This window comes from Talpa occidentalis, unplaced genomic scaffold (genome assembly GCF_014898055.3).
Source record: "Talpa occidentalis isolate TD23 unplaced genomic scaffold, MPIMG_talOcc4v2.1 talOcc4.8, whole genome shotgun sequence".
Lineage (NCBI taxonomy): Eukaryota > Metazoa > Chordata > Mammalia > Eulipotyphla > Talpidae > Talpa > Talpa occidentalis.
Window position 1 is genome coordinate 98,475,068 of NW_023605194.1, and position 72,089 is coordinate 98,547,156.

Here is a 72,089-nt window from a genome sequence, read left to right on the forward strand (position 1 = left end):
TAGAGAATAGAGAGTGTCATTGGTGATAATCTAACACTCATAAGTTCTTTTAATAGTATTTGAAATACTGATGTCTATTTACTGTGATCCATTTCTAATATTGAAAGGAAGTGGGGTAATGCTCATGGGAAATGGTTATGTTTTTACCTGAACTTTCCCTTACTTTCAATTCTCTTTGTCATCAAAGACATTAATCCTCTACAGCATTTAATTACTTGTAACACTCCAACTACTTGGCATTCCACAAAACTAGTTAAACACTGTGTTTTGTTGAAGACGATAAGTAAAGCTAATTTTCATGCAATTTTACATACATTTACTTTGGCAGGAATGAGAAAATGGAGATTGTACCCAGCTGTCTTTTTACAGTTAATTTGTTGTTTTAATTCTCAGCCTCCTTCCTGGCATTTCATGGACTCCAGAGACTAAACTGGCACCTGTGAATTACAATGGTTGTAACTATATTGAGACTTGACTTAAGAATCGCTGCATTCCAAGCTGAATTAAAATAAAAATGGGTCATAAAGGTTATCATGCTTCATAGGGATGCTCAGGAAAGTATTTGCTAAATGTTCAATGGGCTCTTCAGTTATATCTAGTTCTCTCAGGCTCATATGCCTGAGGTTTAAAAATCATCAGGAGCTACAATAAAATTTCAAGCAGAAATATAAATTGGAATTAACTATAAGTTCAAAACTACTGTTCAGAATATTATCTGGCAGTTTAAAATATAATTAAAGTGGTCTATATAAATTCTTAAATATCTAAATGGTCAGTTGTTTTGTACATAAAATCAAGAAAAATTAATCATCAAACCAAATTATTAGATTTTAACTACTCTTTGATGGTATCTGTATCTGATTTTCCCCACTTGTCATTTGGGTTCTTTTAAGATATTTACAACAATTAACTAATCTCAAGACAAAACACAAAAAAAAAAAACCTTCATTTTTTAGGCATAGCCTAGATAGCACTTCCATCAGTATAGACTTGTAAATAATAACAGTGGAATAAAGAATCTCTGCACTACAACTTGACCGTGAATATATATAGGCTTTTTCTAAACATAATGCAGGTGGCTCCCAATTTTTGTGTTCTTAATACACGCTTTGTTGGATCATAGCAGCAAAATTAATGACCTTTAAAATAAACAGGCACTAATTTTAGAATAAAATCTCTTAAATTGCTCTAAAATGTCTCTAAGAATTCCTGCAGGGAATTCCTGGTGGCACAGAGTCTCAGTGCTATCAAGCTATCACCAGATACTGCTAACCCACATGGCACAGCAGACCTCTCCTATCTCACCTGCTGTGCCCCTCAGCAGTATATTTCAGTAGATTCACCTGTTCTGCTCCCCACTCTTTCTCTGCTGAATCCTCTCACCCCCACCATCCTGTACCTCTGGCCTAGACCCCAGTTCTTATATGCATAAATTAAAAAAAATATTTTTTAAAAAGAATTCCTGCAGGGACACTGGTGAACAAGCGTAGCTAGCCTAATTGTCAATCCAGCATGTTGCCTGGTAACTCTTATCTGGCATCAGTTACCCCATGTCTGCAAAGCCACAGCATCCAGAAGGTTTGAGCTATTCTCAGTGGCACTGTTTCCTGATTGTGAATATCAGAAGATGGTTCCTGATGAAGAAGCTATGAGTGGAGGTTATCTCAGAAACCTACACTTGGAAAAGGTAGGAATGAACAAACACTGGTAAAGTGCTTCATGTTAGCAAATTCTGATCAGAAAAATATATGCAAGGGCCACAGTCAAAAACTGATGTAGGAATCAGGCAGAGGGATCTAAGTCAATATTGTCATTATTGATGGCACTTTTCAGATCAGGACTTAGCTGTACAGAAACAATAGGTTTCCCTCTTGTGATCTCAGCCTACGACAGTCTTATCTCTTACAGGTAGCACGAGATTCCCACTCCCCAGTCCCTCTTCCTGTGTGGTGTAAAGAGGAGAGCAGACACGTGCTCTCTAGCAGGAGACCAGATGTGGAAAGGGCAAGTTGTTGCAATGTGCAGGCCCAGATCCTTATCTACACTAAGCCGTTGCCTCTCAGAGTGGGGGAGCTCTAATAAAGAGCAACATGGAAAGAAGCCTGCCCAACACATCAATCTTGCATTGAAAAAATAAATCAGTGCTTGGTTGCTTATAAACTATTGTTGAAACTTCATTGGTCTCAATTTAATAGAAATGATACGTAAATCAATTCAACAGCCATTATAAGACCTATGATAGGCCAGGTACATTGGTAATTGTTAGGGAGATAACTATGAAAAAGATATGGTCCCTGGAAGATTCTCACTTTAAAGGAAGTAATATGATTGTGCTTCACACAAACCATCCTACAGCTTGACTCCCGCATTGGAATATTGCCCTGATAACTTAGGTTGATAAGCAACCTAAGTCTGTTATGTGCTCTCTAGTTTTTGAGACTCATTTCTCAACATGTGATCTTTTGCTTATTTATTTTTGCTTTGGTGTTCCCCAAACATATAACAAAATTTCCTAGTGTAGTATCTCTTTCCTGTATGGCCTTTGAACTGTTAATTCTGCTTTGATTACTCTCTCCCATTTGACTTCAACTTGTCCTTAAAACTCCACATAGGCCCCACTTTAGTGGATTAAATTGCAGCTCTCCAAAAGATGTCTACAAGTCCTCCTGGTACCTATAAGTGGGAAGTTATTTGGGAAGAGACTTTGCAGGTATAATTAAACATCTTGAGATGACATTATTCTTAATTAGGATGGTCCTCAAATCAATGACCAAAGAAGGGAAGATTCCAAATGGGAAAAGACACAGACACACAGGAAAAATCTTGTGGAGGAGGAATAGAGTCATGTCTCCACAAACCAAGCTGGAGAGGCAGGAAAGGATTATCTCATAGAACTTTCAGAGGGAGCAGAGCCCCACCAACACAATACTTTTGGACTGAGACTCTCCAGAAGTATTAAAAGACAATTTCTGTTGCTTTAAAACATCCAGTTCATAGTAATTTGTTGTAGAAACTCTAGGAAACTAACACAACCACTTTATTAGGAAATCTCCCTTTTGGGGAGCAGTTTCAAATTATGGCCGCAGATGCTGGTTTTAGTTTCAGGCACACCTACATATGAAGCTCATCCTCTTAAAGAATAACTGTGACTTTGGGGGTAGATTATTAACCTCTCTGAGATTCAGTTCTTTTTCATCTGTAAAAAGTGATAATGATGTTTACCATATAGAATTGTAATGAGGAATTAAATGAGACAATCATAGAAAATGCCTGCACTGGAAGAACTCAATAAATATGAACTGTAGTGTTATTCTTCTAAAACCCCTACCCCCAGTCAAAATTAAGTGTTCCCTTTTACTGTATTCCCATAACATCTATTACCAATCCCTATTATGGTTCTCATTGCATTGTAATTCCTTTATTTGTTTATAAGTTTTTTCCCCCAGCTGCCTATTAAATTCATTAAAGGCAAAACTATGTATTCTTTCTTCTCCTCTGCCCAGTGCATAGTACAAAGCCAAGCATATGGGAGGGAGACAGTAACAACTGAATCAAGGGACTAGGGCACAATGATGCTTTCCAGGATGGGGTCCTGATGCAGTTCTTAACCACATAATAGGCAACAATGAATATTTCTTGAATGAACAAATGAATGATTGGAATCCTATTACTGACAGATAATTAAAAAAAATCAAGATCCAGAGATACTGAATTCCTCATGGTTACAGATTTGAAAATTTAGCCTGGTACTAAGTTTTGTGCTTACCCCACTGCACTGAAGCGCAAACACTATCTAGATATAAAGTCAATATCCAATATCAATTCTAATGTTCACATAAAGTTATACACTCCAGAACAAAGTTCATCATTCACCACTTCCTATATATGAACCCACTGAAACTTGGATCACAGAGGAATTACAAAGCTTGAGTTGCTTGTTGTGAATGAGGTTGCATTTCCACTTAAGTCATAATTCATGTGCCATGCTTTCTGGCTTTGGGGGGTATGGAATGTCAAGCTGTATGGAATGTCATAAGTGGCATAATGCAGCCCAATTAAGGAATGGCAGTGGGCATAATAATCTTTTCGATAAGGCTAGTCCCTTAGAGGGGAGGATTCCATCATGAGACTGTGATGAAAGCTAATTAAGTCCCCCCATTCAGAATCTTCCTTCCATTATGCTAAAGAGTGACTATCAGGAGATTGTGGCTGGACCACTCGCTCCTTCTCTCACACTCTGTAAAGAACTTTATTTACCATGGAGATGGGAAGTGTCTTTCCTTCTGCCTTAGGGCATCTATGTATAATTTTGACAGTTTTTATTTTATCAAAGGAATTGTGTCAATTTAAAAACTGTAGCCTTCCTTATTGTGGTTGAATATCAAATTTTTGATACAGAAGGATCTCTTTAATGTTGAATTTTAAACAGAATTTAAAGCCAAATTAGAGAAGATTTATACTTTTGAAAGGCCATTAGTGTTCTAATGATCACTGTGGAGTCCCTTCAGCTATATTTCCTTAAATTTGAATTTTCACCTGGCATCACTATTATTTTAAGTTATTAGCAGTTATGCATGACACATGCAATCAAACTATAAATATAGTTGCAATCGGGGTGGGCCCTTGAAGCCCCAATCTGCATAATTTATAAAAGGATTTCTGATAGATGCGTTTGTTGGTAAGGAAACACAATGGTGAACATTCTGAAGCTGATGGATAGGATCAAATGACAGAACCCGTGCCACTAAAATTTAGAAGGGTCCTTTCCAAACAACGGCAGATATATCCTCAGAGAACAGAACTTGCCTGATCTTTGTATGTGACTTTTCTCCCCCCTTTCCTGACATAAAACAGGGAGTCTATGCCCTGGATACACATTTTAAATATGGGCACATTATAAATATCTGTGGGAGTTTTTTAAAACATCTGATGATTGTGTTCCATCCTAGTCCAATTAAATCAGAACATCCAGGGATGAGATCCAGGCTTAAAAAAATCCCTATTGCACTTTAAAGCCACAACCAAGCTGGGTTTTAACTTGCAGTCACAATAGGGGGCTGACATGGTCCCTAGAAACACATTCAAAATAGCGTAACATGACCTTCCACTGTCAACAGGCTACCAAAATGGTTATAAATTGTGTTCTTTTGCTTTAGCATCATCCCTGTTCACCACTGCAAACTCCCTCCTCAGGGCACAGTTTTCAAACAACTACAAAATGCCAATTTAACTGAAAGGTCAAATCAAAGAAAGACCAGGGTGAGCAGATGAGCTTTACTCTGTACCCAGAAGAGCTTCTAGCTTGAGATGCCTAAACACACAGACATGACCAGAGGAAGAGGTAGGTCCTAGCGGACGTATTCCAGGCAGACGAAAGTTTGTTTGTTTCTCAATTTAGGCTGCTTTTTTTCAGGTTAGTCTGATTCACAGGGCTGTTTTGGGGTGTTTCCCATAGTCCTTCATTCAGTCTTTTCACTGAAACTCCTGCTTAATTGATTATCTTCCTTGGAATTTGAACTCAAGGTAAAGTTACTTGAAAAAATTATGTATCCTGAACCATTTAATAGGAGAAAAAAAAAAAAAAAGCCTTTATGTGACCAAATCAGGTCTTTTCTCTCAAGCTGGACCACTGGACCCCTGGTCCACAGTGCTCCATGAAGTTTGTTATTGAGCCCAGGGAATGGCCTAGGCCAGTGATGTCTGTGGCCTGAAAGTAGTCTTTGGTTACTCCTTCATAGTTAAGATTCACTGCTTATGCTGAATAGAGTAGACAGACTGCAGCTGTGGTAAAACCTCTATTTGTTCCAGTAGGTTCTTTCATTCCCTACTGGGCCATCTTGTAAATTGGCATTATAAGTAATGACAAAGAGACCCTCTCAAGGTTGGCAGGTCTGATGAGTAAGTAATATGCCGACATATCACTAGCAGTAAAACAATCACTCAGCTGTCCCTCTAAGATGGGAAAAATCCTCTTCACCTTTATCAGTTCTTCCCAATAAGTCCTAAAATCTCAGTTTCTCTTTATGTGAGGCTTGAACCTTAGTTTGATTTAAACCCCATAGTAGCCTCTATATTTTTTTGCTCTATAAAAGGACTAAATCATTTAAAAAGAAATAGAATAATAAATAGGCATATCTATTGAATTCACATTGGTAGGTAAATTCACTGGCTGATGAAAAACATAATCCACCAGGATGGAGAGAATCATTGAAGAGGAAGCAGGCCCTAGATAGATTAGCAGCTCAAGGTTTACTTGCATTAAGACCACTAAATTTAACAACCCAGAGCTAAAGCTATTGACTCCCTCATCGATGGAAAACAACCCAAATGACATGGTATTTTTACACTTCATTAAATTGCCATCCATTTAAATTTACAAAAATAGATTTACTATTTTTATTTATTTTATTTTGTTCTATTTTGTATATAGCATCAAAGGTAGATAATATAGATTTTTAATCTGATCTTTTACACTGTCTACTTTCTGCAAATCTCAGGCACTAGCAATTGATTTTCTGAACTATTAAAAATTAAATTGATGAAAGCCTTTGGTTTGAAAATATGATGATTCAAACTCTTGTGTTTTTGAGTGACTACTGGTCCTGATGTGTTTTTTGCTTGTTTGTTTTGAATTAACATGATGACCTTATTTCTAGCACTAAGTTCAAGAGTTCTTTTTACCAATTTCCTAGAAAAGTCTATTTAATTTTCTTGTACTTAGATTATAATTGATTTTTAAAGCAATATGGATTAAAAGACAAGGTTTAGAATTCTTGACCTTTTATTAAACAGAGCTATAATACATTATTACATCTATAATATCGTTAGGGGCTCTTAATCCAGTGATTATTCACCTGCTAGACAGTGAATGTGTCATGCTTCCTTAGAAACATTAAGATTTATTATCTTAATAGGATTTTGAATTTTTAAAAATGAAATGGGCTATAACCGCAGGATTCTTTTCTGCTATTGCCAGAATGGTTATTCACCTAGGTAGTTTATATAACTAACAATTAGCAGGCTATGCCCACTGAATGGTGCTTCTGCTGCACAGCCTGGATTGCTTCTTCATTTTTCTTATTAATCTTCTAGGCATTAGCATAACATATGGAGTAATGGCTTTTAAAATGGTAAGAACACCCAAATCCAACTCAGAGTGGGGAGTAAAACAGGCAGATTGACTGAAATACACTGCTGAGGGGAGCAGCAAGTGAAAAGGAGAGGTCTGCTGTGCCATGTGGGTTAGCTTCCTGACCAGGGATCGAACTCGTGCTATAGTGACTGTGGATAGCTTCATAGTTCTGAGACTTAACTCCTAGTGCCACCAAGGAGGCTCACCATAGCAGATTTCTACAGCAAGGCAACTGTTGCAATTGAAAAATGACTTTGGTCTGTGTCATCAGAATTGGGGAATCTTTTGTTATTCTAAGATATGTAGGTGAATATTACTATCTTTCTAAATTTACGTGATTTAAATCATATCATACCCTGTCACTAGCATGACATTACAACTTAAACAGCTAACTGAAGTACTTCCTTCTATATTTTTTAGCCAGTAGAGAATATTAAGAAAGGTAAGCATTTTATCATAAGTTACATTGCATAATCAACCCCTTATTAGTTTGTTGAATTATTACAGTGATGCTTCCCATGAAAGACCATGATTTGTCTCTGCATTTATTTATTTTAGAAGTTTCTCCTAGCTTTATTTAGAGATATCTGATATATAATATGGTGTAACTTTGAGATGTACCATGTGTTAATTTTATGTCTTTGTAAATTGCAAAATGATTACCACCACAAAATTATCTAACACCTCTATCTCATCATATAATTACCATTTATTTGTAATGAGAACATTTTAGATCTACTCCTGTAGCAACTTTTGGGAGATGACAGAGTGCCATGATTGCCATGGTGTATGTTAGATCCCCAGAACTTGCTGAATTGTGTCTCCTCAAAAATTCATATGCTGAATCTCTAGCCTCCAGTACCACAGAATGTGACTGTATTTGAAAATAGTGTGTTTAAAGAGATTATGCTAAAATGAGATTAGTGTGTCCTGATTCTATATGAATGGTGTCCTTATAAGAAAGGGAAATTCAAACACAGACAGAGACAGGGAAAAGATGATATAAAAACACAGGAGGAAGATCCTGATTTATAAAGAGAACCTGGACTAGCTCCTTTCCTCATGACTCACAGAAGGAACCAACACCTTGCTGCCAGCACCTTCATCTCAGACTTCCAACTTCCAGAGCTGTCAGAAAATAAGCCTCTGTTTTTCACATGACCTAATTCATGTTATTTGGCTATGGAGGCCCTTGCAAACTAATGCAGCGGGACTGATATTCCAAGTGGTAAGAAGCCTCTGGGATATATTAGTAGTTACAACCTGTGTCATGGCTGTATTATGACAGTTGTGAACATTTTGAATGTTACCTCCATAATGCCCACTGTGCAGAGCTTTATTAAATGCCAGGTATAGCGCCTACTGTATACACTCAATAATTGTACTAATATTACATTTTATTGTGATTCTTACATTGATAAATATAGACGTAGGCCAAAATATACATATTTCCCCTAGTGAACATCCAAGAATTCTACATTTGTAGAGTATGGTGAAGTGGTGTTACATGGGAATGGAAGAATTGGAGAAAAAATGGGAATATTTGAAAGGCATGTACCAACTGGATATTTGTCCTTATCTTTTTAAAAGTGTAGCACCATTAATATCAGAGCAAAGACCATCTACATTTGTAGAGTATGGTGAAGTGGTGTTACATGGGAATGGAAGAATTGGAGAAAAAATGGGAATATTTGAAAGGCATGTACCAACTGGATATTTGTCCTTATCTTTTTAAAAGTGTAGCACCATTAATATCAGAGCAAAGACCATCTTTGAAAATTTTAAGTCTGTGCTTTTATGTAAAAATTTCAAAAGTGTACTGTTTTTTAAATAGCACTCCTGAGAATAGGATCTTTTTAATGAGATTATAGGGAACCCAGTAGCTCAATATGGGGACAACTTGTTTGGCATTACCTTTTTGGCAAGATAATTTGTTTCTAAAAAATTCTAATTCTACATGTGGATAACCACATGGCACATAGCAACATATCAGTCCTTTAGTGTCTCAGGGCACTTTCTGAATTTTAATTAGAAATTGAAGTGTTTTATAAATGCATATACTTAGTGCATATAAACATTAAAAATAATGTAATTACATATAATATAACTGAAATTGCAAAGATTTTTCCACTTCTAATGCAGGAGGGAGTATCAGAGCTTGCTAGTCTTATATTTGATATGGCAAAGGCTTTTGCCAACTGGCTTTTCTCCAGAACCATTACTTGTTAATGTCCCTAAATTGCAACAATCATCATTTTCCAATAACAGTACATTCTGCAATGATCCAAAGTATCTAAATTGAGCTGAGAAAACTCACTGCTCTGACTTTTGAACTATTTTATTTTTTCTGTAGACATAAAACAGGAACTATACCAAGTAATAATTATTATTTATTTAAATATATCTTATAGGCTATTGAAGACATTGGCCATCATAGGCAGTAGGTGATCATGAAGAAAATTTGGAACTTGTTTTTCCAGTGAAACTCTTAGTAAATCCTAAATTGCTTCCAAAATTAATGCATAAAGTCCCCTAAGTTTTTCTAGGGAAAGCACAAAGTATATGTGAGATATTTAGTATATTGGGAATATTTAAATCTTTTTCTTTGGTTTTGTTCTTCTTCAGGGAATGTCCACTATTATCTATTGACCCTAACTTAGCTAATTACCCTTTTGGGGAGGTAAGAATTACATTAGCCTTTCTGCTTCCTAAATGTTTATTTTATTAAATCTGGTTCCTATGTCGCCACACTGAATGTATCTTACAGATGATCACAGAAAACTGAATTTGCTTTATCTATTGTTGATGGAATATTCAGTGGAATTATATTAAAATCTGCCTTCAATGGTTGCTTTCTTAGATATCAGCTTTTGTAATGCACACCATCAGATACTTTTTTTCATATGACTTGGTGAAATAATATAATTCAGCTTAGGGAGATAAGTTATTCAGTTTATTGAGGTCAACTTGATTAAAATTCAAAAGGTAATTCAGGTACTATAAAGGTATATATGTTTTTAAAGTGGTTGCTTTATAGTCGGAGTAAGCATCAAGAAAGCGTGTTTTTATCCATTTGTGCCCGGCAAGGACAGGATAATGTACATAAGATTAACAGCAGTGGGGCAATTCAAACAAAAACCAGGAGAGACAGCATCATACTTAACCAGAAAAAAAGTAACATTTGATTGAATGGCTCTATAATACAGCACCAATTTTGTACATAATTTTAAAGTATGGGCAGACCTCTTAAAAGCACTGAAAAAGTAAAATGAACGTAGAACTAAAAGTCCTCCCAGTTGCCAAAGGGTTCAGAAATACTTTGAATTTGTCTGTTCCTGTTTCCCATGCCCCTCCCCACCTTTTTTTTTTTAATTGAAGGAAGATTGGTTTATATCATTACATAGGTTTTGGGTAAATAGATAGGTATTATTATTACATGATGCTCACCACTCACACAGTGCCTGCTCTCCACCTACCTTGTCTGCAGATCAGCCTGGCGGGCCATTGCTGTCCTTGCCCATCTCCACCACTTCCATGTGCCCAATTCCCTCACCTACCATATACACATGAGTGTCTCCATCCGGTGTCCTGGCACAATGAGCACAGGAGCCATGGTGGGGTTTTATTTTTTTATTTTTTAATTATTTAATTATTTATTTATACAAGCACTGGGTACAGTCAGAAGCGCGGGAGGGTGAGAGGATTCACCAGAGCCAGAGCAGGGAGCAGAACAGGCAGACTGATGAAATACACTGCTGAGGGGAGTAACGGGCACAGCAGGAGAGGTCTGTTATGCCATGTAGGACCCTCGCCGGCGGCCAGGGATTGAACCGGCACCGCAGATGCTGCGGGCAGCTTCACAGCCCAGTGTTCAACCATTGCGCCACCAGGGGAGGCCCCATGGTGGTGTTTTAAAGGTTCTGTTGTTGTAGTTTAACAGTGAGGAATGATGGCAGCTCCTTACTCTGACATGATGCCAATGTCACCTTCCCTAGTCCTTCTTCTCTACAGCATTTAAGCTCTGCTCATCCAGAATCATGAAATTCCTTAAGTGTGGATCCTCTCTTGAGTCACAATTGTAAAAGCTTATTTTGCTTCAATACTTTAATAGATATTTGTGAAAGGCACAAAAATGAAGACAATTTCTTGAAACTTTTTTAGTTCTACTTGAAGTTTAAGTTAAAATTGCAGAGCTAAGATACAGTTGACTCATTCAGATCAGAGCCATCACTTAGCATTCTGATTTTAAGTCCATGTGAAAGAAGCAAAAAATTTTATCTTTTAGTATTCAAGCAATATAGAGAAAAATTACTTCTTCATTGTAGTCAAATGCTTTAAAATACTATTTTTTCCCTAATTATTGATGGTGTTGATAAACTAAATTATGACATATAACTATATGCTATAATTATAAATATAAAATACTCTGTAGCTCATTTAAAATAATGGAATAGATCCATGTTTTCATGGCAAGGGAAAATAGCAAACTAATATATATTATATAAAACCATTTAAAGAAGATTTTAAAAGACTCATTTTTTTTTAAATCTTTGTACATATTAACAATTTTCTAGAAAGAAATCTAAAATTTCCAATGAAAATTTGGGTTGTGGTTTTGGGTTGACTTTAAATTTTATATTCCCATATTATGCTTGATTTGTTTTGAATCATGATGATATTATCTCTAATTAAAACACTAATTTGATTATTCAGTTGTTTTTCTCAGACCCTGTTTTCTCAATGTTGTAACCTAGGCAGAGAAGTTTAAAACAACAGAAATTTAACTTAAACCTGCTTATGCAAAAAAAAAAAAAAAAAAAGCAGAAAATACTTTCTTTTTCATCTTGCAGTTCTTCTGTTCTCTAGTGTTGGCTTCATTCTGACTTTATTTAGGTTTCACATTTTTAGATGAAATCATGTTATTGTGTGTACAGGAAGTAGGGGATGTAGTTTTCTAGGGGAGAACAGACTTTAGAATGAAGCTTGGGTCTATTCAGGGCAAGAAGCTCATGGAGGTAAGGCACAGAGCTGTGGGGCTCAAGGAAGGTGGTGGTTTGGAAGATGGAGAAAATGATCTTGTGGGTGGTGGTGACTGAGCCTTCGCTGTCTAGCTGGACTGAGTCCCCGCCTCCCCGCTCCCAGAGTGCGCCAAGCTTGGGACACTGTTGATTTAAAACAGCAGAGGGGCAGTGAATGGAAGGACCCATGGGGATGTGACTCTTGATTCTTGTCATTTGGTCAGTGCCCAACTTCAGTCTTTTCACACTATTGCTCTTAATCTTCACAGCTCTCACCAACAGCTTTGCCTTGGAGATCTTGTTCTTGGTTTCTTTTTTTTTATTTTTATTTTTATTTTTTAATTTTTTATTTTTATTTATTTTTTTTCTTTTTCTTTTTCTTTTTTTTTTCTTGTTCTTGGTTTCTGTGGATATCACAGTTGGTTTCTACTCCAAGTCCCACTTGTTTTCTGGAGGGATTCCAGCCTTGTTGAGATTACGTTCGCATTCCTTCAGTTCTTTCAATTTTTCTCTCCCTTGCTTTTCTGTTAGCTCTTGTTGCCAAAAAACCTCATCAAACAATTTGAGCTCATCTTCATCTAAACCTTGTACCATACTTTTTTTTTTTTTTAAGATTTATTTATTTATACAAGATGGATTGATTGATTTATACATGCACTGGGTACAGTCAGAAGCGCGGGAGGGTGAGAGAATTCCCCAGAGCCAGAGCGGGGAGCAGAGCAGGCAGAAGGACCGAAGTACACTGCTGAGGGGAGCAGCGGGCGGCAGGAGAGGTCTGCGCGCCATGTGGGACCCTCCTCCAGTGGCCGGGGAGCAGCCGGGGATCGAACCGGCGCTGCAGAGGCAGCCGGCAGCTTCGCAACCAGAACTCCTCCACACACTGGCAATGCCTCCCCTTTCCATTGCTGCAGCCTTTCATATACAGACCCAGAGTCGTAGACATTCTTCTGGATCTTCTGGTTTTTGAACTCTCTCCCATTTCTCTTGCCTCCTTTTGTGGCATTTGTCTAGTTCTTCCTGCACACAAACTTTTTTTTAAATAACAAGATCACCATCTTCCCTTCCATCTACAATGGGACAATCACTTGTATTTCATATGGGACTCAAAGGGGGGGAAAAAATCATCTCTTCTAAAGCTGGTGAAAAATCTCACTATGCTGGATTTTTTTAAAAGATTTATTTATTTATGCATACAAGAACTGGGGTACAGGCCAGAGGTGCGTGGTGTGAGAGGATTCACCAGAGATAGAGTGGGGAGCAGAACAGGTAGACTGAAATACACTGCTGAGGGGAAGAGCGGGTGAGTCAGGAGAGTTCTGAGGCGCCATGTGGGTAGCTCCCTGGTGGGAAATTGAACTCATGCTGCAGCAGCTGTGGACAGCTTCATAGGTTGTGTCTTAAACCCTTGCACCACCAGGGAGGCCCTATGCTGGATCTTAAACTCGCCTCCATCCAACATGGTCTCCCTCCCATCATTCGGGACCCACTCACCTCTGAGGCAACCACCCCAAACTGCCATCTTAAGGGCTGCTGGCTTACCACAGTGAAGGTACCCCCTGCCAGTCCAACCTTTGCAGTGTTATAAGGAGACAGCTCTTGCCAGCATTTTGGTTCACTTTCTTGTGGCTTTACGCTCAGCACAAAAGGGATCTTCTCCTAGTCACGGGAAGCAACTTTGAGTACTCCAGCTGGCCGAAGTCCTGGGCCACTCCCTGATGTTAGGAGTGGGGCTTGCAGATGGAGCACAGCCATTGCACCAAGACCCAAGGTTGATTTCAGTGGCAAAGGAAACATAGCCCCAGAGCAGCCTGTTTTTCAAATAAGAGAGAGGCACTGGGAAGGCAAAGGCACAGCACACATAAATAATACTGGGAGATCTATGCAGACATTGTTATGATAATGTGTGTATCCACTTAAATGAATTTAAAAAATCAGTAGTAACATATCACTTTAGATTTCCTCAAACACTAAACACTAAAAATATAAGTTCCTATTTGTAGGAGAAAATAAGCAATGTTATTAACATTTTGATATTCCCTCTAGATCTAAAGAGTTGAGACCACCAGTTGAGTTCTGAGCTAGATTATTGATCATATTAATGGAGAATGGGTATAGATGAGAGATTTTGGTAGTAGAAAGTAGAGAAGTTAGAAACTGCAATTTTGAAGGCAGAGAAGTGGGAAGGGCAGCAATTATGTAGTACCAATGTCCTGAATGTTATTTTTAAAACTTCATGATGAAATGAGTGCCCAGTCAAGAATTAGTCAAGAATCTAATGCAATAAGAGATATTTTGTCTTTCTGCTTTGTTTATATATATGTAGGTAATACACTTAGGTGAAAATATTATATTTTTTATTATTGTTTATTTAAAATCAAAGTTTGCTTGATAAAAGACAGTATGAGGGTGCTAAACCTAAGAGAAGTGAGCAGGACTTTTGGATGGGGGTTGTTTCTGGAAGGAACATTTTCTATAGCAAGTACTTAGTGGCACAATCAAAATGTTTTTGGCAGGACAATACTGAGAAAATACCACTATCCTACAAGGACAAGAAAGAATGATTGAATAGTGGCACTGTGTCCTGCTGCTGCTGTGTTGGTCAGATAGTGAGCACCCTTGCAGCTGTGAGCAAACTGAAGAGCTAAGGCAGGTTGAAAGGATCAGTTATTACATTAGAAACATGTTTTCACTGTAAGAAACATCACTGCCATCACAAACAACATAAGCATACTTCAAATACCTACTATCTGATGTGGCTCTAAGGTTTCTGGAATGAATTTGAATTGCTTTTGCCTGCAACCAGAAAATTCATTAAGGGAGAAAATGCCATCAGTCACTGCTACTTAATATAACTTAATGAATCATAGTTAACTCAATGATTGATGTTTGTTGACCCAGAGAGAAATCAATCCCATGGGAACCACATTCTAATAAAGGGTGTTTCCTGAAATTGCCCAATCGAAAGGCTCTTCCCTCAAAATGCTAAGTTCAATCTTTTATTGACACATTTTTGAAGGAATTATTTATCTCAAGATTTCAAAGAAATACAACAAAAGAAATTTTAATGTCTCATTATTAAATGGCCTCCTGACTGCAGTGGTTGGTATTAAAAAAAAAAAAAAAAGATGACTTGATAAATTGGGAATAGGAAGTCCTGATATAATGTAAGGAGGTTGGTGGAGGCCCTGGCTTTGCAGGGTGCCCAGAGAAGGCCACCACCTACTGGCAGCCCAAAGTGTGTGTGGGGGGAGGGAGAGCACCCAGGCTTCCCAGGAACCCTCTACTTGCCCAGTCACACTCACAGAAGCAGAAATGAGGGACCTGTACTCTCCAAGGCTGAGGGTCAGGGTGAACATAACCCCCAGGGCAGTTGGCCAGTTGGGGCAGATAAGGAAGAGGGAGCAGGAAAGGGGCAGAAGGCAGGGAAAGACAGAGGAGGTAAGACAGGTGGTGAAGTGCCATCAACAGAAATCTAGGCCTTTCCATCCTCTTGGATGGAAAAAAAAATTGAAGTTGCAGAACAAAAAAAGAGATCTGAAATTGTGATTGGCTCGCTAGTAACGCAGGACGTGGTTAGAGATGGAGACTCAAGCTACAGAGATTTAAGAGAGAATAAAGCTTAGGGGGTGTCATTTGGTGGACTTCCTTACAGCAGCTAGTGGTCCCTACACCAGGTACCTAGCAGGTGCGAGCTGTCCTGGAAAAAGGCCCTGAAGACCCAGGCCAGGGAAAAGGAGCAAAGAAACTAAAATGTCAAAAAATATTGCAAAAGTGAAACAACCAATAATAGAATCATCAGACTCCTCAACCTGAGAAAATCACATGGTCAATGATGACGCTTTGGAACACCCCACAAAGGGTTTCTTTTTTGGATTTTATGCAAGTGCTATTCAGTCACTGAAATCTGACGATGCGGAAGAATTACTTTAGTTCCATCCTCAGTACTGTCATTACTTTCAGGCTTGGGTATTGAAGTTGTTTGGTATTTGTTGATAATTATTATAAATTAGCATTTTTTGAGCTACAAATTCTTTATAATTGACTTAGACATTTGCTATCTTACAAATGCACTAAACACACTGAACACATACTATGGAGAAAAATGACTTTAGATTATGAATTTTATTCAAATAATAGTTTACAATGGGATCATGTTCTGGATGAAAGAAATTAAGAATGCAAAAAATGGAACTATCTTCTCTGAGGTGAAAAATGAACTTTGACTTAAAACAGATATAGAAGATTAATCACATCTTTTATCGTAATTGCTTATTTCTTGGAATAGAATATTTCTGGCTTTCTCAAAACAAAATATTAATCAGTGAGAACTTCTATTTTCTGCATTTTTTCTGATGTTGGTCTTTGAAATACTAGTAATTATCAGACATACTGCATTTTTAAACCTAATTTTATAAAGAATTATCTTGACACTGTAGAATACCACCTGCTGGGTATAACAATTTTGTACTTAAGAACATAGACATATTTAGAAAACTTACAATGATTTAAAGCTTGCAGTAAAAATACCAAGTAGTATAGTCTTTGAAATCAGTTTATTCTTACTTGTGCTAAGAATAAATGTGAAATAGTACAAATGTCTCATTAGCTAGTTTGCTGATTATATAGATGTCATATTTGCTCTTTATTTCAGTCTTCATTTTAGCACATATGATATTCCGTACTTGGATCAAACAGGTTTAAAGTAAAAATTAAAATTTCAAGACAAATAGTTAAGTCATACTTAGTAAGCAGCAAACAATGTCATAAAATTTGAAAAAATGTTTTGGTCACAGTAACAATTGATGAAAAAGTAAGTTATGTCATATTGAGACTGTGTCAAAATTAGATGTAAAAAACTAAAAGATATTTCCTTCAGTTAAGTAGTATAAACTGGAACTTGTACTATATTAAGAGTGACTTCTATAAATGCATTATTTTTATTTACTGTCAGTATGTAATAGCTTATTACTGTTTTCCCCACCTCTGACAATAATTTTGTTATAAGAAAAGCTCGACAGTTCAATTTTAAAATGAAACTAGATATAGAAATACATTTGATTCTTTTCATTTTTTATTTTTTATTTTATTTTTTTACATTTGATACTTTTTAAACTAAATAAATGCATGACTCACTTAGGGCTTGCTCTTTAAATATCCCAGGCTTTCTGGCACAGGAATTATTTTAAGGTATTTTTTAAAACTCATTTGTTTAAGAAGATTTTATTGAGAAACTACTATATGTGTGATTGTGCTAAATATTTTAAGATTTATTTATTTATTTATACAAGCACTGGGTACAGTCAGAAGCGCGGGAGGGTGAGAGAATTCACCAGAGCCAGAGTGGGGAGCAGAACAGGCAGATTGATGAAATACATTGCTGAGGGGAGCAGTGGGCATGGCAGGAGAGGTCTGTCTAGCCATGTGGGACCCTCACCGGCAGCCGGGGATGGAACCAGTGCTGCAGAGGCTGTGGGCAGCTTCGCAGCCCAGCGCTCAACTTCTGCGCCACCAAGGGAGGCCCATGATTGTGCTAAATATTAAGGAAAAAAAAAGCAAGCAGTTCAAAATTTTCATTAATCATGTGGGAAGAAAGACCATGATAAACTATAGTCAATTCTCATTTTGTATTTACTACACATTAGATACATAATAAATGCTATGCCCTTATGTTCAGATTATAGGACATTAGATTCTATTATGTTAACAAAATACATAAAATATTTATATTCAATAGAACATAAGGGAAAATTTTCACTTAAAAGATTATAAATTGTTATACTTCTGTTTTATACATTACTGGTCTTATCTCTAACTTCTTTTTCACTAAGAACCCTTTAACATAACCCACAATTATTGTAATATTTCATGGCAATTGGCTCTAGGTATGGTATGTAGGAAGATGTAAAGTAGAAAGACAAAACCTTTGTTAACTCACCAGCTACATCCATTCATGCTCACAAAATTGTGCTGGTTGCCTTTTTCTGATTCACATAAATCCACTCTGATTTATTTAGTATCTCTTCTCAATCAAAATAAAATTAAACTGCTCCTGAATTGCTCTGTATAGTTAGCTACGACTTGGTGGTTTAAAACTTTTGTCTTATGTTTTCTTGTTTTAACAAAGCAAAAACTTCTGCAGGTCATTAAAATAAGAAAAGAATGAAATCATTGAGTGGAATCATACGTAATTCTAGATTTTATAAGTCAAAACTGTCAAAACCATCAGTTTCAGATGGTTCTAACTTAATAGATCCTCAATTAGAGGTAGTGGTGATAGCTGGTAGAACTGCCAGAGTGGAAGCAAAGACCATCTTTATCTGCCAAATGATAACATGAACAGAGGCTTTATTGTCCCATTTCCTCCCTCACTCCCTCCATCCCTCCTTCTCTCCCTCCCTGTCTTCCTGTTTTTCTTTTTGGTAGCAATTTATTGATATATAATATAATTCATATACTATAAAATTCACTCATGTAAGCATACTATATAAGTACTATTCAATGATTTTATAGCAATGACTTCTTTTTTTTAAAGATTTATTTAATTTTATACAAGAGTTGGGGTACAGGCCAGAGGTGCGGGGGGATGGTGTGGTGAGAGGATTCACCAGAGACAGAGTGGGGAACAGAACAGGCAGACTGACTGAAATACACTGCTGAAGGGAGCAGCAGGAGAGACAGGAGAGGTCTGCTGCCACGCCATGTGGGACTCTCCTTGGCCAGCCAGGAATCGAACCAGCACTGCAGAGGCTGCGGATAACTTCACAGAGCAGTGCTGTACCATCGGGGAGGCCTAGAGCAAAGACTTCTTAAAACTTATTTCAAGATCAATGTCAGGGAGTTCGAATATGCATAATAACTGTATCAGTCAATGTTTAACTAAAGAAGCAGAGCCAGTATGTAACTGATTATACAATTGTGGGAGTCAATAGGCAGGTCTGAAATTTATAGACCATGCTTTCAGGAAAGGCAGACTGAAAATTCTTGGCAGAGGTTGAGGCAGCAATCTACAGATGGAACTCTTTCCTCAAAGAAGCCTCAGCTCTACTCTTAACTCCATTCAACTGAATTCAGATCAAATCTGGCCAATCCAGATTATTTAGGACAATCTCACTTTCTTAAAGTTAGTTGATGATTGACTCTAATCACATCTACAAAATACTTCATAACAACTCCTTGATTAGTGCTTGATTGAATAAGTGGGTACTACAGTTTAGCCAACTTGAACCATAACTCACCATCACAATAATCTAGAAAAAACTTTCCTACATATGCTTAGAGATGATGAAAGGATTTTATAGAAAGATGATAATCAAGCATAGACCTAAAAAGCTATTTTACGTGCAAAGAATACTCGGTCATGACACTGAACTCTAGTAATGTTTCTGCTAGCTTTCAGAAGTGTTGGGGGCCTATCAAAAACTCAAACATTTGAAACATACGTACAAAAACAGTTAACAAACATATACATGCCAAAAGAGTCAGGTAATATATTTTGTGATTTTTTTTCCCTTCTGAGAGCAAGTTGTGTTGTTATTAACTAGGTTCAGGCTGATCTTAATATAGGACTAATATTTAAGAGAACTCTGAGAAGTTTCTTCACATTTTTCACCATTACTAATGCAATGAACATTCTTGTAAATAAGTTTCTTCTGGTATTTAAAAAACTTTTTCGGGCCTCTCCAGTGGCGCAGCGGTTGAGTGCTGGGTTGCAAAGCTGCCCGCAGCCTCTGCAGCGCCGGTTCGATCCCTGGCCACTGGGTGAGGGTCCCACATGGTGCGCAGACGTCTGCTGCTGTGCCCGCTGCTCCCCTCAGCAGTGTATTTCGTCAGTCTGCCTGCTCTGCTCTCCACTCTGACTCTGGTGAATTCTCTTACCCTCCCGCGCTTCTGACTGTACCCAGTGCTTGTATAAATAAATAAATCTTTAAAAAAAAAAAACTTTTTCTTTAAAAATAATTTCAGATGTACAAGAAAGTTGCAAAAATTAGTCCGAAGAATTTCCATACAAGCTTTTCTCAGAGATAGCAAGTATTAATATTTTATTCTACTTGCTCTTCTTTTACTTTTTAATCACTATTATTAGTATTTCTTGAGAAGTTTGAGAATAAATTGCAGATTAATGATACTTTATTTCAGATGTTTTGGTGTCATTTCCTAAAACAAGACATTTTCTTACATAATCACAGTAATCAACATCAGGAAACTGCATTGAGGTAGCACTAAATTCAGATCTTATTGCTATTGACAGCGGTTCCACAATTTATAGCAAAGAAAAATAATGACTCAGGCCCTTTAGAGTCATACATTGCACATATTTGTCACGTCGCTTTAATGTCCTTTCATGAGGAATAGTTTTACGGTTTGTCATGATCTTGATTTTTTTTGAAGAAAAAATGTTACCTATTTTGTAGAATTTTTATCAGTTTGATTTGTCTGATGTTTCTCCATGATCAGATTCTGGCTATGCATATTTGGCAACAGTCCAGCTAATGTGATGCCTTCATTTTATCAACACCTTATGTCAGGAGGCATGTGGTGTTTATTGTCCTTTACTGATGATGTTAGTTTTGATCACTTGGTTGAAGTAACATTTGCTACATTTTTCCACTGCAGAGTTACTATTTTTATCTTGGAAATTAGCAAGTATCTTGTGTGTAAGAGACACTTTAAGACTATGCAATTGTCCTATGAATAAGAGAAAAAATGGTTCCTAATCTGGGAGTTGGCCTGATAATATCATGTAGGTCTTGATATTGTTATAAACTTCCTGGGTTAGGGTTTGAACACAGAATAGAGCATGAATATTGTCCAAACCACAAAATCAACAAATATCCCATATCCTGCCATTATAAGTGATTGCTGTTTTTTTAACTGATTACTAGTCTTGCTTACTCTTCTCTTCTTCAAGATGAAATATATTGATTCCCAATCATAGAACTATCTCAATCCAAAATAAATCCCCTTTCCATAAACTCTCTCAAAACTCACCTAGCACAAGTGGAAATCTTGTAGCAAGTCCCTTGCAACACCTCCTTATGGAGATTGCTCACATTTCCTTGTGACATTCATTCACCTTTGTTGCAATAAGAAATAAATTTTACTTGTTCAGTTACAGGTGAGTTCCTGGTGGTCTTTGGCTAGAGGTATTGCCATATCCTTTAAGATCATGTAAGTGTACTGTTTCACATTAAGATTTTACCCATTTTCTTTAGCAGTCATTGATAATAATTGTCTGAAATAAGTATTATTGTAATGACCAAATGGATGTTTTCTGATCCTGTCATTACTTCTACATTATTAACTCATATTCTATTATGAGAAAGAGCTTTGCTTGTCATTTTATTTATGTTAGTATAGTCACATAGATTCCTATTTTATTCAATGCTTTATAGTCTCTTACTTGCAATATTTGTTTTGATGCTCAAATTTTTGTGGCTTTGATTGGCTACTGGCTACTTTTTATTTCACATGACCTCATCAATTTTTTTTTTTTTAAATTTCATTTATACTTTCTCCCATGTCAAAATGTTTGGTCTATCTTTGCCACTGCAGCAAAAAAAAAAAAAGTAAAAAAGTAAAATGTTAGCCTTTATAGATGATATTACCATATACATAGAAATGTAAGACCAATTTATTCTGAAAATAGAATGCAATTTGCGGGGGGAGAATGCCTAACTGCAAAAGCACCATACAAAAATTAAATTTCTCTTAACTAGTGATAAGCAATTAAAAATGTAATTTAAATTATCATTTTAATGCCACAAACATTATAAAATATCTAGTAGTAAAATGTAACAAAGGAGGTGCAAAAGTTCTAATTTAAATTTCTCATTTGATAAAACATCAAAAATACTTAAGCAGATGGAAAGATAAATCATCACCATAAACAGGAAACTCAATTTTGTAGAGATGTAAATTCTCTCCATATTGATCTATAGATTTAATTCAATTCAAAGCATATTTCAACATGGATTTTAGGAAACTTGACAAACAGATTCTAAAATTTATGTGAATAGCAAAGAATCAATGAAATACACAATCTCAGATAACCACAAGCAGATCATTGGGGAAAAGAGTGGATATTTAGTAAAATAGCTGGCATTATTAACTATGCTATTGCACATGAATTCTTCCTAGATGTATTTTCTAATAACCTCCTGCATGAGATGTACAAAATTTTCATAGGAGAACTACTTATAATAACCAAAAATAAAACTGAATGTCTACTTTATAGACCAAATTTCAGTTTCAGAAGAAATCAGACTTAAATGTAAAATCAAAATATTAAAACTTAAAAACCATTTTGAGAAACATCTTCATGATTTTATTAGTCATAGAGTGACAAAAAATACATTGACATTTAAGAATTGTTTCCTTATTAAAGACACTTGACAGAAAGTGAAAAGACAGATCGACGGAAGATATCTTTTTGTGATTCATACCATGGGCACAGAATTCCTATCAATCAATAAGAAAATAGACACAAAATTAAATGGGAAAATGGACAAGATATTCAAACAAGCCTTTCACAGGAAGAAAACATGAATCACAAATAAGCATTTGAAAATATATTCAACCCTATTAGTAAATAGAGAAATAAAATGTAATTTCATTTACAGCTACCAAATTTGCAAAAATTGAAGTCTGTTAATAGCAAGTGTTACAAAGTATGTGACTCAATATGACATCTTGTACACTGTTAGGAGGAGGATAAATTAATGTTACCGCATTTGAAAAATATTTGGCATTACATACCCTATGATACAGAAATTCACATTTTTACATGAATTTTCTCGGTAAACTTCTACATAAAGCTGTAGAAAAATGTCCTTAGTAACACTATTCATAATAAGGATAATTAAGGGCAACACAAATATCAATCAAAATTAGAATTGGGAACAAACCCCACACATACACTGATGCAGGTGTGTTTCAAATGGGCACAGAAGCCAATTGAAAGAGCTCCTAACAGCCAAACCTGGAACAATTAGAGCAGCAAAATTAATTAATTAAGCAGTAATGAATTACAAAACAAAGTTAGAATTCAAGAGAGTAAAGGTTGCACAACATTGTAAATGTAGTAAATGCCATTGAATTGTTCATTCTAAAGTTAATTTTATGTTATATGAATTTCACCTCAATAAAAGAGGCAATTAGTAGGATTAGCAGTAACCCCTGAAGAATTAAATTATAAAGTCAAGAGTGTCATATCACTCTACATTCTTCCCTAAGCATCTCTGTATTCTTAGATAGATAGAAAAACATTCTAGGGTGGAAAGTACTGGATTTTCCTGGTAAGAGAGTCACTAAGGATATTGACATTTAGAGATGGGTTGTTATATGGTTCATACTTACCAAGAAATGTAATTTGGGTCACATCAAGTCAATGATAAACAGTTTCTATTAATGGATAAATGAGTCTCATGATTATTGAGTTCTTTTAAAAAACACTGTAAAGTTGATTGAAAATCCTTCGCACGTGGATGGGGCTTTTATTACATTTAATGTACATGCTTGGGGAGACACCCAATGCCAGAATCTTCAGGTCTTTTCACATGGACTGGTCATAATCTTCAGATTTGGTAAATAAACATGTAGACTGCTCATTAAATTTTATTTCCAGATAAGCAAAAACTGAGTTTTCATTCTCAGGGTGGCACAATTACTAAAACAGTACTGAGGAGCATTGCCAAGGATGGGGGCAGGTCACCCTCTGTGGGTTCTCACCAGTGTGCCAGCAATTGTGAGGCTGCCAAGCTCCAGGTACAGCTACAGTGGGGATGATCTAACAAATAGGAGGTTAGGGCAAAGGAAAGAGTCTCTAAGGCCAGACGAGGTCAGATGTCTCACCCCAGATAGTGTCTACAGTGTTCAGTAGTACCAGACAAAGACTGCCTGTGCAAGATGGCACTGTTTTGTCAACCACGGCCAGGAGCTGGTGGCACACTGGTAAGCAGTGAGCCTGGATTCAACTTACGGTGGCAGCTGGAGGTGCTCATAGTGTGAGAACGCTGAGGTGACACCACAGCAGCCCATAGAGGCGGTCTGAAGTCCTGTTTGGACAGCACCAGCTGCTGGGCTGGAGGGCAATGGGGCCTTGCTGATCAGAAGTAGTGGACACTTCTCCGGCCTAACTAATGAAGAGAGCCTGGTATCAGAAGGTCTCACTGCATTTCTTTAAATTTTTTTATTTATGCTTATTTGAGTAATGTTACATTATAACATTATATAAGGCAGGAGTTCTTTGTTGAAAATCAGTATATATATATATATATATACACTACAGTAAGGTTTCCCCTAAAAGTTCAAATCTGTCCTTCACCATATCATGTCCCCCTTTTTTTTTTCCAATTTACCCACCCTCCTTCCATCTTTCCTTAAGGTAACCACTAGCTGGTTTTGTAGTCCAAACGTTTATTTTTTATTTTTTGTTTTATTCAGTCCATCTGTTTGTTTTTTCTGTAAATCACACGAAATCATACAATGTTTATCTTTATTTGTCTGACTTATTTCAATAGGCATAATACCCTCTTTCATGTGGTTGTAAATTGCAGGATTTCATGTTTTTTATAGTTGAGTAGTATTCCATTGTGTATTTTAAAAATACATCATTATTTTACAAGTCAATGGACCCGTCTAAATGCTTATATTGGCAACTTACTTCCCAAATTGCTCTCCTATTTCTTTTTTTTTTAAAAAAAGATTTATTTATTTATGCATACAAGAATTGGGATACAGGCCAGAGGGATGTGTGTGTGGGGGGGCGAGAGGATTCACCAGAGACAGAGTGGGGAACAGAACAGGCAGATTGACTGAAATACACTGCTGAGGGGAGCAGCGGGCGAGTCAGGAGAGGTCTGCTGCACCATGTGGGTAGCTCCATGGCGGGGGATCAAACTTGTGGTGCAGTGGCTGCAGATAGCGTCATAGGTTGCATCTTAACCCCTTGCACCACCAGGGAGGCCCCACTCTCCTATTTCTAACAGAGGCCATTCCACATCTTCACCACCCTTCTCAATTTCTTTTGAGCCCAATTTTTCTCAGTCTTGCCTGATGACCTGCCCCTGAGAAGAAACTAGACAAGAGTTAACTCAAACACTGCAGCTCTCCTCTTTCCCTCCAGGCTATGGGGATGATAGTTTCCTCCTTTCATGAACTTGATACTGCGACTCTGGCATCTCTCCATCAATTTTGCCTTCACTGTGTCTTCAGCCTCTTTCTCTGACTTATTTACCTTTTCTGAGTCTGTTCTCTTATCAATAAAATGGAGGCAATAAATACTTGCATTCACATTTCCAGCATAGTTACAAGCATCAAATGAGATCAGAGACCATATGTAAATGTTCTTTTTTTTTTTTCTGCTAAAAGCAGTATGTCTTCAAGGAATTGTAGCATATCATCTTGGATTTTAAGTATAGGAAGATATTTTGACTTTCTTAGAAGGGTTATTTTATATAATATTATTCTCTAAAATACCCACAGAAAACATTTGCAATAATAGTTTCATAATCAAAAACCAAGGAAGGACAAGAAAATTAAATGTGTGCCAAGTGTTAAGAGGGAACTTCAGGGAAGATATTTAAAAGTTTATAGAATTATTTACTTGATAGTAATTTGGATTCTCTTCACTCTATTTTTCCCCCATAAAGTGATGATATTTTCTTCTCCAGAACTAATCAGAAGATTTGAGTTTTGAAGGTATATGCTTTAAAACTGATTTTTTAGAAATGATGTATTGTCTTATGTTCAAGCTAGTAAATTGATTTAGGACTTTGAATGAACAGCAGGATATAAAAACACTTTTGAACAGTATTATGAGGCATTACAGATGCTTTTTTTGGACTAGCTGCTCATTTCCTAAATAGATTTATTTGATAGCTTTTCTCATTTAATAAAAGGGTGAATTGGAAAAATATGAACAGACTGTAATAACCAAAAATAAATGAACTCGACAACCTGGAAGAGGAACAATTGGCAATGGTCTGAATAATAATGCAGAACTTTGGCATGCACAATTTATGTATGAATAAAAAATAAAAAATTTGACATTTAAGTTTAGCACAGACTGCCTAGAAGTGCATTTTGGAAAAAAATAATATCTTTAATAGCTTAAAAATGTTTTATTAAAATATATAGTCAACAGTGTTTTACCTAACAATTTTTCTATTCTTCTCTTTTTTTTCTCCTCCACTTTCCCCATCCTCACATACTTTTTTCCTTCATTTCAAAAATACCAAAATAAAGTCCTGAAAAGGATGACTATAATAAAAATGATAGTTCTTCCTATTTTGATTCCATAATATTCATAAAAATGAAAAAAATCTTTTGTGTAAATCTTAATTATATAGTTGATATTTTTGAAAGTAGAAGCATCTTTTTGAAAACTGGCATTTTTATTCCAGCCATTTCTTGCTACCTGTGTAAATTTGGACAAATCACTTAATATCTCTATGCCTCATATCATTCATCAGATATAAGGAAAAAATGGGATAATTCTAGAATATTGTGATAATCGAAATGAAGTAATGCAGTATTAAAAACTCTGAATTTTATAAACTATGCAAAAATAGACATTTTTACAGAGACATTTCACACACCATTTCCCATTGGAATTGTCTGGCACCAGGTATTAGAACATCCAGACAATTGAGTTTTTATTTTTCATTTGTGTATTTGGCATTGTGTAGAAACATCCAAGCAGCCATAAACCAATTAAGCGTGAATCTTGTTAAGCATTTAAGTGAAAAAACCTTACAGAGGTAATCTACTCTCTTTGGATTATAGCTAAAGAAATAAAGGCTCAGAATTAAAGAGGAACACAGCAATAGTTCACTAATATTAAGAGCAGGGCTTAGGACCTAGGTATTCTCTTAGTAGTAGACTTTACTATTTCACACTGTCTTTTAATAGGATAAAAATGAAAACCAGTGCTTATTTGACTCTGTGAGCATTGTGATAGATCTTATAAAAACAAAGCTTTGTTGGATGGGAATTTAAAGATCAACAAAGCTGGGGCCTCCTTGGTGGTGCAGGGGTTAAGTCTCAGCACTATGAAGCTATCACCAGCCAGGGAGGTGACCCACATGGTGCAGCAGACCTCTCCTGTCTCATCTGCTGCTCCCCTCAGCAGTGTATTTCAGTCAATACACTTGTTCTGCTCCCCACTCTGTCTCTGGTGAATTCTCTCAGCCCCCTGCTCCTCTGGCCTATACCCCATATCTTGTGTGCATAAATAAATAAAATAAATCTTTAAAGATAAACAAACACAAACAATGATTACCCATCACCAATCACAGTGTCTACAAGGATGAATGTGAATAAAAAGAACTAAAATAAACTGGAATATGAGCTTTAACAGAAATAACTAAAAATTCAGTGATTTTATTTAAAAAGGGACCAGAGAGATTGTGGTCAGGATATATTTCTAGAAGAGGAGACAACTGATTTTGATGAGAGAGAGAGAGTGTGTGTGTGTGTAGACGTGGGAGCAGGAGGACCTGGTGGAAATAACTGAAAGAGAACACTTCAAGTAAAAACGGACAATATGCAGAAAAACAGTGGAATCGAAAAAATGTGGTGTTTACAGAAGACAGCGCACAATTGATCTGTCCTCATACAGTGTGAGGGAGGGAAAAGCAGAAGAGAGACTGGAGAGAGCAGCAGTAAAGCAAGGTCTGTTCAGCTGAGCAGAACTGAGTTAAGGTGTGGGAATCAAGGCTAATGTAATTACAGTGCTGAGAAGTTCTTACAGTCAAAATCAGGGGAAAGATATTAATGGATTTAATGTAGGCAGACCAGTCTTCATTTTTTTTAAAAAAAATTAAGACAATATATGTATCCCCCTGGAGCAAAATGGAAGAATTACAGGGGCGAAAACAAACAAAAAACAAACAGGTGTAGGGAGGGAAATTTGGCCCCTAATGAGAGAAATGATGGAGAGTTGACTTAAAGCAACAGCAGTTGCTTTAAGAAATGGTGGAGAACGGATGGCAGGAATGATGATGTGAGTATTGATATCTGTCATATTAATTGATATTGTAATGTCCCTAACTGACCAAGAGATGGGGATAAATGAGACAGAAAAACTTGCTTTATCAATTAAGAAAGCAACTACATGTTTATGACGCTGCTCAGAGGCCCTGCCTAAATAAAAATTAAGAGGTGGTCCTGTAAGAGGGTGGTCCCCAGGGGAAGGGGAGGTTCCAGGTTCTCTGCCCCACACAGGGAAGGGTGGAGATCAGCAGGGAAGAAGAGAAGACTTGAGACGAGTCTGGCCTTGTTTCTCTGTCCTGGACTGGTTGAAACAGATGTGGGTGAGAGACAATCAAACACAAGAAGGTTAACAATGGTAGCGTTTATCTTATTTTCTTCTTTTGTCCTAGATGTGCTGGGCCTCTTCAGCCCCTGACTTGTGGGTCCCCATCACAAGGTGACAGGCTTTTGGGCTTCAGTAGTCCTGCTTTGGGCCAATCCTGTTTGGCTGGGTGTTTACCCATGAAGGGATGGGTGACTTTGGGTGCTTGATTTAGTAACTTTATCTTCCCCTTTTCTGTATTGCACAATAATTGTATTAAACATTTCTTTCCATCAGAGGTCTTATATGTTTTTTCTTGATGCGGCAGATGGCAGAACCTATTCAGAACAGGCAGGTTTGGGGGTTCTGAAATGCCCCTCTCCCTGCACTATTACAGTTCTGATACACCTCTGAAAAGTGGCATAAATATGGGCACCAAAATTGAGGCAATTGGAGATGTTTATGAACTCCAGGCCAATAGTTCTGAAGACTTCTCCAGCTCTTGGGGAGAGCTACCAGGGCCTCTCCTTCTGAGAAACGATCCATACTCCTCCTTGCAGACAGTCAAACACAAGGAACTCTCTGGATTGGGTCCTGCCCTTTCTGCAGAGCATTCTACTGAGCTTTGCCGGGAGGTTTCTTGTCTCTCTTGCTGCCAGTTGGAATGTATGCCTATATTTTCATGTGGATGCTCTCCCTCCCCCCAATCAATTCATATTGTGATTATATGTATTTAGCTAGAGTCATTAAGTGAAATCTTCCTGCTTCTGGAAGTTAGCATTCTAGAGATCTCGAATGTGATGTATTAATCCCCATGCTGCTTGTGAACAAATCGAAGGCCAGAAAAGCTAAATAATTAGCCTGAAGTCACACAAGCTAGGAGGAAAAGAAACCAAGATTGAAACATTTAATTCTAATGCCAGAACCAGATTCCAAGCAGCATTCCTTGAGTGGTTCACATTTATCTAAAGGAAGGGGACCATTTTCTTAATCACCTAAAGGCACTTAATGAGTAGAGAGGCATGCTGAAAGACAATACTATGTCTGATTGTCTAATGTGGTACCATATGTCCTGCATCAGACATTTTACTTTGGCAATTTTTTTTTGACCGAAGTATTGTAAGAGTACATATCACCTTCTATGTGGAAATACTATTACTAATGATCAAGTAACACGTCTGAGTCAAATGAGTCCTTAAGGCAGGAAAAGAAAATGTATATTCAAAAAATATTAACATAACTTGGTTTTGTTTTTGAACAGACTCACTGATCCTAAATATTTGTCTGGTCTTTCATGCCTCTTTAACTTTCTATCTCTGTTTTACTTATAGAATTGTAAAAAATAATTTGTAAAAATTATGCAGGTAGAACAAAGTTATTAGAAATTCTATTAAAATCAAAACCTTGGCTAGCACTTGGAATTATTTTAAAAGTATTTCATGTATATCAAGCTTAATATACAGTTTAATATGTCTTTTCTTTAATAAAAAGATGAAGAATATTGAGCCTGCCTGCCTTTTAAGAAGAGATTAATCTAGCAATAAGAATATCAAACTTATAATTCTTGTAGAAATCTTTTACTTAATTAAAGGAAGCTTTGTCAATGAAACTCTAAAGTTAAAAAAACACAACCCTTTTTTTTCAAAATGGTGCAATTTTTAATTGTGTAAGTCAAATTCTAATTGTTTAATCTTGGCAGAATTGGGAGGAAACCACTTTAGGGAATAAAAAGTTGATGAAAGACATTAAAAGAATTGCAGAATCTGGGATTCATGATGACACAAAATCGAACTGACAATTGCTTTAATTCACAATTACTCTTAGTATATTTCTTGTCATTAGAATAAACAAACCATATTTGTATAAACAAACCATATATGGTCTGTGGGATTCTTTAGTGTCTGTGGTTCAATTGTTTTGAACAGTAGAATAGAAAATGAGGCTAAGTAAACTGGTAAGAACCAGGTCAGGCACTACAAGTTGATTCAAGACAAATTTAGCTAAAATTTTTCAATTTTCTCATCTAAGAAAGAGTAATAACAGTACCTATCAATATTAGTCAGTGTTCTCCACAAAAACAGAAACAACTGTGTGTATTGCATCAAGAGCTGCAGTTTGAATTCAATTGTCTGCTGGCAGATTTCTTGCTTGGGGAGTCAGTCTTTTTCTTGTAAGGTCTTCAACTGATTAGATGAGACCCACCCACATTATGGAGGGTAATCTGCTTTACTTAAAGCTGATTTAAATGTTAATTCCATCAGAACATCTTCACAGAAATATCCAGAATAATGTTTGACAAAATACATGACTTCCGTGGCCTGGTCGTGTTGACATAAAATTAACAATCACACCATCTCAAAAGAATGTTCTAAGCATTATATGATTTTATACATGTTTAGGAATTTAGGGCCTTGTCTGGCATATAACATTTACTGAATGTTAAATCCTTTCGTTGTTATTCTTAATAGTCAAACAGTTACTTTGTTAGAGTGATATTGAAAATTTTCACTATTGTTGTATAGTTTATATAAGAAATACTTCAGCTGTTTGAATGATGAAGCCTTTTAAATGATCATGAAAAGCAGTAAACATGATATAGATAAGAGATTCCTGGTAAGTTGTGAGATGCTTTCATTCAAATCAAACCTTTGTAAAGAGAAATACATTCCTGCATCTGTCTCGAGGTAAATACACAGGGAAAAAAATTCTTTTCCATTGCTTTCTATGGCACTTTCAGAGATACAACTCTTAGTATTGTGACTAGAAAAAAGCTCAATTCCACAATCTGATAAGGAAAAGTGACTTGTTTCCTTTTAAATTTAAAGTTTGTTCTTTATCTTTCTCTCTCCTTTTTGCATCTTTTGGGAAATCAGTATAAAATAAAGGCCTGTCTCATAAAATCTTAGGCAGCTGTGTAGTTACATTATTCACACTTAGTTCAAATAGAGAAGTTCATTACAACCAGAAAAGTTATAAAAGATATGCAGCACCCCAGAGGACTGGGCCTTGCACAGATAAATCATTCATGAACGCACAAGGCTATTGCCCTGCCTTCCCTCTTTGCACCTATTTTATTGTAGGATTCTTTACCGCCCAGCTTCTGCTGTGTGTACACTGATCCAACACGTGAAGCCCAGGGTTCAAGAAATCAGCAGCCTCTTGCTCTGACATGACATTTTCCCTTTCTTCATTAATTGTGAATTCTGTCAAAGCTTATTTTTTTAAATAAAAATCATAATTTGTAAGGAACTCTACAGTCAGCTTCCTTAATAAATCATCTCTATTCTCCAATAACTTTTCTGACTATTTATTTCAAGATGGTTTGAAATTACCATCTTCTATTATGAACACCCCTGGTTCTTTTTTTCACACACTTTGAATTGCTTTCTCTTCCCTCTCATATCATAAAGGAGTTCATGCCATGTGCAGACAGCTTTGCTGCTTTTGATTTGCTTTTTCAAATCAAAGAGAAGCATTATTCTGCTGCTTCTCTTTTGTCCCATAGTCTTTGTTTGTCAGCCTCATTAGTAGTTAATCTCACAAAGGCCTATGCTCACACTGCAATTGTAGTCATCTTGGGAGAGGATTGGTGCACTCAGCCTGACAAGTTGAGGGCTAGGCAGCTGGGGTAGCTGCTCAATTGGGCAAATTGAGAATACGAGGCAAAGTTGCCCTTGGTGCCTCTTCTTGATTCTGTGATCCTCCCTTACCATTCCCTCTTCCTCTTCCTCTGCATTAAGATCATTCTAACTCTGAGAAGCTAATTTTCTTTAAGAATTTAAGGATCTCACATTATCTGTAAATTTCCATTGTATATTAGGCAATATGAGGAGAGCAATGTGTAGCCCAAAGAAGTCAGAGTTGAATATCCAGGATCCTGGGGTGAGCCGTGTGGCCTTTAAACCACATCATATATGTAATCATGTACTCTGTATGTGAAGGTCTTTGAAGAAGATCTCACTGTGGGCTAGATGATACTGGATTCTTAAACACTGAATGTAATGGTGGCTCTTGATTTCCCACTTTAAACTCCCTACTGTGCTCCTGTAGCCATTGCCAGTTGTTTACACAATGTTAGCTGCTGAGATCTCACAGCTGTGTCTTTCTTGGGTGAATGCTTGTCTACCAGTAGAAGCCACCTAGCTTACCAATCTCTGGTTGGCCTTGAAAGCTGACCATAGACCTGGGCATCCAAGAGGTAAGGGTGAGGGGGGAAGAGCAGGGCAGTGGTGAGAACATGGAGTGGGGGGAAGAGGGGCAAGATTATGGGTGCTTTGGTGGAGGGAGAGCTTTGGCCACCACACCTGATGGGAGGAATGCTATACTGTCAGGATATTAACAAGGATGTAAAACAATGGTGTTTCATTAGTTAAAACAAACAAGGAGGGCCTCCTTGGTGGCACAAGTGGTTAAGCACGGCACCATGAAGCAATCCGCAGCCCCTGCAGCAGGAGTTTGATCCCCAGAGGGCCAGGGAACAACTCACATGGTGCTGCAGACCTCTCCTGTCTCGCCTGCTGCTCCCCCTCAGCAGTGTATTTCAGTAAGTCTGCCTGTTCTGTTCCCCACTGTCTCTGGTGAATCCTCTCACTCCTCCCTCACACTTCTGGTCTGTACCCCAGTTCTTGTATGCATAAATAATTATAAATTCCCATAAATCTTTTAAAAAAAACAATACCTTTAAAAAAAAAAATAAAGAAAGGAAAAGAAAATCCTAGGTTGGTTATTCCTGGCTTGGGGCAGTCCTGAATCATGGCAAAAATCCTAACTACCTCCTCTAAAAGTGAAACTATTGGGGGTTGATATTCAGCTTCCAGAACTCTTATGAGATCAGGCTGAAGCTGGTCTCCAGCCAAACGCACATCTTGAACAGGCAGATCCACTGAAATGCACTGCTGAGGGGAGCAGCGGTCCAGGCAGGAGAGGTCTGTTGTGCCATGTGGGCTGCTCCCTGGCCAACGGGGGACCCAAATCGTGCTGCAGTGGCTGGTGACAGCTTGATAGCACTCTCTTTAACCCCTCTGCCACGAGGGAGGCCCATGGCTGTGTGCTTCTTGAAGGCAGCTAGGGCATATTCCCGACAATGGCTGTCTCATAAACTAACCTAAGCCAAGGCATGGGATCCGCACGCCTTTGTGATATTGGTGAGAAGCAAGTCATGAGTCCTACGCACTCTAAGGGGAGAGGATCCCACTGAGAATAGATTATTGGGAGATCACATTGCGGTGTTTCTCCCACATTCCCTTACCAGAGTGCTCACGGGGCTGCCAATGGAGGTTAGAAAAGCACAATCCAGAGCACAAGAGATAAGTTCCTGCTGCAGCTACTGATTTCAGTGGCCATTTTCCTCCCCCATATGCAGTAGGACAACATTATTTATCTACTTTACTGGGGCAGGGTGACAATTTAGCCATAGAATGCTTTGATACCCATGATGAAAGGCTCTTTATAAAGTACATTTTTTGCCCAAAAAGAAAAATAGAAAGAAGTCATCTGTTGCTAAGGAAACCACAACCTTTCACTGTGCTTATTTAGAAAAGAGACATATTCAAGACTCTTCACTGTAGGAACAGAGATTGTACTTTATGTTGGTGAGAATAAACAAAGAAAAAATATCATTCCTCTGAAATAAAAAAAAAATCCATTATCTAGCATCTTGCTGAAAATATTGTATTTTCAGGGGTTCATTTTCAAATTCACCCCTTTTTCTCCCTGCTATTTTTTTGTCTTGTTGGCATACAAAACTTTAAAGTTAGCAGAATCTTTGGGGCTGGGCATAATATAAGAAGCTGAAGAGATACTGGACAGACTTTTCTTTTTCTGAAAAGAAAAACTCTTTTTGGAATGGCAAGACCAAGAAGCTTTGGGATTGCACCTGGGCACTGGGTCAAGAAAGTCTCAGAATAGCATTTTAATACTTGTCCCCAATATATCATCAGGCTCCTCATGTTATTGCTTAAATGTTCATACCCTTGCACAGATAGTGGGTTCAAACCTGCTTTTGAAAGGTAGTTCTATTTCCAGGCGTCTAAAATTTTAGCTGCCGTGGCTTGACATATACAGTGTGACCCTGAATACCACTTTCAACGCCCTTTAGGTCTGTGTCTTTGTCGCGGGTGAGAGGCCTTGACTTCTGTCTCTTGGCTCATAGTCTGCCAAGCACCGGCCTCCAGTCTGCTGGGCCAGACTAAATGGGCAGGGAGGAGATAAAAACTGGAGTTTTCTGACCTACAGAAATATTATATAACAAAATGGCAGGAACGTGACCCTGCCTTGTCTCTTGACAACCTTTTGTGGAAGATATCACTTAAAATTTTAAAATGAAGAGAAAAGGCATTTGATTGGGGAGAATTATATTTGGATTAACCTTTGCGTGTCATCCATACACCACTAATTCTGCTGTTAGCAATTGTAGGAAAATATTCCAAAGTGGCTTTTTTTAAAAATGGCTTCTCTTCCTAGGTAAGGAGCTGTGTGGAAATAAGACTGTTTTCACCTTCTTCTTCAAAAGGCTTATAGTCGTCAGGAGCTGGGAGATGGGTGTGGATTTAGGAACTCAAATTATCTAAAGCCTGTTTCCTGGGTAAGCAGAGAATTACAGAGGATTATCATCAATGTGAACTGTGGGTATTTAACTAATAAAGAGAGAAGAAGAATTATTATATTTTTCTATTTGGGTCACATGTCCCTTTCATAAATATCTTTGCTTTGGGAGTCTAGGCCTATGTCCTGATGACAGAATATTTTATTCATTATTGTGGTCACTACATGAAATTTTTATTAATTCAAGCTCTTAAGTTTTCTCTTGGAAAAAATTTCCAATGATTGTGCCATAGTTTAAACTGATTATACACTGAGAATCATTAATACAATACAAAAAATGGAATAAAAATGCATTCTTTAGTTTGATATAAAAGAGTTAAGTGTACAATTTAAAACAATGGCTTTTAATTACTGCTTTTGCAGTAATTTGTGTCATATTAAGGAAGAACTATATGGACTAGGTTTGTAATTATCGTTGAATCTCAGTAGGGTTTAAATCTGTAGCTTTCTTTTTTTTTTTTTTTTTTTTTTGAAGGTTTATTTATTTATTTATACAAGCACTGGGTACAGTCAGAAGTGCAGGAGGGTGAGAGAATTCACCAGAGCCAGAGCTGGGAACAGAACAGGCAGACTGATAACATACACTGCTGAGGGGAGCAGCGGGCAGCAGGAGAGGTCTGCGCACCATGTGGGACCCTCACCCAGTGGCTGAGGATCGAACCAGCACTGCAGAGGCTGCGGGCAGCTTCGCAACCCAGTGCTCAACCTCTGCGCCACCAGGGGAGGCCCTAAATCTGTAGCTTTCTAAGGAAAAAGTAGGTGATTTTTAAATTCTGAATCTGCCCACAAAAGAAACTTTACATCGGGCCAGATACGGGAATCACTGGAAATTATATAGAAATTTTTATTTAAGGAATACAAAACAGATAAGCACTTGAAAAAGCAAACATGCCATTGTTTTCACTAATTTTTAATATAACTACACTAATAATTGAGGGATCAAATATGTTGGTTAGAAGCAAGAAGTGAAGATGCTGATATTCTCCTAAATTATGGGCAGCACAATATGTTGTTAATAGCTCTAGGCATTTTGTTGGTATTCAGTAGTAAAAGAAAAAATTTAAAAGCACTCAGTTTGACATGATTGCATACCAAAAAATGATTGCTGTATTTAAGCACTTCTTCAAAAGTGCATCTGACAAGCAGCTCAAAAAATGTCTACCACATACTCGGCCTCATAGTTTTCTGTGTTGCAAGAAGATAAAAAAAAATCAGGAATGTAAATAAAATGGGCAGGAAGAATAAGAATAATAGGAAACACTGTTCTGCTTGAATCTAATAGAATCTAAATGGCTTACGGTGGTCAGCTCACCCACCAAATTTATCTATTGGTGAGTCCATTTATTTGACTGATTCGTAGCCTACATAACACTCATGGAGAAATAACATAAGAAGCTGAAAAGAGAGTTAAAGATTTGATATCATTCTACAAAATAATTCAAGAAAAAATTACTCTGTCTGAAAAAAACATAGCCTTCAACTTCAGATTATACCAAACACAATTTTTTCTTTTAAAAAGCTTTTAGAAATTGTAATAATCATCAGATTTCGGGGAATTTTTAAATTACCTTGGATCAGTTGTCAATCCAGAGACATGGTATTTAATAGTTAAAAGACTTAGAAATAAGATTCATCAATCAAAACTCTTTGCCAGCCTATTCTAAAAGTTATGTCCTTTACAATCTCCTCCTTCTGCCTCCTCCAGCCTCCCACAATGCTGCCTGTGAAGTTGTCCTCAAAGTATTTTCAACACATGTTGACAAAATGGTGGAGAAGTTTCAAATGTGTGATTTGAAAAAGTCTCCTAGTCTCTTTCTTGGCCAGAAACTTCCGTGGAACTTGTCACTACCTAGTGAAGTAATGTAATTACAGACACAGCATCTGCTTTGTGCTCTGTGGAGGATTAGCTGAGATCACATTAGGTTTGTATTTTCGAAATCCCACACTAACATTGTATAAGTACAAATGCAACCTTCTGGAGTTGGGAGGCACCTTAGCAATCAGCAAAGAACAGATCTGAGAGCAGAGAGGTAAAGTGACAAGAGGATCAAATAATATCAGAGCTGAGGCAAAAGTGAAGATTTCCTGGTTCTTAGCCCAGTGCATTCATAACCCATGTTGAGGCATTTGAATTTGTTTTAACTGTGTGAAGTAAATAGAAAATTATTACACTGTGATTTTCAGGATTTTTTGTAGACTTCCATAAGACATGTTTTCCAAATGGCTTTGGAAGCTTAAGTTAACACCTGCTGCTTTGAAATAAATGAAAACATTTTTATTTTTTACAAATTTCTTCTTGCTTCCACTGTAAGTGTCAAATAGCAGTATACGAGCTGTCAGTATCTCCATTAAAAAAAAAAAACGGAACAACAAAAAAACCAGAAATAGAAAGTGGTTTAAAAAGCCTTATTAGGAAAGTGATAAGCTGAACTAGGGCCGAGGTTGTGGCTTTTCTTTTTCCACTTGCATTGATTTGTTACTATTTCCATAGTCTGACCATCTTTTACATTTCAACAAACACTAGAGTATACAGAAATGCCAAGACAATTAAAATATGACTTAGAATTTTTAAATTAAGGTGAGCATATTTGAAATGAAACAAGATATGCATGTGGTATTTATTGTGTCTTCAGTGAATTGTTTTAATAATTCTTCTTCCAGTGGCTTTGAATATACTTAGAAGAGTGCAATGCACCCCAACATTGTGCAATAGCCTATGGTTTCCTGGACTTAAGTGTAGAGTGCTAACAGCAAAGATTTCAACCTGTGTTTCCCCTGAAATCACAAACTCATTCTTTAATAGAACTTGAGCCCAAGTTTGCCTTTACAGGTAGACAAATCTGCCATATAAATGTTGGTTTCCAAAAAATGATTTGGAATAGAACCACTAGATGCCAAAGATTTGGTTAACCAACTTCTACTTTGTCTTTTAATAATGAATAGTTTTGATAGGAACTACTTGCTGTGAACCAGAGTTTGGTAAAGCTGCAAATCTCAGGCATTATCTGACTAAACTTTACCATTTTTAATGATGTACATGCCCAGTAGCTATGAATCTATACTTGCTATTTAATATGATTGCTATAAGCAGTTAGACGCATTAAAACTGAACTGATATATTATCAAGTTGGTGTTCAAAGAGAGTGGTTTTCAAAGTGGAAATCTTCAAAGTTCCAAATCTACTCTTTTTTTCTCAAATTTTTATTTTTTATTTTTTTCCATGCCACTTAATCATTTCTATTTTATAGTTCTTACATTTGGGGGGCAAAACCTATTTTTTGAGTAGAGTTTAGTTGGGTATTTTATTCTCAGTTTTGTCACCTTAATGTTTCACATGGTGCAACTCAATGAGAATACACTCAGCTCTTGAAATTGAGTGCTGATCTCTTTCTTACCTCAACTCAATACCAAGCCTCCTTATTTACTTTTGTGATGCTAGATATTAGAAAACTTTTTCTGTAAAGGACTCTCCAGTGAATATGTTAGGCTTAAAAGGTCATGTGGTCTTAGCCACAGCTATTCAACTCTACTCTTCTAGCACAGAAGTAGCCATAGTTAAACAAATGGACATGGCTTATTCCAGTACAACTTTATTACAAAATCAAGTGGTGGGCTGGATTTGGCCTGTGAGGTGTAGTTTGCCAAATTCTAGATTGTATTAAACTACCTAAAGTGAGAAAAATCTCCTTAAAAATCCCTAAGCTTTCAAAGTCTCTCTTTGCTAAATTCCCAGGAGAAAAGTTTCATAGAATTAGTTTTACAACAACAGCTATTTATAAATTTGTTTCCTGGGATCTTGTGAAGATATATTAAGTTTAGTTGGTGGGAAGTAAAAGAAAACCAATCTACCATTATTCTGCTCATTTAACAAATTATAAGAAAGTCTAAAACTGTCTAGTGAAGAGATTAGAAAATAAATGTAACTGATTTGTCAATGCCAAAAGATAGAAATGATCAATTTAGATCACTACAGTCTAAAAGTCTACTAAGCGGAATGAATTATCCAGCTCATTAATTTAAGAATTGGCTAGTGTTGTAAGAACTTCTCTAATTATTGATACTCTTATTTGCATCTTGGTCATTGGGATAACTTTCACTGGAATTGACCTCTTTGATCTTGAAAAAAAAACCTAATGATAATTCCTTTTTTTGAGAAATACTGTTGATCATTTGAGTTTACTATTAAGAATGTAACATACTTTTGGGGTAAATAAATAAGCACGGGTCAACAAAGTTACTTGAGCAAAACCAGAGAGTCTATCAAAAACAAAATTAAACTTACATCAAATTTAGGAAAAGTTTGGCATATTTTGCATCTGTTTTTATACCTATTTCCTTTGGTTTTTGTTCTTTGTTTAGGAAACAAACTGTGGGAGCTATGTTTCTAGATAAACTATATTTGTGCTATTTTAATTTAAATGACAAAGACTGAATTGGGATTGGGGATGTATTGGGATTAAGAATGGAGTTGTAGGATATGATGAAAATAATAGAACCAGTACACTTGACAACTTAAATGAGATTATTATGGACCTTCTGGACTCAGTTTAAATATCTTACCCTGCTCTTTGCCCAAATGAACTAAACATTTTTGAATAACTGTCTATATTATTTTCCATTTCAGCTTCTCCATGTTTTCCTTTATTATTTATAGACTAAAGATAAATTTTGTTCATGTAAAATAGTAGGTATTTAAACTCCAGTTAACTTGTTTTATCTTCTCACTATCATGTTTACCTTCAAGAAATTTCAAGTATTATCCTCTTCATAAAATTTCGTACAATTTATATAAGTTACGATATTTCCATATCCTCTGGACAGTATTATACACCATTTGAAACAATATTACACATAGTTTCACATTTTTTGTATTGTGTCAACTAATCTTCACACTCATTCAAGTTCATAGTTATGATTTCTATTTTTTTAATACCCAATATACCTCTATTGAATATTCATTTCTCTATGCTAAACATAAATGTTGACCATTAAATATCCAGTAATTTGCTTTTTCCCCTGAACCTGGACCCCTAAATGACCAGCAAAACCAGCCCCAAAGAGAAGAGTGAGAACTGACCCTTTAGCTTCCATTCTTGGGCTGCAGTTTTACTCTTCCATTACAGAAGCTTTCCATTATCCAGGATTAAATAGGATTAAATGAAATATCTTCTTTTCTGGGCATCAACTAATGCTGTGCCACAAATCACATCAAAACAATAACCATTTGTTGCCTTTGACCATTTCTGTGGGCCAGAAACTTGACTGCAGCCTCATGCAACCCCAAGTCATATTTAGAGAAACTGAGTTCCTTCTACCAAAAGTCAGCACCAACCTGCCAGCTAGGTGAGCAAGGTACTTTAGAAGAGCATCTTCCAGTTCACTTCTCTGCCTTAATGGTTCTGCCCGCGTTGGCTTTCTGAGCTCTGCTGCTGCAGGGTGGGCTCCATTTGGAGCCTGCCATGTTGGTCCAGGTCTTCAAAGGCCTTTACTGCCTGCACTCCAGATTTTCCCTGCATTCCTGAACCACGGCCCTGAGCTCATTGTTGCCTCCTCTGCTGTAGCATGCTCCCTCACAGGGCAACTTTGTCACTGTAGCCCCAGAGGGGGTGTATGCCCTGGGGCAGCGTGGCAGGGGAACCACTTTCATCTGCAATCACTGTGGCCTCTGCGGTGGTGTGAGCACCAGTGAGGCCATGGTGATGACCAGTAACAATCTTGCCAACTGCTGCCACCTGCTGCCCTTTTGCTGCCCACAAGCATAGCGCTTCTGGGACGGGAGCCCAACACCAGGGCAGCCATCAAGCCCAGCCCTCTGAGGTGGGCCTCGCTTTAAATGTTCCAGCAGCCTCCTCTGCAGGTTGACCTGGGTGCTGCTCACAGGCAGTGCTTCTGGGCATTCTGCCGCTGGAGACTTGGGGCGCAGGCACTCAGAGCTGGCTTGCACCAGGGAGGGGCTGCCCACAGGCTGTGTGCTCTGTAGAGTGACTTGCAGACCCTGCTTGCACATTCAGGAGCAGCAGGGAGGGAAATTACTGCTTTTGGGGCAGCTGGGCAGCCCTCCAGTGTGACTCACTGGGAGAGCTGGTGGCTGGCACAAAGCTGACACATCCCACAGCCAGAGCCAGTTTTGCCCCTTGCCTTGTGCAGCAAGGATCCGGTTTCAACTGCAGCCTCGTGACCCCATTTAGAAAAACTAAGTTCCTCTTAAAGTCAACACCAACTTGCCAGCCAGGGAAGCAAGGCACTTAGAAGAGCATCTTCCAGGTCAGTTCTTTGTCTTAACAATTCTGACCATTTTGGCTTCTTGGATTCTGAACCATATTTTCTCAACTCAGGATAACCTGTGGGCTGCCTGGGTTCCCTTCCTGTTCTGCAGACTGTGCGCTCTCCAAGGAGCAAACTGGGGCATTTTCAGGCCTCACCTTGTTTTTTTTTTTTTCTTTCCACACTGTCTTTTGTCCTACTTTGGAAAGAACTAGTGTTTCACTTATTTTTTCTAGTCTTTTATAGTTATTTTAGGTGAAAGGAGGTTACTCTAGTTCTGTTATTTCTTAATGAATGAAAATGGAATGTCTTGCACAGAGATTTTGAAGGGCTGTGGAAAATTTTCCTGTGATTTGATTTTATATCTAGCACGTTAGGTATGAATGTGCTACAATGCAACTTCCTTTAAAATTAAAATCAATTTTAATGTTTTTAAAACTTATTGATTCTTAACTCATATCTTAAGTGAATTGTTATGAAGATAATAATTATCAATTATTTGCCTCATTAAGTAACTCTAATTTTCTGTTTTAGCATTTCTTTACAGTGTCTGCTATTGAAGATAACATGTAACTTTTAATTTTTTAATTCTTATATTTAAAAAATTCCATCAATTAAAAATGTGTGAATTAATTTTATTCTTTTTTCTGTTAGTTTTCCTTTAGGTACTAGTTACATTCCCAGTTCTAAACCACTGGGACTATTGATTTATGATTTATTTGACAGTGTATGGTTATATTCTCTAAACAAGACACCCAAATCAATTGTGTGAAACCATACACAATCCCAAAGTTCTCTAGGAAATGTAGCTTTGGTGCACAAGTAAAATCACTTTTATTTTTTTACCCCAATTCTGATGCTTCTCAATAATACCCTTCATGTTCAAATAGCATTGCAAAACCTTTCTCAGCTTTTATTGGAAATCCCCAAAGACATAGCCCAAGTATGTCTATAAACCAGTCTTGTGCCACTGAATCACCTGTAGTACATGAGTAGCCGCTACCATTTTTGATGTCCAGTGTGTGTAAGTCACTCTGCTGACACAGCTGATGGAGTTCCTGGTGGAAATATCACAGTCCTTGCCAAGGGCATGGATTCTTAGCATGGCACTGGCTTCTGTGAGAGGGATGGAGAATGTGCTGAGAGTTTCTTCCAAAGTTACTCAGGTTCTGGTTGTCATTCTTCAAGTAGAACCTCATCAAGTATTTTGTGACAATTTTATCATCTCCTAGCCCTTACTTTTGTCATCCTTGTGATTCAAACCCATCGAAGGGAACCTAAGGGCAATAGATACAATAAATCCTGTTAATTATCCTTTTCCTTTTTTTTCCTAAAAGAGTTTGACCTAAGGAAACAACAACTTCTCTCTTTAGCTACAATGTAATCTTCTATATGTGTATTAAAGTACACAAGTTATTTACTGAAAGAATATGGGTGCTATTCCCACCAGGAAGTCAAATTTCCAAAGTACTTTTACAAAACTGATACAAGAGAAGCCCTGATAAAATGCATAATAAAATATTCAGTTGCTAAAAAATTATGGATAATTCTCTATTTTTGTAAAAAATCTATAAATATCCCTAAGTGGGTCATTTCCTACATTTAGATTGTACAGTTTATTTTCCTCAGTAAATAATGATCCATTGTTTTAAGTGCCTTACATATATTAACCTACCTCATCCTCACAACAATCTTAGACACATTCATATTTGCATTTCACAGCTTGCCAAGATTCCCATAGCTAGGAAATAGAGGACCTGGCACTGGAACATTGGTGCTGTGATATTTTGTCACCCCAAAGAGGAAGTTAACTCTAACAAGAATAAAGTTGATTATAATTTGATCCCATTTGAACGCTTGTATATAAATTTTTATGTATTGTTATTTTCTGATTGCCTTTCAAAATTTTACGTATTAGAATTGTCAAATTGTAGCTGGAACTATGTAAAGTAAATATCCGGATAAAAAATGAAGGTTCAGTAAAACAACCAGATGTTTTTAAGTATTTTACAGTGACTGGATAATTGATTACATTAATTCTTTTTTTTAGACCTTTCATATATTCTCCACTCTCTCTCTCTTTCACTATATGTATAAACATACACACTATATGTATAAATATATATATAGATATATTACAAATATATACTTCCATCTGGCAATAATACTTGCTATTTGAATATAAAAATAATATTTTGAGTGTGATTGTAGTATATTGGTATCTTTTATTCTTCATAGTTATAGTTGCCCATCCTCCCTGGTATTCTGGTGGTATGAAGGTAGTAAAACCAGTTTTTATAATACACCTATGCTATCTTCAGCTAACCTTCAGTGTTTCAAAATCAGGAGGTAATTTGCAGACCATTAAACTCAAATTTAAGCCCCATCTTATACTTTTCATTAAAAAAGAAGAATGTGGCCTATGATTTCAACTTGATAAAATAGACTGCTGCCTTCTAATTGGTCATTTTAGTAAAAGAAAGTGACTTAAAATCATATAAGCTTTAGTTATTAAAAATGTTACTTTAGTAACTGTTACACATGTCTGCTCTAATGAACTCTTCTAGATCTCTATGTGCTGGGAGATTCATTTGGTCATTTAAGGTCAATTCTATGAAACTTTAAACACGCAAAATGATGTTAGAACCCTATCCCGTGCCTTCTAAACTTTAAATTAGGGCTGAAATGGTTTTTATTAGGTTAATTGTCTCAAATATGAAATTTCTAATTACCAAGTACATGTAGTATGTAGAGGGAAAAAATGATAAAATGCTGCTTTTGTGGAATAAGATAAAGCTATTTACAGCTGTTGAGAAATGAAAGAATATAATAGCTACAGATCACAACATACTGCTTTTCCTGAAGTATCTTTGTTCTGTGAATTTTTTTTTCTTTTCTTTTTTTAAAAGATTTATTTATTTATTTATTTATTTATTTATTTATTTATTTATACAAGAACCAGGGTACAGGCCAGATGTGTGGGAGGGTGAGAGAATTCACCAGAGACAGAGCGGGGAACAGAACAGGCAGACTGACGAAATACACTGCTGAGGGAAGCAGTGGGTGAGACAGGAGAGGTCTGCCGCGCCATGTGGGACCCGCACAGGCCAGCCGGGATCAAACCAGCACTGCAGAGGCTGCGCACAGCTTCACAGCACAGCACTCAACTGCCTGCACCACCAGGGGAGGCCCTGTTCTATGATTTTCTTAAGTCCATTATGGATTTTCACCATAACAATTTTAAAAGGTTGGCTCTCAAGTCAGGATACCTACCTTTATGTCATAGTTCTGCTACTCACTTGTTACGCAAAAATAGCATTTAGATCCTTTTAGGTGTGTTTCTTTATTCTATGGAAATGGGGATAGTAGAGATTCTGACTTTTTTAGAAAGGTGATTGTGATCCCCAAATGGGAAGATGAGCATAAAACATTTTGTAAGCTTACCACGGCTTAGAGTTATATCAAATATTATTATTTCTTTGTTATGAAATCTAGGAAACAGAACTGACTTAATTTGAGAAGAGTTATTAAGTATTTTGCAAAGAAATGGGGGCAAGCTTACTGCTATGAAGACATTATTATTGTTTCAACCACAAATGTCTTGGACAGCTTGGGAGCATGTGGAGTGACTGTGGCTTAAATGCGCTGGTTTCAGCATGAGGCATTGTCTGAGTGGGAGTGTGCAACCAGACATTCATCTGATCAGTGACCACATACCTTTGAATCTAAAATAAATATATTTGCAATTAAGAGCATTCAGGATTTCATGTAATGTAGTCTTGCTGGCATACTCAGATGCAAATTCTACTCTTCCTTCTCTTTTCCTTTTTCTTCTAGGTTTTGGTGAAAAAATATTAATTGTATTGAGTTATGTTCAGCCATATGTGTAAAATTACACAGTGAAAGATCCTTTCATGGCCCAACTTGAAGCAACATTTTTCTCTTTCAATAGAGGTGACTTTTCCCATATTTATACTGTACCCTGAGCTGATTCATCTTATGATAGTATTCTTCTGCAATGGAAGTCTGATTTTATTAAGAAGGGGGTTCAATGGATTATAATGGAAGATTATAGGGTACATTGGTGGTGGATATGGTGTGAGCATATCTGAGGAAGTGTAAACCTATACCTCTGAATCATAATACAGTGCTGTAAACTAATGCTACCTCAGTAAAAAAAAAATACAATTAAAAATAGATAGATAGATAGATAGATAGATAGATAGATAGATAGATAGACAGATAGATAGAAAAAAAGGTATGTTTTCTGAGATGTGGAGAATTTGCAGCTCTCTGGTTCTGGATATGACATGGTAACATACAAAAGGCTTGATCCTGTATCTCTAAATCACATACAGTATTGTCAAACAATGTTACTGCAATAGAAAAAATTTGAACATATAAAAAAATTTAAAAATTACTCCAGTGTTTAGAGGTTTGTTATTCTTTTGGTTTTATCTGATCCTTTGTTTTGTTTTTCTGTATTTCACATATAGTGAAACCATATAGTATTTGTCTTTCTCGCTCTGACTTATTTTGCCTAGTATTCCTTCCAGTTCCATCCGTACTGCCACAAATGGCAAGAGTTTTTTTTTTTTTAAATAGCAGAGTAGTATTACATTCTGTAAACATACCATGACTTCTTTTTTTTTTTAAGATTTATTTATTTATACAAGAGCTGAGGTACAGGCCAGAGGTGCGGGAGGTTGAGAGGTTTCACCAGAGACAGAGTGGGGAGCAGAACAGGCAGATGGACCAAAAGCACTGCTGAGGGGAGCAGCAGGCAATACCGGAAAGGTCTGCCATGCCATGTGGGTATCTCCCTGATCAGCTGGGAATCGAATCAGTGCTGCAGAGGCTGCAGACAGCTTCATAGCACTGCAGTCAACCTTCTGAGCCACTGGGGAGGCCCAAATCATGACTTCTTAATCCACTTATCTCCTATTCCGAGTCTGCTTCTCCTTATCAACTTTAGAACCAATTTGTTTGTATAGTAATAGGTTTGGAATAATTGATATCTTTACAATATTGTCTTCCTAACAATGAACATGGACCATCTTTCCATTTGATATATTATTTCTTTGATTTATTACCTCAAAGTTTTATAACTTTCATCATAGAGGTCATATACTTTTTTATATTTATACCTAAGTATTATGTTGAAAGTTATTTTATTTATTTGATCAATCAGTTAATTTTTCATTATGTAAATAATACCATAATGACATAGGGAATTTTTTAATTAAAATCACCAAAATAATGTTATCCACATAGTTTTTTAATTAATATTCTCTTTCAGTTATTTTCCTTAAGATATCTACTTTGCATAGTTTTAATTTATTGCACACACCCTTTTAAATCTCATGCTTAAATCCTTACATTGATGTGAATATTTAACTTTATATGGTCATAATAATTGGCCTTGTCAAAAAAATTCCAAGTATGTATTTAATTACTCATCTTGTTGATAGCTGATTTTTTTCTTATTTATGATTAGGAAGTTGGTTTTAAAATCCACAACATACTAGGAAAAGTAATATGAAAATACTTAGCTGTGGCTACAAGTGTTGTGTTTCTTTCTAGCTATGGACTTTGAGAATGTTCAGCAGTTGACTATGCCTCATTTTTCTCATTTATAAAGTGGGTGTAAATGATATGACTATTTTTTCTCTAAATTATAATGGGAACTAAACCCCATAATGCACTTCAAACCCTAAGACTATTCTATAATATGTGTTCTATATTATATGCTCAGTAAATGATGTGATATAAATTAAAAACATTAACAAATGCTTGTTCAAAATATTTAACAATTTAAGATGTTTAATAGATGGCTAAATAAACATCGGATTATTTGAAGTCCACAAGCTAGACGATCAATCAAGAGATACTGCATTATTTCCCTTATACACACAATCAAAGATTATTAAAGCTGCTTTTTTTAGAATAGAGGAAGACACAAAGAAATGGAAAGACATTCCCTGCTCATGGGCTAGAAGAATTAACATTATCAAAATGCCCATCCTACCTAAAGCAATTTACAGATTCAATGCTATTCCAATAAAAATTTCAATAACATTCTTCAAAGAAATAGAACAAAGATTGATGAAATTCATATGGACCCACCAAACACCCTGAATAGCCAAATCTTTCCTGAAAAAAAAAAGAAGGGAATGGAGGCATCACACGCCCAGATTTCAAACTATACTACAAAACCATAATAATCAAAACTGCATGGTATTAGACCAAGAACAGACAAACAGACAAATGGAACCAAATAGAAAATCCAGAAATTAAACCCACAAATGTGCAGTCAACTAATCTTTGACAAAGGAGCAAAGACTATGCAATGTAGTAAAGAAAATTCTTTCAATAAATGGTGCTGGGAAAACTGGGTCACTACATGCAAAAGAATGAAGCTTGACCACTACCTCACACCATGCACAAAAACCAACTCAAAATGGATTAAAGAACTAGACATAAGACTTAAAACCATAAAATATATAGAAGGAAATATAGGCAAAACACTGCATGACGTACACCTCAGTAACATTTTAAAAACACATCACCCAAAGCAGTGATAGTGAAGGCAAAGATAAACAGCTGGGACTGCATCAAATTAAAGAGCTTCTGTACAGAAAAGGAGATAGTAACCAAAACAAAGAGACGACCCACCGATTGGGAGAAAATTTTTGCACACAACACTGATCACAAATATCTACAAAGAGCTGATGAGACTCAATAAAAACAAAGTAAATAATCCAGTCAAAAAATGGGCAGAAGAGCTAAAAAGAAACTTCTCTGAAGAGGAAATGCAAATGGCCAACAGGCATATGAAAAAATGTTCACCATCACTTGTAATCAGGGAAATGCAAATCAAAACTACCATGAGATACCATCTTACACCAGTGAGAATGGCACATGTTAAAAAAAACTAGCAACAACAAATGTTGGCGAGGGTGTGGAGAAAATGGAACTCTCCTGCACTGCTGGTGGGAGTGCAAACTGGTCCAACCACTATGGAAAGCTGTGTGGAGATTCCTCAACCTGCTAAAGATGGAGCTTCCATATGATCCAGCAATTCCACTCCTAGGTATTTACCCAAAGGACACAGAAACATTAATTCCAAAGGGCACCTGCACCCCTATGTTTATAGAAGCACTATTTACAATAGCTAAGCTTTGGAAACAACCCAAATGCCCAAAAATAGATGACTGGATCAAGAAGATGTGGTACATATACACCATGGAATATTACTCAGCATTCAAAAAAGATAAACACATGCAATTTGCAGCAACATGGATGGAGCTGGAAGGGATCATGCTTAGTGAAATAAGTCAGAAAGAATAAGAAAAATACTGGATGGTCTCACTCATAGCAGGAATTTAGAAAACCTAAATAAGGGACCAGGAAAAAGACTAATTATAATAAAGTAAAAATTAAAATCAACAAGCAACTATAAACCAGAGACACACTACAGAGCGGGAAGAAGGAGTAGGATCAAAACAAGAGGGGGTGGGGATTCTATGGGGACTATAAGCAAGATGAAAATGCATACATTGTGCAAAAATGAAAAATGATGTAAAAATATATAAAATTTAAAAAATTATAAAAAAGAAAAAAGATGCTTTTCTTTTCTGTTAGCAATATATTAAAAGATGAATAGGCCAGTCATGGATGACTCAATTTCCCCATTAATCAGAAACTTCCAGTTGATTGCTGACAGCTATTTTCTGAATTTTTATAGAAAGCAGTGAATAGATGACCTACAGAAAATATTGTGAGAAGACGCCATGTAAAAATGCAGTAGACCATGAAGAGTTTACTGTACTTAGCAAAAAACAACATTCCCAGAACTGTACCCTTGCTGGTAATGAAAAAGTAAGTCTTCATGCCCCAAATGGTGACTTCCAGAGAGATGAATGTCTTATTTCAAAGTTTTGCTGAACAAACCATAAAGAACAGCATTAGATGACCCTTAGGGTATGGCTGAGTTTCTTACACAGGGTAGCAAAATTGACCTCAATTCCATATCTATCAATGACATTTATGATCCAGCTATAAAAGGCACAACGTAGAAAATTCATTAAATACTAATAGAATCCACAATAAAAACCTTACAAGGAATACACATGTGCATGCACATATGTGCACATGATTGTTGGATGTGTTTTGCTTGTTTCTTTGGCAGAAATAGGTACAGAAGAGTACTCAGTGTATGACTTTTCTTGATCCAGAAATGATCGGAAAACGTGTATTTGAAAGAAAATCATGCTTTTATCCCCCTTTCCAATACTTTTAATGATCCTGAAAAATTCCTTTAATGTTTTTTGGTTGAGAAGAAAGTCTGAGTAGGTTGGATCTATGCATAGTCATTTTATGGTTGAACAAAATTTTATGTTCATCTAGAACAATCCAAGAGAGACTGGATTTTTTTCTAAGAGCTATCTCATGCTTCATTAATTTTAAGGCCACCTTCAACTGCATAGATCATGGTTACTTAAGAATTCTTATACCATAAAGATATATAAAATTTCTCTTGGACTCAGGCATTTGATTCTAGTCCAAAAATCATAGGGACTGGTTTCTGAAACAAGGATTGACTGATGGAAAATTAAACACCTTCAGGGATGAGGTGATCTTACTAGCAAAAAAAAAAATATATATATATATATATATATATATATATATATATATATAGAGAGAGAGAGAGAGAGAGAGAGAGAGAGCATATTACTCATCAGAAATTGTTTCCTCCTGGAGTAAAAATAATAAAATGGGATTTTGGTAATAACATTTGCAACTTTGAGAAAATCAGAAGTCAAAATTTGGGCTACCACCAAATGTTTAATGATCAAAGAACTCTCTAACCTTCCATGTAGAGACCTTGGGGAGGAAAAAAATAAGGAAAATTTACTTCATATGGAGATTTTCAGTTTTAGAATCTTAGACTTTAATGGAGCCTGGATTTCACCAGTTCTTCAGTCACCCCATTAGAAGATCATCCAACATGCCTTGTATGGTTGTTTCAGTCATGCCTTCACTCAACCTCTGCTTTGATGTCCCAGTATTTCCCCTGTTGGGCACATCTAGTTGCTGGAATCACTTATTTAGAGATGAAATTCCTTCCTAAAATGCTCATTAATTGTTCCCAGATCTGTGTCTGAATAGGAGAGAACATTTGTCCCTTTTGTTTATAGATGGTCTTTTATATAATAAATCACAATAACATAAAGAAAACTATTATGTTTCTCCAATCTTTTCTTGCTCAGACTAAGCAGAGTTATTTCGAAAGTCTTTGGAGCACAGCTAAGATAAAATTCCTCCTTGCCTCAGTCTAGTTGAGTGATCTTAATAAAGTACTAAATCTTAGTTTTCTTCTCTGTAAAGTAGCTGCAATGCAACTGACTGTATACATCTTCTCTGAGAATTAAATAATAATGCAGGCTCTTAACAAATGTTAAGTACTGTTTTTACTCTCTTCAACTATTTCTTGAGCAACTTAAATCCTTAGGAGTTAGAATAGGTCTAGACAAGTATGATTTGAATATATTTACTTGATAAAGGCCAATGTTTTATTTCTGTAAGTTTCTGGAAGTAGAGTGGGAGAGAGAGAATTATGTGTGTGGAGGGTGTGTATATGTGTATGTAGTGTGTGTAGTGTTTGGTGTGGTGCAGATATATGTGTGGTGTGTGTGTGTGTTTGTGTGTGTGATGTCATCTGAACTCTGAGGCCTTGACATTTTACCTTCATTGCAGTCTGTCATTTTGTGAGTCATGGCACTTATTTCTCCTCAAGTTGATCTAAGAATGACAGCCGAGCACTTTGTGATTACATACTTTTATACCAATAGGCATATACACATGTCAAGTCTCTGAATATGTGGCAAATTTAATAAAGGTTTGGGAATTTAAAAGGGTTTAAATTTGCAGTACATAGAAACGTAAAACTGAATATCTGACATGTTTGCTCGAAAACATTTTGTATACATTGTTATTCTTTGCCAACTTTCTTTTCTGGTCTCCTTCCTCACTCGCAGGAACAAAACCACCAAAATTCTTTCAAGGAGAGTTTTCCTCATTAAAGTGACCCAGATAGATTTTTAAGATTCAATTGTTAGAATTTAGGGGCCTCCCCAGTGGTGCTGCAGATTGAGTGCAGCGCTGTGAAGCTGTCTGCAGCCTCTGCAGTGCGGGTTCGATCCTGGCCCACCACGGAGATACCTACATGGCACGGCAGACCTCTCCTGTCTCTCCTGCTGTTCCCTCAACAGTGCTTTCCGTCTGTCTGCCTGTTCTGCTCCCCACTCTGTCTCTGGTAAATCCTCTCACCCTCCCATGCCTCTGGCCTGTACCCTAGCTATTGTATAAATAAAAAAATAAATCTTTAAAAAAAGAATTTAGAGTACTGGTGACAGGTATTACAAAATGATTTGGCTATAATTAATAAATGACTCTCTTTTTGGAGATGCAATCCTTCATAAAATTCAGTAACAAAAGAACATAATCCTACAGAGAGCTTTTTGCATTGCCAATGTGAGGAGGCAATCTAGCTATTTATGGAAGATCTTTCAACAAGAACAGTTTTTATTACTTTGAAATCACTTGCAGATGTTTTCCATATCTTTTCAGTTGCCATAAGATCAAATCTTAGATAGCGTGCTTATTAACAGCCATCTGTTTAATGCTTTGTTGTGAAACTTCATCTTTCTAGTTTTTTCAGGATTATTTTTTAGTCTAAATATCTGCAAAGGTAATTGCTTCAAATGGCCCTCTTTCTAAGTGCTTGAGTACCTACTTGGTAGATTTTAAGAAGCTGGATGAGGCCAGGCATCCTGACTGCATTGTATCTTCCTTTGCACAATGTCTGGTGCCTAGTAGAGATTCAATAAATGTTGGTTGAATGAATAAATGAATGAATAGATGTAAGTATATTTTTTACTTTATTGTGGTAAGAACATTTAATATGAGAGTTACTCTTAAAATAGTGTTTAACATATCATTGTTTTTATAGATAGAGTAATGTGCATCAGATCTCTAGCATTTTGCAGACAGAAATGTTTTGTTTGTTGATTAGTAATCCCCCTTTTTCCCATGCCCCTACTCCTGGTAACCTCTATTCTGCTGTTAGTCTATGTAAGATACCTCATATATGTGTAATCATGCAATGTTTGTTTTTCTGTGATTGGTTTATTTCACTTAGTTTAATGTCCTAAAGTTTCATCCATGTTGTCCCCCATGGCAGAATTTGCATCTTTTTGAAAGGCTGAGTAGTAGTACCCCATTTTATGTACACACTACATTTTCTTTATCCAGTATTTGTTAATGAATATTGATGTTGTTTTTGCATCTTGGCTCTTGTAAATAATACTACAGTGACATTGGAATGACTATATCTCTTCAAATCTTGATTTCAATTCTTCTAGATAGGGAGGTGGGAATTACTGGATTATGTGTTCATTTAATTTTTTGCGGAAACTCCATAGTATTTTCTATAATGACTGCATCATTTTTCATTCTCTCAATAGTGTGCAAGATGTTAACGCAGTGTAAAATTTTCTGTGTTTTACACTCCCCTTCCCCCATGTCCCAAGCAGTAAATCTATCTTTGGAGCCTTAAAGTCGGAACAGGCTCTACCCTGCAGCCTCTGCAGGAATCTGCTCCTGAAGGTAAAGCCAGGCTTTTCACATGCACTGATGGCCAAGGAGCTATAGCAATAGGTACCCGCCTTTGCATCTCGGCAGTGCATTCTTTGAAAAGAAGTGAATAAATCTTGCATTGCCTTTATCTTCAGCTCAGGACATCTTAAAACTAGAAGTCCCTCTTTTTAATGTCAATGACTCATTCTTCCTACCTATGAAAACTGAATTCAAACTTGTGGCTGTTGCAACAGCTCTCACAGAGTGGTATCTGTCAGATAGCTTCTCAGGATCAAATCATCACTTTTATTATCTAATTATCATTGAGATTTTATTTCTAGTTAACAAAGAATTCCAATTTCTTCAAATCTTGGCCAAAACTTTATCTTTTTTGTATAATAGCCAGTCTAACCATGTGATATATCACTGTGATTTTGGTTAGCATTTTCTAATCATTAGTGATTTTGAGCATTTTTCATATACCTCTTGGTTTTTTTATGTCTTGTTTGGAGAAATGTTTATTACAAGTCCAAAGCCCATTTCTAATCCTGTTATTAGTTTTTGTGAACTCATTTTAATTAAAACTAATTTACTGTGCAAATGATTTTTTGACTTACTTTATTAGACAAAATAACTAAAATATACAGGAAAACTCATTATACCCATGTTATCTGCCTCCCTCCTCCCAATTCCTTCCCCTTCTTTATTTACTTTTATATCTGGGAAAATCATCTGAAATAAAGAGTTATAAGACCTCTGTTATTAGAAATTCTCTCTCTCTTACACATCCCGATTGTGATCTTGAGTAAGTTGATTGCTTTCTGAGTCTCAATTTGTCATGTCCATAAGGATGAGGACAATAATGAACTAGGTGGATTGTTTGGAGGATTAAATAAAATAACAAACATGACAATGCCCAGCATTGCACTAGGTGTAGAATAGTCTTGAAAATCAAATTTCTTTTCCAGTCTAATTTTTATTCTTCATGCTCCGGTTTCCCATGATCTAGTTGACATTTGGTAGCTCTTTGCAATGTTTTTTCTGCAGCCTATTGCACAAGTTCTTTCACATCTGAACCCTTGGACATTTTAGGTTCTTCTGAAAATACATGCCCTCCAATGCAAGATCCCTTAGCCAGGCTGCACTTAGCCATTCTATGGACCGTGTTCCTTTGTCAAAATCAAAGTTACATGAAACATGAGTTTTCTGGCAAAGACCTTATGGAATTCTTTCTATTCTCCAATATGCTTGAAAGAACTATTTTTGGAAATAATGTTATTTCACAGCATCACCAACTCTTGATTTTTGTGGGAGTAATTTTTTAGCTTGTAGATTGTCATTGTCCTTTATTTTTTCCACCCTTATTTTGCCTGCCTCTTAGCTCTTTTTATAGCTCATTAGTGCCTCCATCAGGGAAATAGAAATAAAAGAAGATGAAACTCAAATTCAGGCACTACTTATGCAACATAAAATGGATCTTTAGGGATAAAATGAAGTCTATCTGATTGGCTGTGGTGCTCTTAATGACTGAATTATACTCACTATTTGATTTAGGACTATTATCCACACGGTGCTGGTTGGCTACTTAAACTCAATTTACTTCTTGAAATGGTTGATTGGTAGTCATTGCCACAATGATATCCATCAGCCACCCAGGCCACCAAACATGCTGAGTGATTATCTCACTCTTTGACTGGTAGACAGGTGACTCTACACAGCTTTCAGGCTCATCCTGTCTGAATCACTTACCTATTCTCATTCCTCATCTGCCTATAAATGCTTGGCCTCTCATAATAATTTCAACATTGTTAATGTAGGGTCAATTTTCAGGGGACCCTCTTCCTCACCTCCTTTGGTTTCTTTGGCTGACCCAATAACACATTGTCATTAGAGAGATTAGCAATGGAAAATACAAATTCAGTTTCTTGCTTAGGAAGTTTCAAAGATAAGGAAACTAGTGAATGACCAAAATAATCAGTTTATGTAATTTTTAGACCAAAAAGCAATAAGTCTGTGAAAAATAGACAGAATAAAGATGTTCTTGAAAACTTTGGTTTGGACAACTTATTTAGTGACGTAAGCAGAACGTGTTCACACAGCTTCCCATAAGAGAATGGTGTCAACAAGGGTGTGTTTCTAACACTGTGTAGGGAGGGTACCTTTTATATAGATATTTATATCTTGCTTTGGGGGTAAGGGAGGGGAAGCAGGAATGAGGAGAGTCAGAAGAAATTCCTGCTTTCAGGAGAAAAGGAAGTTTAAAGTAGCATTCCTCCATTGACTGTTTCTTCAACTCAAAATAATCAACATGTTACTTTAGTATGCTCACTTGAAAACTGATTGGAGAGGACTGTCAGAAATGCTGATATCTTGGACCTCCCCGGTGGCACAGCGAGTTGAGCACCGCGCTGTGAAGCTGTCGGCAGCCTCTGCAGTGCGGATTCGATTCCTGGCTGGCCAGGGAGTAACCCCCATGGCACAGCAGATCTCTCCTGCCTTGCCCGCTGCTCCCCTCAGCAGTGTACTGCGGTCCTTCTGCCTGTTCTGCTCCCCACTCTGTCTCTGGTGAATTCTCTCACTCTCCCACACCTCTGACTGTACCCCAGTTCTTGTATAAATAAATAAATCTTTTTAAAAAAAATAAATGCTGATATCTTATGGGCCAGTACAGTTAGTGACATAAGAAGTTTAAGGACACAGTTTAAGGACACAGAAAGACCTGACTTCACTCACTTTTCAGGCCAGAATGAAGGTAGGATGGATTAATATTCTTGAATGCTCTGTCTCAGGGTTGGCCATCAGTAGTTTTCTATTTTTTCCCGGGAGTTTACTTTTCTATAAATGTCATAATTACTGCAAATCCATAACCTTGGAAAAAGTATACTTGTTTTTCATAAAACATGAATATTTTATTTTGTTTATTACATCCAACACATTCATCTTAGTGTTACATTTTGTTAACACTTTCTATTTACAGATTTTGTTGTGGAACTAGGTATGTCTATGAATTTCAAGTCAGCTTTAAATCTCATTAACATGAGCATTAAGTCTGTAAATAAGTCTTTAGAAGCAGCATTAAACTCTTGTCCAGAGTATTTTCCTATTGTGAAACAATGTGGACTTTAATAAAATTTCTGAAATGCTTATATCAGATGTTTCTTTTATTCAGTGTCTCTGAGTGAGTCTTTCTCCCTGCAGACATAGATTGAAAGAAGTGATGAGAAACTCCCAGTCAGCCTCTCAATAGCTATTTCAGTTGCTGAGGTTAACAGGATATATGAATAAAAAATGCATAATAACAAATAAACAGTAGAGGTTTGTAGCTATAAAAAAATGAAAGTACATTTGAAAACTGCAATATTAAATAAGGCATTTCCTCCCCCAACTGGCTAATATTGCCACAATTGCCCTCTCTGTTGGAATGATCTTAGTAAGGACATCTTAAACTTGATGGAGTAATTGTGTCCTAGTCTTTTTGGACCAACCTCATTTTTGCAATATTTAGACTGAAAACATTTATAACAGGACATGCTGATGAGGCAAAGAAAAAATGGAATTAGGAAGAAAAGGGAGGAACAGAAAATTAATGAAGAATTTGATTGAAGAACAAGGAACAATAGAGCTGCAGTTTCTTAAATTTAGGGCTGGATGAATATGCTGAGTCCTGCAGGATGGGAGAAAGGTTAGGCGGTTGCTGAAAGTCTGGCCTTTTGAGTAATATCTCTTTATTATTATTTTTAAAGGAATAAGGTTGAAAAGGAAATGTGTGAGGTAGGTTGGTGATGTGTAAAATTCATTTCACACCCATTAATGGGTCTCAAGAAACTGGCTCAGATTTGAAAGAGCAAGTCCCCATGTATAGGAGTAATGACCTTGTCTTCAGGACATTGTAGTGGCAGACAATGGGCCATTTTGAAAATTTATGACAGTAGTGAAATTAATTAGCACTTTCCTCCCACTGTGTGAGGTCACTGCAAGAATTTGGACTCAGAGGTGGACCCCAGCAGGGAGCATGCTTCAGAAGGGGACAAGGAGCAGGAGCTCTTTTCTCTGATCAAATTGTCGTTTTCATGTCACAGAGAAATGGATAAAAACAACACAATATGGGACTTTTTCCCATCTCAAGCATTTAATTGAGATCTTAGGTTGCCTTTAAAAATGAAATATGGGATAATTAACTCTCTTATCAGACAACAGCCAGACTGCAATGATTATTTCGAAAAATTAGAAAGGGAGTCTGTTCTATAGTCAACATGACCTTTATCATTTATTAGGTTGTTTATCTGGCTGCTTTAAAAGTTTTTCCAGAAAGTTTTCTTTTTAACAACCTGGGTAAATGTCTTTGTAGTCTTCATTAATAGGTTTTTAAAGTAGCATTCAAAGTTCCATGCCTTGAATTTGCAGAGGTCACAAATGCTTTGCACATCAACGGCATGGGGGGGAGGGGTTTCTATAAATAATATTTATGATTTTAAAAGGTCAAATGGGAGGGAAAATAATTATCTTTGTACTTCATGTGTCTCATACACATCATGTGCTTTTGTAAATGAATCCTTTGCCAACATACCATATTATATGCTCTTCTTAACACTGATTTTCCTTTCTGTAATCTGGATTTTGTTGTAACTAGGATAGTAGGAAAGGTATACTTCTTACAGGAGGTATAGATATATGTCTGATATTATATAATAGATATAATATAATGTCTGAGGTAATAGATATATGTCTGGTTAGAGAAATTGGGGGAAACTTGAGACATTTAGAGTTGGGAAGAATATTAAAGATTAGCTCAAGTAGCCTCATCTACCAAAGAAGACATGAAGACTATGACTGGTTATATGACATGAAGGTTATATGACTTGCTCTAGTAAGAGAACTAGTTATATCCGAGCAGAGATAGCACCTAAATCTCCTCACTCCCTATTTTGTGCTCTTTTTAATGCAATCTCAACAAGCAGCTGAAAATACTGCTTTTAGAAGAAAGGTCCTTAATATTCTCATAAATAAAGTTCTAATTAATTTCTCATATTTTTATATTTTATTTTAAGTAAATACTATAGTGTGATATAAATACAGAAAGGTGTCAAATAATACCTTGATAGCTTGATATATTATGACAGAGTAAACACTTTATTGGAACCAACTCTCAAATAAGTAGAATATTGCCTGCACCTCAGAAACTGTCTTGGATCTTTTTTCAGACACTCTCTCAACTTCAAACTGCACACAATCACTATCTTGATTTCTTTTACTGTATATTGGGTTTTTGTGTGTTTTGAGACTTTATATGTAAAGATATTCTTCTAGTTGGGTTTCTTTTCTCTCAAGAAAAGAATTTTATCAAATTTTTCAAGCTCGTTTCACAAAGTTTGTTTCCTTTCACTGATATATGTTCTAAGGCTGTGTTGCCATCTATTTAATCTTCTCCAATGGTGAGGAAAAATTGGGTCATTTCCAGTTTGGGAGAGTTACATTGAATATTTCTGTGAACATTTTTGTTCGTATCTTTGGGAACACATATGCATCTCATATCTTTTCAGTATATTCTTAGAAATGAAATAAGGTAATAAAGCACACCTGGAATGTTTAAAAGACACTTAGTTTTCTAAAGTGTTTGTGCCAGTTCACACTCTTAACAGCGGTATATATCTTGCTCCATATTAAGACCAGAGCTTGGTGTGACTAGAAATTTTAATGTTATCTATATTGGAACATATGTAGTAGGGTGATTTTCCTTTGCATTTTCCTGTTAATAGTTTCTGAACATTTTATCATATTATTTATTGCTCTTTAGTGTTTTCCTTTATTGAAGGGCTTGTTCAATTTTTTTTACACATTTTTCTTTATACTTGTGTACCTTTTATTGATTAATAAGAGCTCTTTATGTATTCTGATGAATTGTCAGATAAATACGAGGCTAGTTTGTTCTAGCCTCATATTCATGGATCTTATCTTTCCTCAAAAGTGTATTCCTCACAATGAAAAAAAAAAAGCACCACCTAAATATAAAATGCATTGCTTTTTATTTTCTATAAAGTTGCTTTCCTATATGTTCAGTGCAAAGAATCCTTACAATGTTAAATATTTCATTATTGTAAAACTTGTAATAATGAATTGAAAGTCTACTTTTAAAAGTTCAAGGGGGGCCTCCCCGGTGGCGCTGCGGGACACGCAGACCTCTCCTGCCGCCCGCTGCTCCCCTCAGCAGTGTACTTCGGTCCCTCTGCCTGCTCTGCTCCCCGCTCTGGCTCTGGTGAATTCTCTCACCCTCCCGCACTTCTGACTGTACCCAGTGCATGTATAAACAAACAAACAAATAAATAAAACATGCCTCTATAAAAAAAAAAGAACTTTAAAAAAATAAACAAATAAAACTTCAAGGGTATTCTTTTCTTTCTATGGTACTTTGTGCAAAGATTATTAGCATGAAAGAACTCATATTTGACTTTTTCCTTATTTACATTTTACATTGCACTTTACCTTGCTGTCCCCAGCCTCCTTTTACCTAGTAGCTGCATGGATACTCCACTACGGTTGACCTGCTGGATGCACAAGAAAGTACACAAACTTAAGTCAGTGCTTTGTGTCAGTGTCTATGTACTCGGCAGAAGAACCAGCGTTTTCATAGTGCTACCCCTGTCACTAGCTGCTCCAGGAACTAACTCTCATATGTACACTTCAAGGCAAATATACAGCACTTTGTGAATCATGCACTTCTTTCAGATCAATGGTCAGAAAGATTCTCAGCTTAGCAAAGAAGCAGCTAATGAGACAAAAAATCAAGGAGAACAGGGTTGGAGTTAATTCATCTTTGTTAAGAATCTTCATTGCAAAAATATTGGCAGCACAAGCCATGAGATTTTAGCTGAGGATGAAAGGACAAAACTCCTTTTTATTCTCTTGGGGAAATAAGGACCAAAAATGAATTGGATGAGGAATAAAAATAAAGCAAGCCCATCATTCTTATCTGGCTGATCAGATTTCTTCATAAAGCTGCATATCTGCGCTTTTCAACTTGCTCCTGGAAAGAACTGGAAGCATGGAGAGATACAAATTATAGATGCAGTAAAAAAATGAAAGTAGATTCAACAAAAAGCCTTTATTTTCTTTCATTTCAGTAAAAGATCTGCATTTCTTAACTCCTAATTTACTTTTCATTTCTGTTATAGTTCATATAATTCTTAGTTGGGACTACAAAATGTCCAAAACATTAAGCATCCACCCATGCGAATGTGTCAAATGGGAATCTTTTTCTTTTGTGTCATCTGGATTTAGATCATCCCTTATTGGCAAGTTGTCTTAAAGTAGAAATAAGCCTGATGGGAGTTGTGAGTGCTTCTGCACTGTGTATTTGCACTGATAATATTGCTCAAAATGCTAGTACTACTAAATTCAGCGGACACTTATTTAACATTCACCATGTGCCGTGTATTCTGCTAAATATTTTTGAAGACTTTCTCAGTCCAGACTCCTGAGTAGAAACCCAAATCTATATACCTAACTGCCTACTATACATATTCCCTTGGGAAGGGATCCGGATCCTCCACTGTTTAGGCAGAATCATAGTTTGAAATGTCAACAAGATCTTATCACTCCCTTATGAAATATGCTTTAACAGCATAATTATCTACCTGACCATCCTAGCTCACTTGCTACTTTTCCCCTACTTCATTCTTAACTGCTCCTCAGCATTTAGATTTTAGTTTAGAGGACACTTCAGAAGGACTTCCTCAAAAAAGTTTTTCTATATCTATCACAATTCTTCCTTTTTTAAATACTCACAATTATGTATTTACTGTCTTTCCCACCAGATAGCCTACATGAGAGCAGGAAATGCAATTAAGCGCACCATAATATTTTATTATCTGGTACAATGCAAGCTCTTCATAAATATTTTTTAAATGAATGAATCAATGAATAAATCTGACCTGGGGTTTTTAGTTCCAAACCTAGGCTCTTTACATTTTGCCATTATGCTTTTATACACATTTCAATTTAATTTTCATATCATAAAAATTCAGTATTTGCCTCAGGACTCCAGTAGGAATATTCAATATATTCAATATAGGCATTTACATTTTGTTTCCTATTTAGGCCATATCTCAGTTTTTCTTTGTAAATACATTTCTCAGGCTCTTTTTAAATCCTTGGTAAAAAGATCAGAGAGGAGTGGATGTTTTTGAGTGAAAGTGATTAAAGCACATTTTAAATTGTGCTGGATTACCCTTGGGCAAATTAAAAATGGCTCTAGGCAAAATATTTTAAAAAGTGACATTTCCCAAAAAGAATAAAAGTAACCCTTATAGAAAAAAAATCAGAAATTTGTTAAACTTCCTAAAACTCACCTTTATGTTTATTATGGATTTTACTTTCAAATATACAAAGGACACAATAATATTAGGACCACTAAATGTCTTAATAAGATGTGAATATTAGTGTTTAAAAAAAAAACATTTGATTTTCTACAGTTTCTAAACTATGGATCATTCACTTTTCATAATAAAAATAACTGAGTGGTATTATATACCATATACTATGGTAGGTATTTTACACACTTTATCTTTAAATCATGTTATCCTGAAAGTTAGACATTTTCTTCCCAGTTTTATAGATGAGGAAAATGAGAGTTAGAATGGCCAGGAAACATAGACACTTCCCAGTCTGCACTCTTTCTGGCAGGTCACACTGGTTCACTCTGTGTGACAAGGGATATGACTTCTTCCTCATCATATTCATCCTGGTAAGACAATTCCAATGCTGACTATGCAGCGAGATTGCATATATTGCTCCAATCTATTTAAATTGACTACTGTGCAAAACTGAAGTGAAGCACTAGCAGCTCAATAGAAAATCTATATGTTCCAACAGGATGCCCACAGGAAAGCAGCAGATCTCTAATTTGGAACAATCAGCACAGCAGGGAGTATGGCGGGGCTACTTTGAAGAAATATATAAGCATTTCCATCATTGTAGTTGACAGAGGAACTGAGAATTATTGTAGAAACTAAGCATTTTTTTAGAATTAGTCATTGCATGGCTGTGGAATCTGCAGCTAAATTTTCTTTATTCAGAACCTGTTTATGTCACTAACTGACTGAATGATGTTATTTAGACAGATGCCAGTATTCAGTATTAATAAAGATATAAATAAAATTTAAGTAAATAAGGTATGATAGCAAATAAATTTGATCCAGTGAAACAGATTGCCTGTAATTATAATTTGTGGCAGATACTTTGTTGGAGGGGTGACCTTCAGGTCTCATAGGTCAGTGCCTGCTGTTCTCCTCATTGACACTTATGTATTCTGGGTGTTCAGAAAGAATGCTGATGTGGGGCTTGGCCTGGATACAGCCTCAAGGAGAACAAAATATATGTACATTTGTAGGGGTTTCTGAGGAAATGCATAAGAAAGGTAATGAGAAATATTAATAAGTCATGTGGCAATTAAGTAATGTAAAATTAATATCTAAAAACCAATGAACCTTTGAATTACTTCAAAGGTAGAATAATACTTCGAACAAAAGATAATAGCTTTTCCCTTCATATTAATTCATTAGAAAATTTCCTTTTTTAAATTCTTTTTTTCCTTTAATTATCCTTAATAATTCACGAATTTGAGGCAGGCTTTTCCTTTCTAGGCCAATTCCCATGTTGATTATTCACCCCTACCCCACTTTTTTAGCATTCTCATCCCCTGGGACACTGCTTGCCTGAGTGACTTTCTACTTGATTCCTTCTTTCTTCTTTGTGTGAATTTCAATGAGTCTCAGTGACTATTGAACTCAGGAACAGTTCAACTTGTGACTAGTTCTGTACTTACAAATGCACCAATTTTCTCCATATCATTAAACATGATGATTAGACTATAGTACTAATAAGGCCAAGTGTGTTTTTCCTCAAATAAATTAATTATTATCATTCAGAGATATCCTCCATTCTTACTGTTTGGGTTTGTATCTCCGATTCCAGGGATCAAGTATACCACAAGATGAAGTAAAGATTGCCCTAGTCCCATGATATCCATTCTCCATTTCTCCCATAGTAGCAGTGAACAAATATTAAGGAAAAAGATTAACACAGTATTTCCCAGCTTCCCTTGAAACAGTGTGTTCATGTGTCCAAAGTTATACTGTAAGTGTGAGAGTGTTAAGCTAGCAGGATCCAGAATACCTTAAGCGAAGAAGGAATCAAGCAGAAAGTCACTCAGGGAATAGAGCCCAACCCTGATTTGTTTCAACCATTGTTACTCTGGGTCTTTGTTACTCAAGAGTGAGCCAATCCTAACTTATTGTAAGACAGAGTAGGAATATCTCAGTGAGCAACTGGTAGCTTTATTTAGAATTTGTGACTTCAGACTCTAGTCAAAATTATGAAAATAGTTGAGAACAATACTTAATAGGTGAACATGCAGGATTTTGCATTAACTATAAACTTAATAAGAAAATTATTCAATGTTGTCTGTTAGTTCACCTGATTAAGTATCAAGTACAAAGTAAGTGGTCAAAAAATAATTGTATTCTCCTCCTTCTAAAGCGTTGTCTATATAAAGTTTTCCTTTATGAAGTCCTTGCTATTTATTTTTATCATAACTGTCATTACAAAGGGAATATCACAGTGACTTCCCCTGTCCAGAAATTTGTCCCACTATAAAAGTACTTGGACAGTCTGTTTACACAACTACAGAAGAATTTTGTGTAAATATAAACTGTTTAATTTCAAAGCAATTTTCCCCACTATGTACATGGTCACACTAGTGGGTCTCAGTGAGCCAGGCCTTCTGGCACCATGCCCTTGTGTGTTCACAAGATGTTCAGAGTAGGCCTCCCCAAGACATGACACTTTGAAAGTGGACTTGTTTTAGCTGAAATCCATTGGGAACCTGTCGGTTCACGAGAAACTTTTACCACTCTCTTAATTGCCTAGAAGAATGAAAATTGGGTTTCTTACCCATAATTAGGGTGTTTACCAGGTTATTTGTTCCAAATAACCTTTCTTCACAGTAGGGTAGACCTCTTTGCCATGTGAGTTACCCTTTCCTCATTATGTGAGTCCTTGAAGTGTCAGGGCCCTATACCTTTCCTTGGCTCAGGGTATATGCCTCATTTTACTATTGGACTCTATGTGTGACTCCTTCTCCATAAAAAATTAAATTTGATTTTTTTTCTCTAGCATCCTTAAGGATGAAAGATCAAATGGAGAGAAGGGCCCAACTGTCTACTTAGCCCAGATGAGTCCAGCCCCCAAAAACCCTGCCACTGAAAATGCTCTTTGCATGAGTCTGTGTGAGATTAATAGAAGGAATAACAAATCATTATGTTTGACACTGGTAAGTTTTAGGGTAATTTCTTACTCAGCCATAGGTAACAGATTCACACACACATGCAAACTGGTTTTAGGTATTATCATATAAATATTTTTTTCATAGTAAAAAATAGGATAAAATGAAAACATTGCTAAATATTTCTTTTCTCCTTATACTTTGATATACCTTAGCAGAAAACTAACCCCATATTTTAAATTAGAGGAAACTATAAAGTAGGAGCTATTAACTATTCAATTTGTGCACTATGTAAACTCTCATCAAAGACTGACACTATAGTAGTTATAATAAGAGCTTAATAGCACTTTTTAAATTATAATAAAAATGCATCATAACAAATTTTAATTATTTTGTATTTGAATTGCATTTGTGGAAACTGAAACCCAAGATGAGGGAGGGAAAGAAAGGAAGCAGAGGGGCAGGGTGGAGGGAGAGACAGAGAATGGCATGAGATTATCAGTCTGGCTGTGTAGAAGCAGTTAACTCCTCAGTCATACAACTTGCCAGACTGTTTGCCTGTTTTCTGAGTTTTCTTTGTGTGTTTATTACATCAGTGAAAGAGAGTGGTTGGAAGCTACTAGATATTTCCAGTAGATGGGATTAATTTAAAAGCCAGGCAGAATCAGAGTTCCCTTTGCTTTTCTATCATGATAATCTGTTTTTGCTCGATCAATGTTTTCTAAATGGCATATCTTAAGGTATTTATAAGACACACAGAAGCAAAATTTAAGTATTATTTATGTTTAGGTGGTATTTGCTCCATAATTTTGAAATCAATCTCTATCCCAAATATAAACTATCCTTATTTTCAAAAAAACTAAACCAATTCCTCATGAATGTCTTTCTTCTTGATTCAGGCTTATTATATTGATGCTTATATAGTAAAGTATATATTTTGCTACAGTTTTGTTACTTTGTTAATTCATTTTACAGGTATTCCAAGGATCTCTTGTCATATGCATAAAACTGTTGGTAATACTGAATCTAAAAGCCAGAATATGTGGGTTCTAGATTCAAATGTTAACATTGACTAGATACATGACTTCCAAGCAAGAAACTTAACTTCTCTAATTAGTTTTCAATTAAAAACTTGGGTTTAGTACTATCTTCTTTGCTTTCTTCAAAAGATTTTTGAGAACCAAATAAGAACATGCAGTGAAGGTATTTACTGTTGTTAGCACCTGACAATTTAAATAGCAAAATATATGAAATTATAACTGAAAGATCCTTAAAATATTCTTTTTTAAAAATTTATTTATACAAGAACTGGGGTACAGGCCAGATGCATGACAGGGTGAGAGGATTCACAGAGACAGGGTGGGGAACAGAATAGGCAGACTGAAATACTCTGCTGAGGGGAGCAACGGGCAAGGGAAGAGAGGTCTGCTGCGCCATGTAGGATTCTCGTCGGCTGGCCGGGGTTTAACCCGCGCTGCAGAGGCAACAGACAACTTCACAGTGTGGTGCTCAACTGCCTGCGCCACCAGGGAGGCCCTCCTTAAAATATTCTTGATAGTTCTTAAATATTTGTGCATTATAAGTTTTTGGTGCTGCATGTTGCACATGGACAGTGGGCGAAGAAGTAACCATTTTCTCTATGCATTTGAGAGACTCGTAAGACCAAACAAAAAACTTTAAGTCTGGAAATATTAAAGCATGACCCAATGACATTAATATAAGGGATCCTGTGCCCAGTTTTGGAAATTCCAAAGTCACAATAGAATTATCTAATTTTCAAAAGTATTACTTAAACCTGATGTGAACCTTATTCAAAGTGGCATTCCATCTCTACTTCAATTATCTCTGAATTTCTTGCTAATACATCTTGCATTTAATAAGTAAAATGTTTATCATTTTCCCCTGAACACTAGGTTTTTTTCTTTTGTACAGCAAACACTTAGAAAAAAATCCTAGGATACACAGAAAAGTATATTGCAGACAACGTTATTTTCACACCATCAATCTTACTTTGACTTCAAAAACATTATTTGAATCATTTGCATGAAAACAAGATCTTTGTCTTTCAAGAATTTATCTCCTCCTGCTATTTGTCATATATAGGATTATGACTTCAAGTGATGGAAAAAAACAGCAGGAGCAGATGAACTCTTAAAAAATAAAGATCCTGTTTTCATGCAAATACCTCTAATAATTAAAACAGAGAAATTGGAAAATTATACACAATTTCTCTGACAAAATCCATTAGTTTTCAAGAATAGAAAGGCTTTCATGTTTTGATTTGACATCTGAAGTCAGCAGAGTTTGCATATGTTACTTTGATCTTTAAAACCCTATGTGGTCTTGGTGCTTCTGACTTTCTTTTTTCTTCTTTAAAGATTTATTTGTTTATGCATACAAGAACAGGGGCACAGGTCAGAGACACGGAAGGGTGAGAGGACTCACCAGAGACAGAGCGGGGAACAGAACAGGCAGACTGATGAAATACACTGCTGAGGGGAGCAGTGGGCAAGACAGGAGAGGTCTGCAGCACCATGTGGGACCCTCGCTGGTGAGCCGGAATGGAACCAGCAGTGCATAGGCTGCGGACAGCTTCACAGTGCGGCGCTCAACCGCCTGCACCACCAGGGGAGGACCATCTTCTGACTTTCAATGAGTCCTCTTAGGTTTCCTGTGGTCTTACTTTAATTCTCAAAAGGACGAAGGGAAAAGTAATCATAATTGTTTTTTCTCAGAGTTTAGTTTGCAAACATCTGTTACATTTGAAAAAGATAATATTAATGTGTGTGGTTTATATATACAGATGCTTGTGTTTATACATAAGTGTTATGATATTTTGTATTATTTTTTAAATTTTATTATTTTATATTATTTTTGACTAGCTATATAAATTAAAATATATTTCCCTGACAAAATAGTAAGTCTTAGCTGTTCCAAAGGGGGGATTCAATTTTTGTTATCAGTTAATTTCAACTCCTCTCTCCACATGATTAATATTATATTTTTATTTATTCTGTTAGTTGTTCTCCCCAAAGGGGTCTGATAGGCTTTTTTTCAATAGGCTCAGAGTAAGCTCTTCTTTTTTTTTCACTATGAATGAGACATTTTCCTTCCCTCTCTTGTTTTTCTGTTCTGTAAAGGAGGTTCCAGTCGAACCTCTGAATTGATCAGACAGACTGGTAAGAAGAAAAAAAAAATTTTACCACATACTTGCAGGGAATCGACATTGATGTGGGTTCCAAAGATAATGAAACAAAATGGGGTATTTATCTGAGGCATCAAGCAGGGGAGAGGTAGAGAGAGGGATCAGAACAGGGGAGGGAAGAGCACAGGGGACTGTGGTGCTGAGCTAATGGAGCAGGGTGCTGTGGTGGGGGGAGAGCTATGGGGACTACAGCTGAGGGGGGACATCAAATACTGTCCAAAAATTAACAACCATGTAAGAAAGTAAATAAATAAATAATTAGAAATGGGGGGGGTGATGAGAAGGGGGCCTCACCGGATAAGGAGAGGGGGACTCATATGGCAAAAAGCACATGCTGTGTAATTAGATATTTGTGCTGCCTTGTAGATTGACTATTCAGATAGAAATTGCTATTAAAAATCTTAATTCTTGGGCCTCCCTGGTGGTGCAAGAGGTTAAGCACCTCACTATGAAGCAATCCACAGCCTCTGCAACAGTGCAATCCCTTGCACCTGCCTGCCAGGGAGCTCCCCACATGGCTCAGCAGACCTCTACTGTCTCACCTGCTGCTCCCCTCAGCAGAGTATTTCAGTAGATACACCTGTTCTGCTCTCCGCTCTGTCTCTGCTGAATCTTCTCACACTCCCCTCCACACTTCTGGTGTACACACCAGCTCTTGTATGCATAAATAAATCTTAAAAAAAAACAAAATAAAAATCCTAATTCTTGGCAAGACCAGTCATTCTTTCTTTTATTTGAAGAACTGGGAAAAATTTTCTCATGTGCTTGCTGTGCGTCTCTTGAATCTCAACTCCAAAATAAACCACATGCCAAAATGACACAGGAAGACCTGTTTGAATATTGGAGGAACCGCCTTCCAATTACCTACAGAGTTAGTGCAAACTATTTTTTGCCCAAACTTTTTTAATAATGGCACAACTTTAGATAATAATCAAAACTTTACTAGCCTAACACCTTCTGTGATCTGACTCTTAAAATCAGAGAAAATCAGAGAATTTTAATTAGTGTACCTAATGGTGCCATAGAAATGGCTACAGTGAGTAGAAAAAAATATTTCTTTTTACAAAAACCTTTATCAAATGAGCTACCTGATTGACCAGGATATTAGCAGAGACTTGTAGTGTGAGACACCCAATTTAAGAGCAGTAATAATGAAAAAGTGAAGAAAGACTGCCTGTGTCAACTACAAAAAAGTGAGATAAAATGGTTTCTAAGCTTTTATTAATTTTTAACACTATCTTTCCCTAATTATATTTGAAATTGTAATGAAGACTAAAGAGAATATCAGATTAGAGAATTATTCTTGGCTACCTATCTGCAAGGAGTTCTCTAGGGCAAGTGCTTGATTACCTGTTCACTCAAACCATTCTCATTCTGTATCAGCCCAGAGTCTGTGTCCGAAGACATAGTTTTAACCATTTTTTTAAAATTATTTTTTCTTTTTTTTAAGATTTATTTTTTATTTATACAATAGCTGGGGTACAGGCCAGAGGCACAGAAGTTTGAGTGGATTCACTAGAGACAGAGCGGGGAGCAGAACAGGCAGACTGATGAAATACACTGCAGAGGGGAGCAGCAGGCATGACAGGAGAGGTCTGGGCGCCATGTAGATTGCTCCCTGGCCAACTGGGAATTGAACCCGCACTGCAGAGGCTGCGGCCATCTTCATAGTGCTGTGCTCAACCCGCTGCGGCACCAGGGAGGCCCTAAATTATTTTTTGTTAGGAAGATGTTGTTAAAGCAGATAAACTTTTTAAGGTACCATTTCCCTCTTCCTTCCACTAGTTTTGTAAGCAGATCAAAGTCTAGCTCACATTCAAGGAAAGAGAAGTTAAACCCCTCTTCCCAAAAGTATTTGGGCACTGACTTACTCATGTTATATATTTAATCCTTATTGCAATTCTATTGGCTACATGTGCTGCTATCATCACCCTAAATATACAGATGAGAGAACGGAGGCACAGGGAGGTGATGTAACTTTCTCAAGTTACCCCACAGGATTTAATAAGGGACATTTTGTTCCATGGGAGTTTTGTTGGCCCCTACTAGTGCTGTTGTTCCCCCAGTTATTATTATTTAATTATTATAAATAACAACGTGGAAAATCAGTGGCAAAAGGAGTGTAGAGTTTTGGTTCCCTACGCAGTACCACTAAGAGTAAGAATAAAGAAATTCATCTCTTTTTGGGTCCTTCCTGGTGGCGCAGGCTGTTGAGTGCTGCACTGTGAAGCCATTCACTGCCTCTGCAGCGCGGGTTCGATCCCGGCCGGCCGGTGAGAATCCTACATGGTGCAGCAGACCTCTCCTGTTCCGACCACTGCCCCCTCAGTAGTGTATTTTGTCAGTCTGCCTGTTCTGTTACCTGCTCTGCCTCTGGTGAGTCCTCTCACCCTCCCGTGCAACTGGCCTGTACCCCGGTTCTTGTGTAAAATAAAAAAAAATAAAAAAAGGAAATTCATCTATTTTTGATCATTGCTGAAATGTTTAAATAATTGATCATTATATCTGTATGATAATCATATGCATACTAAGGTCTAAAAAACATAATGTGTGTTTGAGAATTTACAACTTTATTAAAGAATTAGAAGAACATACAGAAGGGTGTGCATATACCACTTTCAGCTGTGGCTATATCAATTCTATTAGTATTATTCTAGGTTTTAATATGACTACTGTTTCACTGAACAGTTATTGTGTTATTACACATCATATGTTTGAATAAGCTGATAATTCATTTATACATATTATTCAACTTTGTCTACTATTTTTATATTATATCTCTGGTAATTATTTGTAATCTAGAGGAGAGTGTTTCCATGACATTATTCTAAAAGCATTGAATGTATTGTTACTAAGAGTATATACTGTTTGGGTTTTTTAAAGGTGATGATAAGTGTTCTAAAATTGATGTGGGATTTTTATATTAAAGTCTACTGAATGTTATGCTCTCAATGGTTGGATTCTGTGGTATGTGGCATATCTAAGTAAAGAATAGTGGTTAATTCTGCCACAGCAATGACCAATGTGTAAGACTGTTTCTAAGGGAAAATACTTGCCTTTGTAGATTGCACCTTCCCCTTTGTATCAGTAGGTGGCGCTAGCCCTGGGGACGCTAATGGTAGTAACTGCTAGTGACCGAGTTCTAATGTGCCAGGCTGTGTGTTGAACATTTAATTCACTAAAATAGAGATGTCAGTGTTTCTGCTTAACAGATGAGAAAAGTGAAGCTGAGAATGGTTGAGAAATTTAACTTTATTCACCCAGATCGTAGGCAATAGAACCACGGAGGTTACCAGGTCTGTCTGATTTCAGTGCTGTGCTTCTACTTCTGTCTTTTCCTGTCATCCTCTCTGCCAGAATTCTCTTGCCTGAGTTGGGAAATAGACTTCATAATATGACACGTTACCTTTTCCTCTGTGAGTTGTCTTTTTCCCCCACCACTTTTCTTCTCCTTTTCCCTCTCCTCCTCCTCACCCTTTGTTTCGAGCTAAAAACTAAAAGATAATGAAGAATTTTGGAAAAGAGTAGAAAACAGAATGAATAATTCAGAAGTAATGGCATTTTAATTAAAGTCTGGCTCCTTTTTGCAAGTTTTATAGAGGAAAAAAATGTGGTCATAGACGCTATTGTGCTATAAAATCTTGACTCTAATTCCTAAGAACAGGTTTCCTTTTTAAGATGACCATCTGTCTTGCACTGGTTCAGTGTGGCCATAGATCACTGGACTGAGAAGGAGGGGCGTATCCTGGAGGGTAGCTGGAACAGGGGAGGTTGTTATTTTCTCCTTTGCAGGCGGGGCAAGCTCTCTATTTTCCCCTTAGGAATAATGTTCTCCTTAATATCTGTGAAGGCACCATGACATTTCTTGTCACTTGAAATGTATCATATTAATAAAACAATACAATAAATATTCATTAAGTGCATCCTCTGCAGATAGCGCTCTTGCAGAGTATGGGGGCCCAGGTGTGATTAGGGGTCTTTGTCAGCTTTATCAACCTTTCTGCCATCATAGTGTTCCCCCCAACCCCCAAATTTATAATATAAGTAAAATTCTTTGCTTTGAAAATGAAGTTTCAAGACAAATCCCTAGTTTACCTCTGCCTTCTCCCTCAACAGATAATGCTATTAATTCCTTTTTGGAGAGAAATTTTGTAACCACCAATGGTGGGTATCTTGGGAGAAACCAAAATTTGTTGTGTGGCCTTTTCCCTCAATGAGCTTATAATTGAATGGGAGAGTAAATACATAAACTTGTGGGGAAACTAAATAGCTAGTTAATATTTACTAAAGTTTTGTTTTTATCTTTAAAAACAAAAACATGTGGTCTCTCTTATTATTCTTTACTATTGGTAAAACATGTAGTCTCTTTTATTATTCTTTACGATTGCATTTAAAAATGGCAAAAAAATAACCTAGTGAGTGAGTGAGTAGAGGGAGGAGAGGAGCATGGGGTAGACCAGGTGGTGTCCTGGGGAGCGTCAGGACTGGGTAGCTCATTGGGGTAGGGGAGCACTGACCATCTTGGGCATAGTGAGCTGGCCCCAACCAGACCCTCTTTTTGCTGCCTGCCAGCTCAGGCTGGCTTGCCACTCTGATCCCAGGCAGATGAGGCCTTTCTTCATCTGGGATCAAGGGGACTGTGAGGGCCAGTCTAA

The 72,089-nt window shown here is 36.6% G+C and overlaps 1 pseudogene; it reads right to left on the reverse strand.

Moving 5' to 3' along the window:
- Positions 1 to 12,051: 12,051 nt before the first annotated feature.
- LOC119234748 (PSME3-interacting protein-like) lies at positions 12,052 to 40,563 on the reverse strand (annotated as a pseudogene).
- Between the last annotated feature and the right edge of the window lie 31,526 nt (positions 40,564 to 72,089).